This window comes from Aplidium turbinatum, chromosome 2 (genome assembly GCF_918807975.1).
Source record: "Aplidium turbinatum chromosome 2, kaAplTurb1.1, whole genome shotgun sequence".
NCBI lineage: Eukaryota > Metazoa > Chordata > Ascidiacea > Aplousobranchia > Polyclinidae > Aplidium > Aplidium turbinatum.
The window spans coordinates 11,787,603-11,859,691 of NC_137473.1; the positions used below are offsets into that span (position 1 = coordinate 11,787,603).

Genomic DNA, 72,089 nt, shown 5'->3' on the forward strand with positions numbered 1-72,089 from the left:
ATATTGACCTCTTGCAGGCATGGCCTCATTATACTCTGGAGTAAATTGTACTAAAATGTGCAGGCAGGGCATACCATGCCATTCATTGTTACGCCCTACCATGACATGTCCTGCCTACACATTTTAGTACAACCCAAGCACCACTTTGAACTGTTAGTTTAGCCTACACAAAACATGTTATTACTCGAAAATATCTATGGTACATCTCCAGATCACCAGCGTCGTAGATTCGACATTTTATTTAAGATGGAGCTTTACAATACTACTAAGGTGAATCACATTACTAACCACGCTGCAAACCAGAAAGATTTTTGAATCTACATAATCCTTATCACAAGCGAGTTAAACCAACTAATCAGAGTTGCCAGATCCAAAATAATTCTGTAGCTAAACTTTTGTAGTTTTGTCACAAAATCAAAAAAACGCAGAGAAAAATCGCCAAATTTACACATTACAATGATTTCAAGTCTTTTGGTTGAATGTTTAACTCAGTCCCTCAACTGATGAAAAATACACTTTCGACTTCGAAACAAAACTACGGAAATTCATTTTCTTGTCTGTTGTTGAATATATTTGTATCGGTTTATATTTGTACCGTATACTATTTTTCGCAACAGACAAAACAAGATGTTTCTCGCTCTCTCTCTGGAACAGATGAGTCTATTTTAATCGAGCCTGGAGTCTAGGCAGTTCCACTTTCAATCTTCCCAGACATTCAAGCACGTTTTAACATATTTATTAATCACCAAAAGCAATTAATTTAGCCAAATCGGTTCTCAAAATTTCCCAAAAAAGAGCCAAATCGAACTAATTTAAAGCTAAACGTCTTCAAAAATCGCCAGATTTCTGGATTTTGGCGATAAATTGGCCAATATGGCAACCCTGTAACAAATAATTGTTATTCAATGTTTCCGCGTTTCTTTTTTATCCAAAACTTCATATCTGGTAAACTGGCTGTAGTGAAAGACTTCTACAAATACACTTCTACAAAGAAACTTCTACAAATACAAGTAATCCTCAATAAGTTTTAGGAGCAGACATTTTTTTACTGTTTAATTGTAGGCTAATCGTTTAATATCAATAAGCAAGACCACTTAAACTTACATTAAAAACTATCGTTAAAGGATCACTTTAACTTGCGACTATGAAAGTCACGAAGTTTCCTTTTTACATAACGTAATAAGAACGTGTAATAGACATCTACAAAAAACACGTAATCTACATCACGAAAATGCAGGAGAGCGGGGTAGACACCCTTCTACTTGTGTGTATAATTCCTTTTGTTTTGTATACCGTTCTTGGAGCCTAGTTTTACTTAACATAGATTAAAAATTCCCCAAATGAACGAAAGAGTTTTAACACGTTTAATATACGTGGAAAACACGTGCTAATTTTCAACAGATGTAAACGTGTAATATACGTGGAAACAACATGTAATCAACATACAAAAAATTCTGGTAAAACATCCTTCTGCTCGGATAAAGATTTTTTTTCTGTTTTGTATTCCCTCTTTTCGGTGTGGTTTCACCTTATATATCTTAAAAATTGGTCAAATAACCATAAGATGTTGAACACGTATAATATACGTGGGAAACACGTGTTATTTTTACAAGAATTTTATTCACAAAAAAATCGCTGATAAAACTTCTTGAATCAGATTTACACACTAGTCATAGTGAATGATAGCGAAAACATGTCTCTAAAATAATGTTTTTTAAACAAGTGAATTTTAGTTGGTGTACAAAGACTCCTTAATAACACCTGAATTCTACCTAAGATACCATGCTACCTAAAATCAACCAAAAATCAACGTGTAATATACGTAGCTTTCTAGCTGGGTAATGAATAACATCTTTGTTGTTGCCTAAAACTTTTCTCTTTTTTATTTGTGCATGGCTACTGATAAAAAAGGGTACCGTATGCTGTTCAGTATTCACGCGAAAAGCTGTAAACTGACCTGATAAAGTCAAAACTTGAATAACAAAAATTGTAAAAAAGTATATTATTTTCTGACAGAGTATCACTCGATCAGAGGTGGCTCATTGCAGCATCATCTTGCACAACTAGTAAACAACGTTTTGATGGTTTTTTTTCATTATCACAGTCGAACGCATAGGCTATACCAAATCATGTCAAATCTGGAGAGAGCCACTTTAGAGGAGCTAAAGAGCCGCATGTTGCCGACCACTGTCCTAGAGAAAGGAGGTTTTTTTTTTCGCTGCTTTGATCTTGTTGCACGTTCTTTTATGTGAAAGCAGGTAGTATAGCCGTGGTTCATAACCTGGGGTTCGCGGACCCTTTGGGGTCCGTGAGAAAGCATTTGGGGGTCCGTGATTATCTTCATGAATTTTGGAAAAAAACGAAAAGCGGTCTTTTTACTTTTATTTCTCTCTTTAAATGCAAATGTGCCAAGCTCAAGCGCGGGAGAATAAATTGTACCGGTATGCATTAAAATAAATCTATGCTGCTGCCTACAGTGTGTACATTGACCTTAAACTACATCTAAGTTACCACCAGTGGCGGCTCGTGCCATTGGGATGCAGGGCTGCAGCCCCACCTGAAAGAACGAGAAAAGGGAAAATATGTTTTCCTCTGTGTTTGTCCGACCCGGTTACTTTTCACTTAAGAGTTGCGGATCGAAAATTAAAATATTAAAAGTTTCGTTTGGCAACACCGATATTGGGCAAACTGCTCTGCAGCCCGAGATTCTGCATTTCAAGCGCTCTGATTGGCTAAAAATTATCCTTGAAGCTCCACCTCTTTTGCTATTTTACAGCAATTTTTGAATCTGTTGGGGCTGCATAGAAAACAGCCCGACCTAACCGAATAACTTTACAGACTTTTTAAAGTTAGTTTTTATTTCGCAGAGTAGCGATGAGCCATGAATGTAGAAGTGTTAGCTGTAGAGTTAGGGTATTCAACAGGTTATAGGAAGTGCTAGTCCAGCCTAGGGCATCTCAAAATCACTTGAACCTTGTATGCAACGGCTAGGCTAGTCAAGACTAAGCTTAATACTAGTAATGTTTGTCTCAAAAGCAATAGCCTACTGTTAGTTTTTTTCAAATTATAGCTTAGAAATACATCAACTTTTTAACAAAGTTTAAATGCATTTTTTCAAAATTTGGGGTAAAAACATGCTCAAAACGCTCCAAATTTAATGTAATTTTTCAAATTTTTTTGCGGGGGACCCCCAATGACCCTCCCACAAAGTCGTTCGCCTTTGGCGAACTCAGCGGCTGGCTTCATCTTCCGGACTATTTATTGCAGCCCCACTGCTCACAAACAGCACCACAGCCGCCACTGTCTAGTCCACAACGCATGTTGATTACAGTCAAATCAGGATTGGCTCGTCTATTACGTCAGATTACGAAGTACTTTTGTATCATTCTGAGGTACGTTGATTATCTAGAGAAGTTTTAAAACGACTGCAGCAGCTAAAAAATGAGGTACCGTATCAACTCTTTTGAAAGCAAAAGGAAGTCCCCTCTCAAAATTGCTTGAGAGTAAAATTTTCTATACGGCATGGCCTACGTAGCCGATATTTTCGGTCATATTAACAATGTTAGTCATGGCATTCAAGGACCAGGTGTGACAATAATTGATGCAGCTGAAAAACTGAAAGCGTTTTTAGCCATGTTGCCGGTTTGGAAACGCAGATTGGAAGCAGGTAATTACGCTAACTTTCCAATGTTAGAATATCTTACCTTGATGGATGAAACTCAAAGAGAACGTATGCAACTCTTTTGATCTGTATGAGAAAAAAATTTTGCGCACACTTGGAAACCATGCAAATCTCATTTCAACGTTATTTTAATTTAGAACACCTGTCGAACGAATTTGAAACATGGATTCGAAATCCTTTTTTTTTTGACTTGAAGAACATTAGCGATGACGATCTCAGTAAAGATGACCTAATTGATTTGAGATCAAAAGAGTTATTACGCATTGAATTTCATGCAAAAACTGTGGAAAAATTTTGGTGCTCACAACTGCAAACCTACCCATTCTTGCAAAGCAAACGATTATTGTTTTGTTACCATTCATAACTACTTACCTTTGCGAGGCAGGATTCTCATTTCTCAGCTCTTGTTACAATAAAAACTAAACATCGAAATCGCCTGGACGTTGAAGATGACATGCGTGTTGCATTGTCAAAAACTCAACCACAGTTCAGTCGTTTAGTTCAGGAAAGGCAACAACAACCCTCTCATTAAATTTGCTTACTTTGAAAAAGTTTCGGCATGGCACTTTGGGTCACCTTAATATTCAAATAGCCTACTGCTGACATTTCTTGAACAATTCATTCATTGTCTTATTTGAGCAACTGTTCCTGATATTTGCCGCAGGAGTCATAGCGGCAATGCAATATGACACAGTACAGTAGTTGAGTAGCATAATTATTACAATAGTCAATAGTATGTTAATTGAGTTTCAGGCAAAATTTTGGTAGGGGTCCGCAGAATTAATAATTTGTCTAAAGGGGTCCGTGACAACAAAAAGGTTGGGAACCACTGTAGGTAAGTTATAGGCTCTTTGCAATCTCGAGTTTAAAAAAAATAAGCCATGTCTGTTGACTTATCCATTGAAATTGTTGGTTAAGGAACAGACAAAAGCTGTCATAGGCCCATCCGAGGTAGTACGGTACGTCTTAACCAATGTTATGTGACATTCGAACCACGAAATCGAGCAGTGTGGGGAAGGTATGGACTGATGAGCCACTTTTTCACATTAAAAGCTATAGTTGGTTAACTAATCACTCTTTGATGACGAAACTTCCACACAACATAATGTGATCACTTCAGTATATTCTGTAAAAAATTCAACCTCATATAATTATAAGATCAACAAAAATATTTGACCACATTGACGGTGATCAGAGTGGTTCAAGGGTGCAAACGCGTTTGGATCCTTGTTACGGCCAATCTCTGTACAAATCAAACGTCATATAAAACCGTTCAAGTCTACTGAATATTACGTCATGGAAGTTGCTAGAAAATGTGCCAAAATTGCACCATCGTTCATAGACTTGTGTCAAACTTGTTAGGACTTGTTTGGGCCTGTTTAAACAGGAAATATTACATCAGCTTTAAACACCTGTTGGAATGACTTCATAATTGTCTTTCATTTATTGCGTCACAGTTACTTTCTACGTGAATTTGAGATATTGATATCTATTCTGGTCATTCGTAAAATGATTGTTTGAAAGTTGGCCGCACATTTAACTGTTGGCTTAGTGCTTGCTAGCTGGACAAAAGTTCCGTCTTTTATCCAAGTAATTTGTATTGTAGTGACAGTTTTTAGGTGTACGGCGTTGCACCAGTCATTTCGATAGCCTCGGGCTAATTTTACTGGAATACACTTTGAATAGACGTTTCGAAAGTGTGTTTATTTTTGGGTCATTGCATGCAGACGAACGGATTTGGGAATCTTACGTTACAATTTTCCCACGAAGAGATTATGGTTTACCGCTGTGACCAATCCTTGAACCACCGGGTATGGACCCTTGAACCACTCTGATAAGTTTGACCTTAAAGATGTTTAGAGCAAATTTTATGATACAATAAATACACTGTCAAATGCGCACACTGCTAACAGTTTGCAGAAATAGATTAAGCAATATTAAACTGCAAAAAGTCGGTTCAAACCTTTTTAATGTCAACTGTTTGTTTTGTCGTTCCTGCAAGTGGTGGGGGGTGGGGGGACAAAAACAATTCATAAGGTATCACCAGCTTCGCTAGTCATTTTATAATACTTTACACTCCACTTACAATACACAATAATTTCTAAGATAAAAAATAAATGAAACATGTTTATTGTCCCTCAATTAGGCATTGTGCTAACCCATGAATTATGTGGTTCAAGGGACAACACTTTTGGTGGATCATCGGTCAGAACTGTTGGTGACAAAGTTCCATCTTAGCTTTACTTAATTAGAATGAAGTAAAGTCTAAATGAACTGTACTAAATCCTGCACTATATAGCCCATTACAAGTTCTGAATTTTATATCTCCATGCTAGCTGTATTTAAGTTTCTGTAAAGCTCCAAACGCAAATGAGAAATTTTACTAAAAACCTCAAAATCACACCCCACCCTCTAACTTGCAAAATTTTAAAAGATTCCATCCAGAACTTTCCAAGAAATACTATTGAACTAAATGCAACTTATTTAGTTGATAAAAAATCTACTATAAGGTTTTATTCAAATTTGGAAGGGGGTGGTTCATGGGTCAGGTATGGTCATGGGTCCATACCTTCCCCCCCCAAGGGTGCTTAACGGCATGGCGGAGAGCACCTCTTGCATCACTGTGTTGGACGACTTCCATACAATGGTCAATCCAGCAGTCCTACAAACCTTGAGTGAGTTTACTTGAGCTTGTTTACTGTTCAACAGCCTTTCAAGAGCTGGTTGCGTAATTGTTCCATTCATTATTAAACGAAGCGGTTATATCTCCCAGGCAATTCAGGCTGGTCGCTTATAGGCACGTGCTGGAGTGGCTGTTGGATGGAGAAGTTCTGGGCAAGTCGAACAGAGTCATGCTGCCATCCTGCATTGCCTCTTTCATCCGCAGAGAGTACCCCAGCGACGATAGAGATTACGCTGGGTTCCGAAGACCAGTGTTACCATTTTAGTCTTTTTAAAACCAAATCTGGTTTATTTGCAACCGTTTAGTTTATTTTTTTTCGATTTGGTGTGTTTTTTGGTTTGGTTTGTTTGCGATTTGTGTGTCGTAATGCGATTTGTCATCAGTATTGTATGTTGGTTTATTCTTTTAGTTTATTTCTGCTTCAATTTGGTTTATTCTGGTCTTTTTTTTAGCTTCATCTAGAATATTTTAAAAAAAACCTAGGTGTCAACACTGCCGAAGACAGTCCCAATGAATGCTAAAACGTTATCGCATGATAGTCGACTGTACCGTGTCCTACAATACAAAATGTTTTCGATATAACCAAGTTTGGCTGTTGTAATCTACGAAACTAGCCTTCGGCGATGGGCTTCGTAAACCACTCCTGGCACACAGGCATAAACAACTAAATTTGTATAATGCTGGCCACTAGGTGGCGTTGACGAATTTGCTACTTCCAGGTAGCGTGAGAGAGAAGTGCTAGAGAGCGTGGGAAAGGGGTCGGTTTCTCGGCTGTGGGCCTCAATTGTAAGGAAGTGAGTTTTTCAACAAGAACCGGATGTTTTGGCAATGGATTCTAGCCAATGTTAATTCGATCGTGCAGTTGCACTTTAAGCTTCCAGAGGCTTTCTCAGTCCGAGAATAAATTTAAGTATCAACCAACCAGTGGCCAAAGTCATCATCCAACTCCCAACTCTATTAGCCAAAAAATTGCAATCGACTTGCAACATCAACAAGCTTTTTCAAGGGTAGTTAATTTCTGTAACCCAGCTTATGTATTTGATTAGCCCTGAAATGAAGCTCACATGCTGAGTGTCTGAGTGAGTAGACCTGGTTTCAAGGTAATGGTACACACGACTGTGCAAGTGTGCATATGCCACTGCGCTGAGAGCAACGCATATCTGCGATATATAACTTACTGTAGTGGCCGAGTGGTTAACAGTGGCCGAGTGTTGGGCTCGTTGTCGAGAGTCTGCATGTTTGACTCCAGCCACCCGCACTTGCTGTTGTTTCTCTGGGCAAGAAACTTTACGATAATTGCCTCTACCCAGTGATCTATTTTGAGTAATGGGTAGTACCAAATTTAAGTCATAAGTAGAGTAGACAACCAGAAACAGACATTGCCGTCGGCTGCAGCGTGGGTCAGGGGTATGTCGGAAGGCGTGCACCGATGCATAGCGCTCAAGTCCGCTTTCCCGCAATGCAGGATAAAGATAAACAAACAAAACAAAGTAGTCTACAGTTCTAGACAAAATACCCATATCTACACTCCGTCTGTAAAATGCGAGCACAATATAGCTTTCCGAGATGACACAATAATAGCTTAGCAGAAGCAGAGGCAAATCTACTATCAGTCCAGCGTTGAATTGGCTTTGCTGGAAAGTCCAATCAAAACCTAAACCCAAACTAAATTTTGCGTCAGAACCACGGTCACGCGAATCGTTCCAAACCCTAACAAGGGCCCGAGCTGACAAGAGTTTTTCAGGTCGACGCCGGCGCAGTTGCCGAGAAAAGCTTTGTGTTAAATAAACAAAGAATAAGCCACGCTCAGCTCAAAATATTTTGCATAGGGATGGTAGAAGTAGGGGATTGCTCACTCAAAACGAGGGTGGACAACTGGAGGGTCATAGTGTTCAGGGCCGGATTTAGCTGATGGGGGGCCCGGGGCACTTTTAGATCGGGGGGCCCCCGTGCAAAAAAATTTTTCAAGCCTACGGCGCGAAAAACCATCTCTACGTCTACAGTAGCATCAGTCCAGTACTGCTCAGCATTTTGAAGAAACTTTAAAGGCCAAAAGGAAAAAAATAACACAAAATCACATTTTTTCCACATAGGGGGGCCCTTCAAAAGTCGGGGGGCCCGGGGCAACTGCCCCCTCTGCCCCCCCCTAAATCCGGGCCTGATAGTGTTATGACAAAATTTGGTGCAACTACAGCTTAAGGTCTACTACCATATGCCGCATACCCAGGTGCAGAGTTTGTGACCTGTAGCCTATTCAAGTGTAGCCTACAAAGTGATTATTGCCAAAATAAATGTAGCCTATGGAAATACGTGATATCATGTTTATTTCATAGGCCTACTATTCCATTCATGATAAGTCACCGGTAGACTTCACACTACAATGGTAAAGGTAGGCTACGTAGCTTTACACTGCTGCAGTAAGGTTCTGCCGATGTTCTGGCACCCAAAATTTCAAGCAAAATATAGCCTAGCATTTCATTTGATGAGAATGAATTTATGAAAAAGCAAAGAAAACGTTTTGCAGTTTTGCCAAATTTTGAATTTTGCAGTAACCTTCCGGCTGTCCACATCGCAAGAACAATCAGTAAAGTGAGTCGTCCCGGTATTCCACTGTCCCTAATTTTGCAGTGTAGACGAGGCATTAGGCTATATCAAACTAGCTCAATATTAGGCTACCGTATAAATTGAGAAAGAAATTAAAGAGTAGGCCTATGTAAATAAGACATAATTAAGTACAAGCGATTAACAATAGGTCAATAATGTTTTCTTCAGATGAAATTTAACAAATCATATCCAGGTAACTTACCATTAGCTACAAAGTTTGAGCCAACCATAACAATATAGGCTATGACGATTTAAATGCATGTAGCGACACGTTGCTTGTTAGCATGCCCTCTCAAAGGCTACAGTGGTTGATGAGATGACAACACTTTTGGTTATAAATTATAATGGTGGCTAGAAGTAATCAGGACACAATGATTTTCGCTATTAATTCATTCCAACATAATAAGCTTGATGGTGAATGACAGAATCCAGGTGACAAGAGCACCAAATGTAAACCACCTGATGTAATGTAAAACAATCCCACCAGGCCACCACCAGAAATTAACATAACGCTCTGTTGTCCTACATTGCCGAGTTGAATTCAAAATAAGAGTTCTTCTTAAGTGAGTGAGAAATGAGAAAAGACTTAGTCAGAAATCATCGTTATAAGCTAGTTACGGTACTTAAAAAGGACACTGATCTTGACTGGAAAATTGCCACTGTAAGCATTGCAATCGCTGTAGCCTACACAACTACACAATGTAACATAACGGCAAATCTACGTGTGTATGAAGCACTAGCCAGAATGCGATTAGGCATTCTTACAAAAATTTAGTGCTTACAAACCCCTAAATTCAATTTCCAAGATTTGTAAGCGAGACGCGGTTTTGCGCTAAAAGCCCGCGGCATTTGTACAAATTAAGTGGATTCCAGGATTCCGACGCAATGCCCGTGAAGCGAAAGCTCTCAGGTGCTACATGTATCTGTCACTTTTCTACTGACCAAGGAACCAAATAGAATTTTTTTTAAATCAAACACTTTGCATTGAAATAAAAGCAACAAAAGAAAAACAGTTTTGTGGATTTAAGTCAGGGTTGCCAGGTTTGCCTGTTTGGGGCCAACTTTCAGAAATCTGGCTCTTTTTGAAGCTGTTTGGCCCCCAAATTTTTGGTTGGCCCGTTGGCTCTTTATGAGCAGGCTGAGAACTAATTCCTAGATTTTAATGTAAGCTTCAGCAATATGGAAATCAAAACGTGTTCTTTTGGCAACTCTTGACTTTCTGATTTTTCACTCTATTTTCTTTTCACACCCGGCTCGACAATCGACATCAGCATGACCTTTATTTTTAGTAAGTTGAAGGGTTGCCAGGTTGGCCTTTTTGGGGCCAATTTCAGAAATTTGGCCTTTTGAAAGCCAGTAAGCTCTCCAATTTTGGGTTGGTTCTTTGGCCTTTTTTGAAAACCAGTTAGTTTCTTAAGTTTTAGTTTAGCCCTTTAGCTTTTTTTGGGCCATGTTTGGTCGTTTTCAAAATGTGAAGGATTGTGGAATGTCTTTTTGCAAGTTATTCTTTTTGCCTTGTCTTCTGGAGAAGGTGGTAACACAACAACACCAGTTAGGCTGCTGTGGCAGTGTAATACAGCCAGGTATACTATTTTATTTCAATTGTGTTTGTTGGACTTGATCCAGGAAGACTAGGATGCCAAAGAAGCAGAAAGCAGGATATGAGAGCGGTACTGGTACCGGTAGGAAATGCAATAGTATGGTAATTGGGGAAAAACTTACCACAGACATTGTGTATGCTGTGAACTCGAATGGGAGGATGATAGTGAATTGAATGTGGAAATGTTTATTTGACTGTTAGATAACTTGCTTGGTGGAATTTATTGGGGTCACATTCTCTGCATGCCTTTTTGTATATTGTTTATTTGTTATCATTGTGTCTTTCCAGAAGCATGATCTTACTTGCTGTATTGTCTGGGTATATATGTTATGTTTCAGTGCTGCAATGCCTGTGCTACTTCTGGAAATAACGTTTAATAAACTGGCTGATTGATTCCTATTTTAAACAATAATGTTTGTCGATTTTCCTTATTTTTGTGTACACAGTAACTATTACCGTAACTAAGGTATTAGTACTTTAATTATTTTGTTTACAGGTGAAATATGTAGCTATATTGCTAAGAATGTGTTGCTAATTCAGTGAAATTGCTTCTTAGTACTTGAAAATTGAGTTGGCCCTATTTTTGGCCCCTTGTTTTGGAAGTTGGCTCTTTTTCAACGTGCAGTTGGCTCCTTGCCAAATTTACATCCGGTAACCCTGATTTAAGTGCGATTGAGCCAAAATTGTCTGGCAGCTCTGCATCCAAAAAGTAGTTCTGTTCGGCTGTTGATCAAACTCTTGTTAAGTGGTTAACTGGTTTATTTAGATTGATTTATACCGAGACAACACGCACTAACCCAGTAAAGTTTAAAAAATAACTAAATTTGAAACACAGGAATTTTAGGACAAACTTTTAACCGGTTTGATAATGGTAAACGAAAGATAAGCAGCAAACAAGATGTTAGCCAATAAGGAAGAGTTAGGATTAAAGTTAGCAAGGGTTAAGGTAAGGGTTAGAGTTAGGAATAAGGTTAGGGTTTTGATTTTTGCCTAGGATTAAAAAATATTTCCAAAATACAAGTTTTTGTTTTTAACAGCTTTAAACTTTTCTCAAATTAGGGCAGAATTCCTTATCTGGCAACACTATTGAAGCTATTATTACTCTATATAGTGTAAATATAGCCACAGCATGTGATACAATTAAACCTTTGGGCTTACTAATCGTTGTTTGATAAATTTTGTAGGCTACGGTACTGTACTTCAATTGCTTCACTGGATAATAACTTCAGTTTACTCATCCTGATACTTTCAAAATTAGAGGTGGCAAGTCAATTGCTTGATTGCTACATGTGGCAACGGCAGGCTTTGATTCGTGACATTATAATAATTTCTCTTCTTGATCAATTTCGAAAGTTTTGGTATTAAAATGTTCACAATCAAATTATCTTCATTTTTCTAAACTTAGGTTATTTCCAGATCTCAATTTATCATGAATCAATTTTTAGATTTGCACCTCAGAGAGCAGTGGTTCTCAAAGTATGGGTCGCGACCCAAACATGGATCGCGCAGGGTCAAAAGATGGGTCGCGCTATGGTGATTTAATTCTTCCCAAACGAACCTTTTTTCATTTCATTTTTCAAGTACCGTATTTTTAATTCCATTATGACGGAATTATTGCATCATTTTTTGTGGCTTCTCAGTTATTTTTTCTCAGTAACCTGGAGTTAGGGGTGTTCAATTTCAATTTTCGATTCGATTTCGATTAAGGTGATATTCGAAATTCGTTTTTCGTATCAGACATATTCAAAATTATAGCCGCCCTTTTGGCTGAACGCGGTTGAAAGTAACTCGAGTGGCGCGAAATCTGTCTTGTCACATTTTGCAAGCAAAAAAAGACTTCGACGCATGCGCATCGTCGATCACGTGACTATCACACGCTCTCGCGGGTCCAACGGCCAGGGATGCCAGGTTGGCATTTTTAATGCCAAATTTCTCCCAAGAATGAAGATACCGTAGCTAGGTTGTGCAATTGCAGAAAGTGTAAGCTGAGCTTTGTCGCAGTTTTATCCATTTTTTACCGAATCCATAGGTGCCTAAGTGGGGGCAGGGCCGTAGCCAAACCGCAGAGCAAGGGGGGGTCTACTTTTTTTTTAGGGGGGCCAAAAAAATTTAAATTGTCAAAATCATTATAATTGTAGCTGTTGCTCAAGAATGTTGAGATTTTGCAAAGGGGGGGGGAGTGGCGAGGCCCCCCGGCTGGCTACGGGCCTCGGGCCTCTGTGTGGGGGCAACTTTTTATGCTGTATTGATACATAAAACAATAGATGAATATAGCGATCGCAACGAGAAAACATTTTTTGAATGCAAGCCGCAACAGCTTCGCGATAAATAATCACTAGAACGAGTTGCGATGCTACAATCCAACAACAGACAACAAAATCTGTCATTTTTACATTGATTTAATGTCTGCAGACGTTGATTCAATGTAAAAATGACTGATTTTGCTGCCTGGGACATAGCAAAAATCTACTATTTTGTGTCGATTCAATGTCATCAGATGTTGAATACACCCAAAAACAACATAATTTGCTACGTAGACGGAGTGTGCGTTTAGCTTTATGCGCTTGAAAACATACTCGATGTCGCTTTCGAGTCGAAACCTCTGCAGTGAAATGTTGCGGCAGTGAATCGCTCGCTGTGAAAATGAACTTGAAGTGTTTGGGATCCCAGCGACCTCGGCTTCAGCGGAGCGATCGTTTTCAAAAGCTGGCCTGACCGTCACGAAGCTGAGATCCCGACTGATGGGTGACCATGTCGCTTGTGTTCTTAAACACCAACATCGGCCTGGAGCTGTAGACGTTATTTTGTGTTCCTTTTTTCGCAAATTTTCATCGCTTTTTTTTCGCGTTTTCTAGCGAATTTTCATGTTTTCTAGCGAATTTTCATGTTTTCTAGCGAATTTTCATGTCGTTTCTTTCAATAAAATCACATTTTGCAGTGTGGTGAATAGTTGTGATATTCGAAATTCGAAAATCGAAAATAAATTGAATTTCGAATATTCAAATAATCGAAATTGAACACCCCTACCTGGAGTATTGCATCATAAGTGGATTTCTGAGAGTTTTGAAGGCAGCCAGCTACAGTATAGCCATAGCCAACTACAGTAGCTGCTATGACTCGTTTAGTTTTTCAGAGAGTCGCGTTTGTTATTAATTTTAGATGTGGGAGGCAGACCGTGCAACGAGGATAATAGCTAGTATTCCCAGCAAATATCAAGTCATTTCGGTCGTTATTCATAATCGCTAACTAGGAACGACACACGCATTGATGCTGAAGCTGAATTGCAGTTCAGCCCGCCGCATATGAAGCTTTTTTTGGCGGCGTAAATGATCGCACGTCCCGATGTATGAGGGTACGGCATCGGGGGTACGACATCGGTAGAGAACGACATCGTCACCACCCCATTTACTCAGGTCAACCTTGAGACTTTGCTCAGTTGTGTTTGTTGCTTTTAAGTTAGCTGTGTGATCATGCAATTGATCTGGATGCCACTGATGTCGCAAAAAAGCATATTTCCAGCGAATATCAAGTCTTTTCGGCAGTGTTATTCATAATCACTCACTGGGAACGACACGCGCATTAACGCTCGAGTACATAATCACTCACCCGGGATGACATCGGCATTGACGCTCGACCTGAAATTCAACAGCCTGCCTCAGTCATATAAAGCTTTTTCTGGCGGCGTAAATGATTGCGCGTCCTGATGTATGAGGGGACGACATCGAGGGTACGACATCTGCAGGGGACGACATTGTCACCACCCATTAATGTTACTCAAGAGCATGCTGCTGTGTCTATGTCAAAATAGGAGCATCTGACTCAGTTACTGTGTAGTCCTTCACTCCACTTTCATCTTTCAGTGTATAGCATCTGTGATTGTAGCCTACTGTTTGTTGCCACTATAGAATAGCGGAACGGCCCGTTTCAGTGAGTCCGATTCGGTGAGTCCGATCCCTTAACGAGGGATTTTTTCAATTTTTTTTTTTAAATTATTGGGTACCGTAGCTTAATTATCATTGCCATGTTAGGGTTAGGGGTAAGAGGTTAGGAACTCACCGAATCGGACTCACCGAATAGTAGCAGACTCATAGAATAGATGCAACATAAAATTAGAGTTATTTTTATTTATTGGTACAAATGATATAGACACTTGTTTCTTAAACTTTGTAAGTATCATAAACATTATGTTAATGATTTGACTGTACGATTGTACACGCACATTAAGCCCAGCTTCAGCTTTAATTGAAGGACTTGATGGAGAAAGCTCAAGTTTGTCTGCAGTTCAGTTTTTTGTTTGTTTTATTTTGTTGCGCCCACACACAAACACGTAAGTAGTTTAATGAATAATGAAATGTGTAGTAAGTTAATGAAATGTGAAAGATATCGATTAAGAATATTTAAATCAATACTTAGGCTATTTGCAATTAAGTGGGTGCTAGCCTTAGGTTAAATCTTGTGACGGTCTCCCTTTATTTTGAGAAATGTAGATGAGTGGTTTCCATGTTTAACTTTCCAATGACCAATTTCCATACACAACATGGAAATGAAACAGTTGTAATTGTTTTAAAGCTAATGAGAATTAGCTATTATGTTGCAAGTATATCTAACAACGATTACAACCTGTTTCACCCTAAAAGGGGGATCACCAGAAGGTCCTTATTCAAATAGATTTTCTAGCAACAATTATATATATGATATTATATGTTAGATTATATAATGACCTTTGATGTCCATGAGTTTATAGCTAGGGGGAGGGTTTAATCGGCTTATGTTTTTTTAAATCAACTTTAGACCTAATTTTAGGACACAACAGTATAATATATTCTAAAACCCTTGCTAAACAGGTTTGAAATTTCTGGCATAAGCCCTCATTCTAAGATTCGCCGTTCAACTCCTTTTTACCTAGCTGTCTATTTTATCTATTGGTTTCTGTTTGATTACAGAGTTGTAGAGAAAGCTCTATCAAAAGGACACTCCACAATGCGCCAAAACTATGAAGTTAACTTTCAGAAAGTCTTCCTAAATCCGCTCACAATGCACTTCAGGCAACATTCATGAACAACCTGTTTTTCTTGAAACTTACCATATTACCCGATTGTTTCTTGACCCACATGCCAAATATGGAGATCTGTGGCTCCACAGCACTTGTACAACTATAGAAGACTAGCCAGCTTGACCCTATATCCATAACCCAGTTAGCTATTGATATTGACTTGCTTTTGGATAAAAATTTCAAAAAAACTATACCAGAGGTCTTATAATATACCGTTGTATCCTAAAATCAGGGCTAAAGTTGAAATTAAAATTAACCCCCCACCCTCCCTAAAATAACTTTCCTGAATAATCCCGATTAAGAGGTCACCGTGAGTTTTTAGAGAACTTCCATCTCCAAACAGACAACTGTATTTTAATCATGAAACACTGTTTCACAGTGCGTCTTCACCAAATCCGTCCATTTTATCATTTTCCAACTAGAATTCAGGCTATCCAAATTTTTTAAATGTTTATTGAATTTAGTGTTGTCAACTTTTGAAAATGGTTTTCACCAAACTCTATGCATTACTTACTTGGCAATGCCACAACATTATCTCTTTTTCATGTATTATCATAGCAGGCATGACAACCTATAAAGCTAGTCATCTGAGATTTGTGCAAGCGTGTAATCAATTAATTAAGTACCATAATTTCAGATTAGTTGTACAAGTTTTTATTTGTATTAAAAAAACACTATTATGAGGGTTACATATCTTGCTGCCCATAGTGTCACGTTAGAATTGATGCTTATGTGCTAGTATGTTGGTAGGTAATAGCAGAAGACCATACCAACAGGAGATTGAGTTTTCATTTATTTTTGTTAAATATTCTGAATATGTAATTGTAATGTTTTTGTGTTAAATTACTCTCAGCTGGCTGTCCTAATCCTGGACGTTTGGGAGACGCACTTTTTGATGGCACTGATGCTACATATGCTGTTGGTGCTGTTGCAACATATAAATGCAGATTTGGTAAGCAGCCTGTTTAAATACAAGTACAACAACCACTAACCATGGTAATTAGTAATATCATGGAGCTACCTAAAGAAACGACCTGATTTGTCACATTTTGCAGAAATTTCCAGATTTTGCTAACTTTTGGCGAATGTTTAAAATAAATAAATTTTTCTAAAAATTATATTTTTAAGCTTTCTTGACTGTTTTTCCCAGATGATGCCAAAGGTTTTAACATCCTCAGATGTTGAAAAACAAAGAAAATTTGATTTCGAAGATTTTAGTCAGACTGTTATCAGCATTATTCAACTTACTTTTTCTGATTTGCTACTGCTTCCCCAAGGCAAAAAAAAGCTTTCATATCATTAGGAGACAGCAAAAAGTAAAAAATCTCAGAAAATGTCAGTCAAACACTAGCAGTAGCTGTAATCAAAATCTGCAAAATGTGACAAATCAGGCCGCATCTTCAGGTAGCCATGGTAATATATAATAACAGGCCTCGAAATTCACGGCGGATATGTCTACCGTCACAGCATGTGATGTCCGCGGGAAGTACCATCTCGATCGGTCGTATTTGTCTGCCGAGAAATAACACAGGAACTAACGATACAAATCGTCATAGCATAGCATGAACAATTGTTAAGAGAATATAATTTTCCGCGCATTCTAGCACGCATCTAGAAAATGTGAATACTGTATCCCATATCCATTCAAGCAGGAAAACTTTCGATTTTTACGTTGCTTCAATGCCTATGATATTGAATCAGCGTAACAAAGGTGAATTCTTCGCTAAGAATCAATAGACTTACCGGTACTTCTACCGTGACTGTAGAATTGAAGTGATTAGTGTAGAATCTACAACTTAGTTCAAGTCTTACGTCACAATGTCTGGCTTTGATCTCCGAGTAATATTGATAAGGCAAGGTTGGTTACAAATTTAAAATATACGAGTAGGCAATTACAGCAAGATGCAGCAAAATTTATTAAGTTTTGATATTTCAGTAAGACAGCCTAGTGAAACTCTGCACAGCATAAAATAGTAGCGTTATTGTAGACGCAGTGGTTCTTAACCTTTACCAACCTACCGAACCCTTGTGCTAATCTGCAAGGTTTCGTTGAACCCCAAATTTTCGCTGAGTCACAAAAACAAAAATCTACCACATTTAATAATAATAGGCTACATTACTGTATCAATGGGACTTCTGTTGTTGTTTTTCTGAGACCAATAATGAGATTCGAGGCTTTGTCTCGGAAACAGCAATTCTCATGTCATTTTTGCATGCAAGCCGTGTTTCGTTTTTTTGCCTAACATCCACCAGAATAGAAAACACATGTTCGCATAAATAAGTGGTTACGAATGGCATGAGAACTTCAAGGGCAACTTTTGTAATTTGAGGATAACTTTGCTTTATTTTGTTGGCACCAAAACGTTTGAAGATTTGTTGTGTTGAAGTTTCTTTTTTGCATCTCGTTTTCTTGAAGCTCGATAATTTCGTCCAAGTATAGACTGTTTATATTTACTGTTGTAGTATCATAAGCAAATGGTTGACGTATCCATCCATGCTGGATATTGCGTTTGTTCAGGAAAGTCGTTTTGAAATGAAATTTGCAAGTACTCAGTAATTCCTTCATTGGAACTTGCCCACTTACTACCTCGTCCAGACGTGGAAACTTAGCAAACTTGTTATTTTTCAATCGCTGCCACTACAACTGCGATTTCCTCTGATCGATCCCCAGGGGTTCGATCGAACCCTGGTTAAGAACCACTGGACTGTAGAGCAACGGTGTTGCCGTCGATCAATAATTATGCTGCCGTTAACACGTAATTTAATAAGCATGTGTTGGCGGCCGTGCCCTGTTTTTAAAATAAATTATTTCATTAAAAAAAATAAAATGTATTTTAAATATTATACAGGGATATCTAGAACCACTGGATGCCCTTGTAATTATATATATATAATATTTCAAATTTAAACTTGAAAAACATTCTCATCATAAGTTTTTGTAGGCTAGACTATATTGTTAAAATCGTTTTGAGACAGAACTTTTTCCTCAACCCAATTTCATTGTAACGGTAGCCTACATTGCATTATGTCCTTAAAAAGAAAAAGAACAGTAGGAGAGGAGATAAGAGTATTCAATTCCAAACGGGAGTTGGATTATTTCATGATCGAGACTGCAGCGCATACTATGATGTGTTTAATATGCAGTCAAGTAGTTAAAACTGTTACAGGAAATAATGCAAAACAGCATTTTTGTCGTCATATGTCACACAATTATGCAAACTTGAAAGGCGATTCGAGGAAAATCTGTGTCGAAAATTTTTTAAAAAGTGTGAGTCTGCCTTTTCACAAATGAAGTACCTAAAAAACGAGTACCAAACAAATTAGGCTAACTGAGGCTGGTGTCTTAACTGGTGCTCGTATGCAAAATCAAGGGAGTTGCAATGTCACAGACTTTTATTGAATAAATTTATTTCAAAAAATGTTTGATATTTCATGGTACTATTAGGTATAGCCTAAGTATGATAAGTTTAGTAGATATTAACGAATAAATTCTTCTCTTAGATAACGCAAATTAAAAAAATCATTTAAAATTCACTGGCGGTCGTGCTTTATAGAATTAATCTGAATGCGGCCGGCAATAGCAAAAAGGGTTGTCCACCCCTGGTGTAGAGGTTTTCCGACTCGTGCCCAGAGCATTGTGACGCAAGAAGCCACACGACCTCGTTCGGTCGAAGTTAATCAGTTATGCGGCGTGTTAAGCAGCTACATGGCGCTTTGACTCTTCAAGCGTACATCGTTGGTCTGATGAAAGCCTTTCAGAGTGATTTCGCTGAAATTTAAAAAAGCCTTCTAAACCATAGCTATAGTTCTCAAATGGCGAAGAATTATCAAAATAGAGTGATTAACCATGACAATCGACGCTAAAACTGGTGTGTCCACCGTGAGATTAAATTTGTCCGCCGAGATAGCTGCTCAAACCGGACACATTTGTCCGCCGTCAACAAAAACGAATTACGAGGCCTGTAATAACCATGACTTATTTATCACAAGATATGTAAACTTTTAAAGGCAACTATTCATTGGTAATTTGTAATACCATGGCCACTTGGAGATCCGGCCTGATTTGTCACATTTTGCAGATTTTGATTACGGCTACTGCGGTCGAGAGAAAGGAACTGGCCAGTGGCCACCCTACTCTCCTTAGTGCCGAAGGCTTAGTACAGTGGTTCTCAAACTTTTTTACTCCGTGGTCTAAATTTTGATTCAAAGTTCGTGGCCCACCCAAAATATTTTATACACTTGTATATGGGCGAGCACTATAGGCTCTAGCAATTTTCTAAGTGGCAACGCTGTGCCTGATTTGACTGGCCCGAGGATCAAAGCCCAGACCTCCAGCACAGATAGCGATGTTTCTTACCACTACGCTAATCGGCCAAGTTCTACTACCTAATTACTGTACTATATGACATGTAACACAAAAACAAACAAAATGGCTTTTTGCAATTTATTTTTTAATGGGAAGGGTGCTCTTGCGCTTTAGCAACAAGCTTAGAAATTCTTGGCTCAGTTGTCGAAAGAGCACAGTTAATGTCATGTTCAACTTCAAGGTGGTTGCGTTGCTTGGACTTCATACATACTAGCGCTGAAAAGGCAGATTCACATAACCATGTAGAAGTGAAAGGCAATAACTGTTTAAGTACAGTTTTGCTTATTTCTGGATATGATGATGCCATGCTTAGCCAGAATTCCGTGAGTGGCAAAGTTTCGAATAGATCTCGGCAACTGGAGTCGTTTTTCAATTCAATCAATTGGTCTTGCAATTCATCTTCCACATTTTCAGGGGAAAGTCGAAACGGATTTCTTGCAAGTGATAGGTCATCAGCACTAACTTCAGGAAAATACGACTTGAATTCGCTTTCCAGCTCTTTCAGATGTTGAACAATATTGGTCTTTAGTTCATCGTTTAACTCGTAAATATTAGACAGGTTGTTAAACTTGGCAAAATTGCCGTTTTGAGCTTTTCGTCTCCAGTTTGCCAATTTTTCAACAAACGCATTGATCAAGTCCATGTTCTGAATAATGTTTTTTTCTTTTCCTTGCATTTTCAGGTTAAGAGTGTTTAAAGAGAAAAATATCTACCAAGTATGCCAAACAAGCAATAAATTTTACATTGGTAAAGTGAAATGCTAACTCAGGTTTTACATCAGTTAAATAGATTTCCAACTCATCGCGGAGCTCAAACACTCTGCATAAAACGTTCCCTTTAGAGAGCCACCGAACTTTTGTGTAAAACAAAAGGTTCTTATGATCAGATTCCATGTCTTCACAAAGTTTTCTGAATAGACGAGTGTGCAAAGCGCTGCTCTTCACAAAATTTACTATTTTAATAGTAACGTTAAGCACATCTTGGAGACCACTTGGTAAAGTTTTAGAAGCCAGAGCTTCCCGGTGAATGAAGCAATGAGTAAACATAACGCCAGTAGCCTTTCTTTGCACAAGTGCCTTTTAAATCCACTTTTGGAACCAAGCATCGCAGGTGCACCGTCAGTGCACACGCCACACAGATTGTCCCAGGATATTCCGTTTTCATTAAAAAAATGGTTGACTTTTTCCATTATATACATCTGATGCTTTTGTGCTGGTGTTCAAAGCACAGCAGAAGAGTAATTCTTCCTTTACAGAGGTGTCAACTGCATAGCGAACGAAAACCATAAGTTGAGAAACTGAAGATACATCGACAGACTAATCCAGCTGGATGGCGAATAGACCAAAGGCAGATTTATTTATTTCAGCTATTACTTGTTCCTTAATGTCTTCTGACATTGCTGCAATCCGTCTCTTTACTGTGTTATTGGATAAAGGAATAGCTTTGAGACTTTTCTCATGTTTATCACCCAGGACAATTCTCGTCATGGCCAGTGCAGACGGTTTAACAACAGTTTCAGCGATATTATGAGCTTTTTTCTGCTTAGCTATAATTTGGCTAACAACGAAAGATGCTTCTGTAAGTTTCTGATCAGTTTGTTGAAAGTTTCCAGTTTTGTCAAGTCGTTGACGTTTACAGCTAGATTCTAGTCGTTTAAAATACTCAATGCTTTTATTCTTCAACTCAGGATGATTTTTTTCCAGGTGATTTCTCAATTTACTCGGTCTCAATGACTCATTGCTTAAGACGCGGTAGCATACTACGCACTGTCCCTTTTCGACTCCATGATCATTTAACGAAGTAAATCCAAATTTAACGTAACTATCATCATACTTTCTTTTGTTTGCCATTGAATAATTTAGTATTTAGTAATTTAGTTTAGCATGTCTCGATTTGCAAATTTTTATTCAATCTCTTCTTCGCTCTGCACCTCACAACTATCAGTCCACGACATAAAGAACGCTTGTTTTTAAGTACGATTTCTGGCACATGCAAGCTTAAAAACTCATTGTTACGTAACAATTCCTCCCCGTGGCAGACAGTTTTAAGAATGGCAGTTAAAATTTTTCGGTAAAAAATCTAGAAATTGTTAACAATACAGGAACAGTATAAGTTCAATTACAAATAACTCTGTGGCTCACTAAAACCGTCTTCGTGGCCCACTAGTGGGCCATGGCCCACAGTTTGGGAACCACTGGCTTAGTATAATGAGAACCTTATCTTCTCATTCCCCAAAGCTCAGTAACTGAGTATGGGACCTTTACTTTACTATTGCTAGTGCTTGACTGATATTTTTTGAGATGTTTTTGCTTTTTGCGGTTTCCTAATGACATAAAACTTTTTTGTTGCCTTGGGGAAGCAGCAGCAAATGAAAAAAACTAAGTTGAAAAACGCTAAATCAAACTGTTATTGAAAAATGAACAGTCTGACTAAATCTTCGAAATCAAATTTTCTTCGTTTTTCAACATGAGGTGAGGATGTTAAAACCTATTGTGACATCTGGGGAAAAGAGAAAAGAAAGCGTAAAAATCTAATTTTTAGAAAAATTTATTTAAACGTTCGACCAAAGTTAGAAAAACCGGGAAATTTTTGCAAAATGTGACAAATCAGGCCGTATCTTTAGGTGGCCATGGTAATACATATTTTTTTTTATTTTGCTTTGTTGCATATCTAGTAGAGAGCCCAGCTTACTGCTGCTTGGGTTTATGCTAGAGCAGAGGTGTGCAAACTTGCAGCACTGTTGGGCCAAATTCGCATAACTAGCTTGGTCCGCGTGCCACAACTGTGTTCCACATAGACTATGCATATAATCGTATATACTATAGTGACTAGCATGAAAAAAGCGATTTTCTTGCAAGTATAAATCAATGTTTTTATTTGTTTTACTTGCATTTTTATGAGAGATGTGCATCTGCAATGTTTTCCCAATCACTCTATCCAGATTCACTTTAATTGAAATGCTGGCAACCCGAATTCGATTTTCCAAACGCCCCTTCTTGCGTTTACTGGGAATATCCATTGTTCACTATATTATGATGAATGTGCACACAATAAAGGACTACGCAGCTACCTCACCACAGCTAGCCTAATTTTACACTGGTTGAACTTGTCGACTTGCCAAACAAAAAATAACATTTACATTACGTTGCCAACTTAATACTTAAATGAAAATCATCTAGTGGCCCAGCTTTATTTAAAATCCCAGACCTTTCCACGGACCACAGTTTGCACACCCCTGTGCTAAAGCTTTGAATTGCGTACATTTCCACCCAAAGTCCAAGTCACCTCCGCTTCCAAAGTAGATATAGTCTGGTTTCAATTTGTGTTTCAACATAGTATTTTTTTATTTACCATGATATTCTAATAAAAAGTTATCTAATTTGCTAGTTCCCCTATTCATTCACAAAGTAAACATTTTTCTTGACTGCTTTGTGCATGTTTCTACATGGGAAGAATCATTTGTACCATAATTTCTTGTGCTTGCTGTGAGAATGTAGCATCTGTCAACGGTTTCTTTCATTTGATCCATGACATTTTTAGGGGAAAAAAGATCAAACCACCAAACGCAATTTACCCGTATTTTACGGACCATAAGGCGCAATTTAAATCCTTTTTTTTCCTCATAAATTGATCGTGCGCCTTATAAACCGGTGCGCCTAATGTATGGATCAAGTAGTGCTTTATTGCCTACACTCAAAACCAGTACCGATACTATTATTATATAATTAAACCACCGTCTTTTAAACTACGGTAAAAGCAACTAGCAACTGTGATATTCAGTTCACTAGGCCCATTTTTTCTTTTGCTCATTGTGCTATTGTGACTTGCTTACATTTATTACGCAACAAGTAAACTGTGATATTCACTAGGCCCAATTTTTCTTAAAATGCAATAATCACAAAAAATATTGAGCATTTTTGTTCAATGAGCTTTATACGGTAACCCATACACCTTAAAATACGTTGCATTCTATATCTATAGCCCGGTGCGCCTTATGTATGAACAAAAAACTAATCAAAGCAATTTATTGACAGTACGCCTTATAATCGGGTGCGCTTTATGGTCTGTAAAATACGGTAAATGAGTTCTGATCTTAAATCATGCAACAACTTCTTCAGTTTGCCGTTTTTGATATGACATCTGGTTTAGATGTGATAAGAAAGAAAAGATTTATCCATCACTTTTGTGAAAGCAATGGCTAAAGTTTCATCTAAGTTTCTCATTGTTGTTGAAGAGAGGTCTTACACAATGTTGTAACTTGTGACATGTGATTATTGCATTTATGAAAGGAAAGTTTTCATGCGTCATTACCTCATTAGCCTACTATTATATTGTATTTCTTGTGGGCGCTGTTATGTGTGGTGTTTGTTGACAATTGTCTCGTTCCAGTTCACCACACTGTTTGCAGTGTTTAGTCATCAAATTTTCTCAAGTCTGATCATGTTTAGCAGTTTTTTTACCGACCAAAAACAAGTCCTTTTTATTGATTCAAGATCTGCTGACTGGGTGGGTTACATGTCACTGTCTTGCAAAAAATATTTAAACACAGTATTGTTTTTGTTTTTTTTATGATAAAATAAAGCGATTGTTCAAATTTCAAAGATTGCTGGCTGAGGTTTCTTATTATGCTGAGCTGTAGCTCCTCTTTGCTACGCCAGCAAAGTTGTTCATTATGTTTTTAATTTACAATGGTAGACAACATTTTTTTATGATATATATACATTTACTTGGGGTTCTGTCTTGACTCAGCCAGCAAATCAATATTCTTTCATATTGATTCAAAATGTACAGACGTTAACTCTGTAGGCTAAGTCTGAGTGATTTTTTTCAATTATTTACCAATTTTTGTACCACCACAAAGTTTTTAGCAAGCTAGCTAATAATTGTATATGTAGACAAGTTAGATCATGTGGAAGGCATTTTTGCCAGGTTAGGCTTCATGTAACAATGATAAATAATGAGGTTACTTTAAATTTGAAGTACATTTCAGCTGCAATTGGATACTTTCATTGGGAGTACTGAAGATTATGTATACTTATTGTAAAAGCAACTGGCAGTACTCTTCGAAACGATAATGTACAAGCAAAAATAAATTTTATTTAAACGCAAACGTCCCTATGTTTGATTTTGTTAGGACATCCAAACAATTTTGTTCACTCAACGTATTAGAATTTCGTCATATTTCAGTTGCAGATTAGCTTTTTTGTTTTTTTCGTCGATTGCATTTCCTCGTTTCGAATATATTTCGGATCACTTTTGCGTCATTTTTTTCACAGTTTCGTCATAAGTTTCTTTAAAATCCTATGATTCTCAAACCGGGGCCTTTAAGCTGACGTGTAACATGGTTAAATAGACCTTGAGTTAATCTGTGTATGACTGCTGTGGCTTAGCAGTGATTTAGAGAGGTGCATGCACTTCACTTCAACATAATCTGATATTTTTTATCACATTTATCTCGATGTTTCAGTTAAAATAATAGTTTTGCCAATCTGTGACTGCTGTGGGCCAATACAAGTAAAAATCGTGTTATAGTAGATACACATGAGCAGTTTGAGCCAAGAAACAGCTCTCTCAGCATAAACGGTTTTCAAGCTACAAGATTTTGTACATTTTAAAGGTTACATGACCTTGTGGGGCATTCAGTCAGCTGAACTACCGCTGAGTTTTTCATAATTTTGATTTTATAAGGTCATTGCAAAGGTTACAGGTACTGCGTTATAAATTGCAACATAAAAAATACTGCATGGCGAAATGTGTTTTGAAACATGCAATGCAATTCATGCAATTAAACCTTTATTCTTTTTTCTCGACAAATAGCTTGTTTTTGTAACTGTTAGTTTTATTTTAAAAGTCTGTCCTTGTTTGACAATAACAGCCAGTCATGGAAATCAACAACGTAGCGTAGTTTGGTTCTGCACTTCACTGCAAGTCTGTTGCAGGATGTGCTGACTAAACTTTTTTGATTTTGCTACCGCGGATTTAAATTTGAGTAGTTGGTATTATTTTTTCTTGAAAACAGAATGAAAACCTTGGAAATACAGAAGCGGCTAGTCATTCGCGAACTGCTAGTTTGTGTTTATTTGTAACTACTCCTTTTTTAATTGTTTAGGATATGGATTTATTGGGTCTGGGACTACACGAGAGTGTCTGCCTAGTGGCAACTGGACTGATGCACAGTTTTCCTGCGTAAAACAGGATTGTGGCTTGCCGAACAGTATTCCAAATGGCCAGTATACCGTAGCTGATGACAACACTTTATTCGGGGGTTCAGCAACGTACTCTTGCAATCGAGGTACGTTTAGAAAACTCAGAAAATTGCAGTCTTGTTAAATACCAACAAAACTGCATTTGTATTCGGAAATAGATTGTCAACAAAATAAAAGGTGGCGCACGGCTCTTTTGTGCTTATCAAATCTATGCTGATTTTGATGAAATATATTCCATTTGGCTGCATAAACTTGAGCACGCACACCGTGCTTGCATACTTGGTTTGTTTTGTTTTAATTTCAAATTTTGATAAATAGTATTAGCATTGAAAGCTCTTAGATTTTGTATGAACCTTCATGTTACAATACTAGTATTTGTGGCAATGATGCATCGTTATACTTGGCGTTAGTCCACACTGGAATAACGTCCAATTCCCATAATTAGGAGTATAGACCAGCGACCAGCGTAAATGCTGCGCCAATTATGTATCAAATTTTCACAAATCTTTGATGTATTTTCACTTTTTCAGGCTATGTGCTTTCTTCAAGTCGAACTCGTATAACTTGTTCTGTCGACACTGTTCAAAACACAGTTTATTGGAAAGGTACCCCACCATCGTGCGAAAGTGAGTTTGTGCTATGTTTTTATCAAAGCTTAATGTCACAGGCGCATTGCTTTTAAAAGTAACCGTTGTTCTGTTTTATCTACTGCCAAATTATCGGTACAGAACGTCTGGGCGACGGACGTATATAATTTATCTAGTTGCTTTGCGGCGTCACGGTTTATCGTGAAGCTTAAGAGAAACGCCTCAGAAAAGAGACAAATGAAGACCTCAAAAAGTGGTTGACGTCAGTTAGGAACGCTCCCTAACCGTTATCGAAACATGTCAGTCGCAATACCTATGCTGATGGACTGATGGTGCATTCTGTTGAAACATTTTTCGGTATAAGCGACAGCAGAATCATCCGACAACCACTGCGAAGTTCTGATTCCGTGTGACTTCAAGTCTTAAAATGTAATGACTGTCAGTCACAATGTGTTCTGTAAACTGCTGATGCGCCTACGCAGCGTCTAGACTAGATCATTCGAATTAAAAAATATCAGTTGACGTTCAGTAGCAGAAGACACAGCTTGTTGTACTGAACGTCAACTGATATTTTTTAATCTCTTTTCTGAGGCGTTTCTCTTAAGCTTCACGATAAACCGTGACGCCGCAGAGCAACTAGATAAATTATATAGGTCCTTCGCCCACTTCGACCGTCGCCCACATTGTCCCTCCCGCACTTGGGTCGTCGCCCACATGGTCTCGCCCAAGTGGGTTTCGCCCAGATGTCGTGTACCGCAAATCATAGCGTCTGTTTTCTAATTTCCAAAGCAAAGCAGCATTTTTAATCAGCGGTATTTTATCAATTTTATGCATACATTTTGAAACTGTGCCTAAAACTAGCTTGGTAGTATGTGGCTGTGTATTGTAGACTGTTTTGAAAGCATTCTTCTGAAGAAGCGTCGGAAAAGTGGTGTAATTTGTAGCGCACCAGCCACTGTCAGACCTTCACAACGGATTGTCCATTGTGTGTAGGAACTTTACAGCCACTGGCCGATTTGGTTTTGAGATAGTTTTACCACTGGTTGCTTATTCGGCTTTCAAATATACTGGTTACTGCCCAGGAACATTAATTATTATTATTTATTTCCTTGTTTAATGAATAATATTCTTAGTGATAGACGCTGGTGTCTCTTGACCTCTGTTCCAGCTTTTCCATGTCATTGAATGAAAAGTTTTATAAATATTACTCTTGTCTGGTATATTGGCTCAACGGTCAACAACCACACCAAATTTTTGACCAGCCTTTAAGATGCTGAATTATAGATGACTTTCATCAACGTAGGCTTAAGAACTTTAGGCCAAGTTCGTCGAAGTTTATTCACCTTTTTAAATTCAACATCACGGACCGCGAACAGATTATATCTAGGATTAACACTTCATTCCATAGAATAATGCACTCCGCGTTCCGCTGGTAATTACTCTGAAGCCTGTTTTTTCTGGCTCTCAAACTTTTTTCGTTGCAACGTCTTTTGAAAAGTTTGTTGGACCTGTGATTGTGACCCACCTAGCGATAGTAAATTCAACAATTTTTATTTTTGTCTTTAGCCATTTCTCTCTAGTTGAAGTGAATTAGTATTATTTGTGCTATGTGATTGTTACACCATAATCAATTGTTACGCTTTTGTAATAATGAGTTCGAATGCACGTGTCAGGTAATAACTTAATATCTGTAAGCATTTAGTACCGCAATTGAATTCCGATAGGAAACGCAATGATTATGCGGTTGGAAAACTGAAACGACGCACAGTTTAAGAACCTCTGTCTTAATGCATAATATACCGATCTTCCTTCCACCAATATGCAGCCTACAAACATCTTGTCACTTCATCCCAAAATGCATATTCAGATATAATTTGCGGAAACGTTGTTGCTCCTGAAAATGGAAGCTTTGATGACAGAGGAATCACTCCATATGTATTCGGAACAACCATTTTGTTTTCATGCGATAGCGGCTTCGTATTATCGAACGAGGCTTTAACTCCAGCGACATGCAGGGACGACGGAAATTGGAGTGAATTTCCAACTTGTTTGGGTATCTGTGTATTTCAGTTTTAATCATAATTGCTGTGTTGCTATTTCATGTTTTCTGTGTCAGACGTATGGTTTCCCTAACAGTAAAGCAATGGTTTGTCTATTTTTGCCTTTTATTATATCTGGCCCTCTACATTTCGTGATCTCAAGGTGAGAGTTTACATTTTATTACGTTATTACTGAACGTTTCTTTGATTAAAGGCTGACCTTTGGTTAATCTGCTTTTTGCTACGATACAGTTCATGAGAAGGTAAAAGTCCATTTACTATGAGAAGATAGGTTGAAGTGAATGCCATGGCTCGCTTTGTAGCTTGTTATTTTTTGTTTAGAAATAGTAATAAAAAGTATGCGAAGTTCTTGAGACAGTTGTTGTTCACACGCAAATCTTATTTTCAAGCAATGAAAAAGTTTGACCGTATTAACCTAGATTTAATTTAGTGTGTTATAATTGTTCAAACATGCATCCCTTGAAAAGTATGTATCAATTCCCTTGTTTATGCCCCGGAAACCCATCTGTCAAAGTAACCCTTCATGTGTATTGTCTGCCTAACCTGCACTTACTATGAAGCTAAAACCCACAGAACTCCCAATCTGAGTCTTACGGTATCTATACACCGGAATGAACGGATGTTCTTCGAATACTTTTCACTGCATTTAACTAATCTGTGACATTCTCTTGCATGCAGTCGACTACACATGCGACTTTGAAGACTCTGCTGATTTTCCCTGTGGATATACAAACAATGGATGGTCGAGAAAGTTCAATAGAAGGGATTATCTAGACAACATAGGTACTAAAGCTCAGCGGTTCAGCTTTATGGTTCTTGTTTGCCCTGTGTATTTCATATATGTTTCTGTTCACATATTGTTTGCTTTGAAATAGATCAAATTCCTTATATCCTTCATGGCTACATAAAGCTACGACCTGATTTGTTACATTCTGCAAGACTTTCCACTTTTGCCAACTTTTGGTAACTATTTGAATGAACTTTTTAAAAATCATATTTTTAACATCTTTTTTACACCCTATTCACTTTGCATTAGTTCCCAGACGATACAATAAAACGAAGACAATTTGACTCAGAAAATTTCAGTCAGACTGTTAGCCACTTGCTAACTGTCTGACTGAACGTTTTTTAACCTTTTTTAACGATCGTAAAAATCTGCAAAATGTGACAAATCAGGCTGCGTCTCCAGGTATCCATGTACGCTCAACGTTGCTACTCTTCATAAATCCCTTTTTTTATCCACCTTGTATATTTTCCACATTTAGAAATATTGCTCGCTCACTGAGCAATCGAAAGTATGGCGACCACGCACCGAAGAAACTAGCCACCCCGGTTTACTGCACAGGATTATCATAATTAGCATGGGAGGATACTTTACTGTGCCGCTGTTAAGAAAACGTACATCTTTAAAAACTTGGTTTGCACACTTGCTGTGAATTTGTAACAATTTATATCATACCATTCACCTAATTATTTCTTCCTGGTATGAATATTCTGTCAGCAAATCTGTTCTGTTTTACATTGATTCAACGTCTGCAGACACGATTTTCTCAAGGATTAATGCCTCTTTTCCAAACAGTGAAATGAGTTAATCCTTTGCATGGTATTTCCTTGTGGTTGTTGTTAGTTCTCTTGCAATGAACTGCAGTGAAACTTAGTGGCGTACCGTGAACACTTTGGCTGGGTGTTAAAATTTTTCTTCAGCGAAATTCAAACATACACATTTACTTTGCATTAATTCCCACTTATGAAGTCTACCAAACTAGTTTGTCTAATTTGATCCAGTGTAACATATACTAAACAATTTCTTGTATTAATAAAGCATTTTTCTGTCTGAAAGCCTAATTTTCGATCACATTTGACAACACTAACACACACACACTGTTGACATATTTCTCAAAGCAACTGTTTCGTCACAAACGATTTGTTTGTCCAGTGATAAATGGCACAACAGCAGTTGTGGGGCCTGTTTTCAAATCAAATTGGTCAAAATCTATGGAAAACTTGAAGCTGTACAAAATGAAAGCGACTGAGCATTGCCAATAAAAATTACTGAGTGCTGTGTGATAACTGATAACATTTCAGGGTTACAGTACCGAGGATTAAAATCGCATTGTTTTGATAGAATTAAAAGGCTAACTTGTACAATCCTGAAGTAACGTTAAAATCCAAAAAAGTAATTGCCTTGGCTTCTGCGAATATTCAGTGAACAACTTGTACGCATGGTTTACACGCCAATAGTACAAAAAAAACACATACCTAAAGTCGCGAAAAATATGTGACTCCGACTCCTCGGTTTGTAACTGACCGACTCCGGCTTTAGTGTTGCCAGATTTTTTTTAATATTTGTCCTTTTTTGTGTGTTATAAGGTAATTTTACTTTAAGTTGTAATCGAAATTGAAACGGAGACTTTCATAAAAACAAAAACAAACACTTCTATTTTCTGGTGAAGTTGTAGAGTTCAACTTCAATGCGGAGGACAAGAAACAATACTACTTTGAAACAAGATTGTGAACAGAAGTTTTGTTTATTTTGTATCAAGCCGGAGTCGGCCTTTTGTCAAGGACTCCAACTCCGATCACGCCGAAATCTTTCCGTCTCCGCAACCCTGGTATTTAGATTGCCCTGGTTGCTAAATTATATAGTATCATGGCCACCGTGTAACGATTTGACTTCCTTTGTCTCCAGGTTATGTGGCAAGTGTCGAAACCAGCTCCGGTGCATCTCTTACGTCACGAAGTTTCACTGTCGGCGCCCAAGGAGCTTGCCTGAGCTTCTATTACCAAATTCTTGAAAATAATGTTGCTGAATTTACAGTCACTCAACAACTCAACAATGGCAGGTAATCGCAGTTAAAACCGATTTATGTTTTTGCCGAAACCTTTTCTTCATTTGCATGTAAAGTCATTAGATAAGTCATTTGCATGTAAAGTAATTAGTTAGGAAGTGAAACCAGCGTGGTTTCGTTTCATCATTCCATTTCTCTCCGTTTTGCTTTAAAGAAGCCTGGTTTTTATCCTGAAACATCAGGGTCGAACAGTTGTCCGCAGTGACTCTTTCATTTCTCTCGATCTTAGGCAACATAATTTTTTAAATTTCGTTTTGTCAAGTCATCCTTCACAGTGTCTTCCCATGTTTTCTTTGGTCTTCCTTTTCTCATTTTTCACGCCACTAACTCATTCCAAACTCACTAATTTTGTCAAATTTGTCTCATCCATTCGTTCATCATTCAATCAAAGCAAAAATTGCAGTTATTGCATAAGTGTTGCTGAAGCCTTTTCATCAGTTACATGCAGAGCAATTGGAGAGGAAGTAAAACTAGCGTGTTTTTGTTTTCATCATTCAATCATAGCGAAGTTTACATTCGTCATATCTTCATCATCTTACGCTTCCTGCTAAATTTCCTCGCTGACGCCGTTCTTGGCCTGCTTTACCTCGAAAAATCTCGTTTTCCTCGAATGCGCACGGTTGTTTTCGAACATACATGACACATTGCAGGTTTGGCTGTTTTTTTTGTCACCTATAGCTACTTTCAATCGAACCTTTCTGTGTCAATATAAATCAACACAATGAACTAACTTACTTGATGGACATCGTAAATATTTTTAGCGTTCCTCCAGTTACCTTGTTTTCCACAAGTGAAGTTACGACGTGGAAGAAAATTGAACGGGATTTGGTGGCTTCTGCTCCGATAACTTGGAACTTTGAGGTTTCATCTCAAAAGGCGGATGTGCAGCTGGATTTTGTCACAGTTGCCTTTGTTGGCTGTAAGTTATTTCTTTTTGTTTCTTGGTATATAATGTATGCTATTGACAAGTTGATTTCTGGCGAGGCTTGGTTTTGGCGATATAATTTAAAAACAGATGATAAACTTAAAGCGATGTTATCAAGCGTATTAATAAAAGATGTAGTGACACAGCGTTACCTTTTTCTTCCGTAACTGTGAAATTCCTGGTGTGATCATCTAGCAGAGCACGACATTTTGGTGTTGGTTTGCTTCGGAGTTGAGCCACTTTAACTCCACTGGGCATCGTTACAACAAAAGATCGATTATGTTTTATATTGTCGGGTTATATGATCCAAGCTACTTGTTACATGCGTTCGTCGCCTGTCCCTTAATAAAAATATCCTACTATCGCGTCCATCTATATCATTGGAAATAGTTGAGGTAAGTTGCCAAAACGGTCCAACGCCAAAATGGCAACATTAAAATTGCATGGTCCTCGTTCGGCTGATTGACTAATTTAAAAGCGCAGTTATCATTAATTTGTTTCGGCGATATTTTTACGGATTGTTTGTCTATGTACAAACACAAGTAGTACAGTACCCAGGCCGGATAAGTGTGTGTGATGTAGGTCCCATAATGCCGACCACCACTCCTGCACCACCCGTTGTCACTACTACTACTACATCAACACCATCTCCAACAGGTATTTTCATGTGGAACCGTTTCCTGTTTCGCATGTTTGTTTGTTTGTTCTAGTTTGTTAATTTTTTGTTTTATTTGTTTTGTTTGCCAGGTATTCATCTGCTGATGAGCCCCGTTTCACAAGACCATAACACAGATTAAATTTCATAGGAGCACAACACATTAATAGTTTTCATAAGAGCACGACATCATATAACATACGAATAGGATCCAGATGTCATGTGCATGTGTTTTCACGTGCTTGGTCAGTGGTCACGCGTTGTCTCTTGCAACGTCTGAATATTTGCATCTTGCTTGTGGTGTTCTGCAAGGAGCTTTAATGTGACCAAAATGAACTCCCTGTACGTGACGTGAGCGCATGCGTCTGTCAACTTGATAAATAATTGTTCGAGGTTCTCTTTGTCGTTTGAAAGTTGCTTTGTAAAGGCTGCATTGTAGTAACTGCAATTGCATCTCACAAAAACAAAAGTGGCCATAAGTAAAAAAAATCAAGTTTGTCCAAACTTATACATTGATGGAAATGCTGTTGAAGATGTAAGTAGTTTCTGCTATCTGGGCACTGTCGTAACAAACACTTACGATGTTAGCACACAAATTAGAAGTTGAATTGCAATGGCAAACACAGCTGTCACATCACTTACAACTGTGTGGAAACAGGGGTCAATTGGTAAAAACACAAAATTAACACTGCTGCGAACTCTCGTATTCGCAATTGCCACATGTAGAATGTAGATGTGAAATTTGGACATGCAAAAAACGTGACATTAAAAAGCTTTGAAATGTTATGTGGTGTCACGGGCGACTGTTACTCATCAGCTGGATAGAAAGAAAAACGATTGAATTTGTTACCCAACAAATAAACGATAACTGGAGTCTGCTTAATAACATCAACTTAAAAAAATTAAGATATTTCGGACACATAGCAAGAGGCAACTCGTCGGAAAATTTAATGTTGACTGGGATGGTACAAGGTAAACGAACAAAACAACGAGAAAAAATGAAATAATTTCACAATATCAAGGAAATTACAGAATTAAAAAGCATGCCGGAAGTACCACTAAAAACAAAAAAAGATATGAATGGGAGATCACAGCTGATCAAACATGATCAATCTGTTAAAAAAGAAGTGGTAGCTCAACTAAAAAGTAGTCTGCAAACGCTGAGTTATTGTAAAAAAGCGTCGATTTTTCGGCTGAGATGCCATGAGCTAATTTTTTTCTCGATTGGAAGTCTTGCACAAATCATAAACAATTATCATTGGTCGTTTGCCTTGTATCAAATACTTAGCGCAAAGAAACTGCTTTGGTTGCATTATTGCATTTTTTAATTGTCTTTAATTGCACTTTTTATATCTACATATTGAATGATAGTTCTTTTGGTGCTTTGTAGGCACTAGAGTTCAAGTGAGGCCAACAATACCAAACAACGTGACACCGTCGACCAAAGCCATTGTAACGTCGGGGTCAGTTGAAACCACAGAAGGTATGTTGGAGCGCTGTTTTCTTAAAGTTTTCTGACAATCAGTGATGGAGCAACGTGTTTGTATCACGTTCTCTTTAAAATATGACCTTTCGGCCACACGCCAGAAATAGGTTGAACCAGTTACAAACGTTGACAACAGCAAGAATGATCCAGTAATAAATCTTGAATTGAAGCAGCAATCGCTGCTTTCCATCCAGCAAATCAGTTCATTTTTACATTGATTTAACGTCTTCAAACGTTGAATCGTAAGAATGTACTGAGCTGCTGGCTGTGTAGGTTTCTTGTCAAAACAGTCACTAAAGTTTTTCACAGGATATCTGCTAACATGAACTCAGCTCAAAAAATCCGTTATTTTCACGTTGATTCAACGTAGTCGAATGTTCAGTAATTCAAAAACAACTGTTTTTCAAAGCTTGGAAGCCCCCGCTACCCTTTCCAGTCCAATGCTGATACTTTACCAGTAGTTTTCAGATCACATTATGTAGCAAAACGTGATAGAAGCATGTCTGTTTTGCGAAAGAAATCGTAAATTTCTCGTATGGAAATAACGTTGCCAATGTTTTGAACTGAATAAACGTAAACGGAGTCTTTGTTTCCAATGGCTTGTTTTCTCAGAAGGTTAATGAACCACAATGCTAGAAGCGTATTGGCGAACGCCAACTTCCCAAAATATACTTCAGTTTTCTGTTAAAAGCTTGACAAGAGGATTAAACCTTTCTGATGCACCCACCAGGGCACATAGGACAAACCCTCCACCCGTATTTAATAAAAAAAAGTGGTCGTATCTCAGCGAGCAAGAGTATCCCTTTTTACATCGTTTGAACCACGTGAGACATTCAAATGATGTAAAACGGTAACTTTTCTAGCTGGTGAGTAAAAGATGAAAGCATTCAATCAATCACTGGTTTATTTTTTTCTCAAAATGACAATACATTGGTACATTACATAGTGAAGTGAGAGAGGAAGGAAGCGAAGGACCATACGAGGTCACCAAGTCAGCTTTCCACCCATTGCACAATTCTCTTTTTTAGATTTTTTTATACCTTTTTTTTTAGTTCTTCTTTCTTTAGGAATATTTTTCTTTATTTGAATTAATTTTTTTCTTCAAACAAAGTACGCCTCACAATAAACCTATGATTGAAATACAATAGTTGTACGTAATGGTAATATAATACTATAACGTAATATTGCGAATCTTTTAACTTTCATTGTTGTGGCACAAAACAATCCTTTGTCCAAATATTTGAATAAAAAAAGGACCATCCCTAGACTTTTCTGGTTCAGGTGACTAAAAGACTGCAGTGCTACAGTGGTCTTTGATGAATGGCTTTGACAATGTTTATCAACCTTTTTTGTAGACATACCAAGCACAATGTTTCAATCCACAACACAAGTAGATGCTGTCCGTGGCAATGATAAAAACACAAATATTCTTGCATCAACCCTATCAAATGCAGGCAGGAATAGAATAGCCTTGACTTTTTTTTTGCATGCCGTTTATGTTTGCTGAATTGCTTACTTTAGTGTTTTCCGGCTGATGCTTGGTCATTGACCCTTTTTGGGTGCAATTGCTCATCAACTGGCTTTTCATATGAATTAGTTAGTTTTGTGGTAACGTTAAAACCTGTACATATTGAGTTTCAGAAGTATTGTGAACACAGCACACAACAGATTTGCTGATAAACTTTGAGTTCATAATCTAAGGTTTTGTTTCAACCATTGTCCAATCAATCCACCAATGAAGGAACAAACTTGTGAAATTGGTTACGTTGACTGTGGTATTGATTACCTTTGGTTTGTTACTGTTCAGCACGGTCTTGACTTAGCTGAAGTTTTTATGGACGCCGGACGGTCTTGTGAGATTTCGTGAACGGTCATGAGAGCATTTGATATCACATGAAAAAAAGAAAAACTACCGCATATGAACAACAAAAACTAATGTAAAAATGCATTATTTTTTCTCACAGCAAACATTTTGGGTAGAGGGTGATCATCGACAGGAAGTAAAACTTTAAATCAAAATCAATTGATAGATTTCTAAAGAGCAGCATGGATCTAAGTTTGTAGTTAGAGCCAAGCGACCTTTTTGTTTCAAGGATACTTCACTTTCAGGTTTCCTATCCCAAATACCTTTCAGTATTTTTGCGGTCGTTGGTCTTTTCAAATACCGGTTTACATTTAAATTTTGTTTGTGAGAAAAGTTACAGAAAAGCACAAAGCTTTTGGAAATCTTAATCACGAAGTGATTTTTTGTATATTCAATTTATTATTAATCTGCAGACAGTCTGGAATCGGAATGCGAGTTTTCTGCTTTTCAAAAGCGACTGAATTGAATTTGCTTGAATACTAAACCAACATCATATTCAGAGCAGTCATTGCTCACTGAACCTATACAATAGACGAGTCACGAGATGTGCAGCTTTTTGAAATATCCGTTTTTAAGTGACTAGGCTTGTTGTGTGTGCAAAACTTTTCGTTTAGTTTCGGTTAGCCTCGTTTTGATTTATGAAGCTTCTGAGTACGACTGAACTACAACGGTGGCTTATCTACTTTCTTGTATGCACGAAATTTGATTTCTTAGTTTGTTCTTTTGTATTTGTCTACGTCAATTTTGACCTGCGATATTTCTTCTTCGTTCGGACTGTCCGTTTGTTTAACCATTTTCCAATTGTCAATAGAGAATAACATCTCATTAAATGCCGTAATATACAAAGTGGGGGAAAAACGAATCAACTATTGACGAAGTAACATCCATCCTAGCCAAGGTCTGTCAATGCATTTTCTCTTGGTGGATTTTTTCTTTGTATGATCCAAATAAATCATCGAGTTTTTACGAAAGTTAATTTTACTAATGCAAATTGTTGATTTTGAAATGGCTACATCTTTTTACAGAGTTGTCTGTCGATAAGTAAAGCAAGGGTTCTATCATTGTCTTGAAAACGAAATTCATTTGAAGATTTTAAAGTTGATTGAAATTTTATCATAAGATGAGAGCAGTCAGGTCTTTGAAACATTTTCCAAACAACTTTAGTTTCGTTTTTTGGGCTCAACTTTTTTTTTACTTTTGATTCTTTGAGTCTGTAGTTAATTTTCAAAGCAGATGTCACGTATGGTCATCTCAAACGTATCGTCGAGATGACACACGCACATGACGGGAAATGGCCCGTTTCGGCTAGTCCGATTCGGCTAGTTCTCTATTCGGCTACAGTCTTTTTCGGCTAGTTTCCTATTCGGCAATTTTTTTTTAAATCCAACGATAATCCTTCTGTAATCCAACAAATTAGCGAAAAATGTTTAAACTATTAAATTGAAATGTTTGCTCACATAAAATCGACATGTATACGAATACGAGGTCACCGTCTGTATGCAAAGTTGCAAACTTAGAATATATTAGAATCCTCAACTATTACGAAATTTTAAATCCAACGACGCCTTCTGTTTATTACTTAGCGATATTTAGTGAAAACTAAAAAGCGAATTAAATTTATTTTTGAACTATTAAATTAAACTGAGAATATATTAGAATCCTCAACTATTACAAAATGCTAAATCCAACGACGCCTTTTGTTTATTTAGAGAATGTTTTATTTTATTCCACAATATCGTTTCTTTTATATATAGTTGAAATTATCGAAGCTTTAGATGAGTGGGGTTTAGACCTAACCACTGAGATCTTAAAACTAAAAAGCGAATTAAATTTATTTTTGAACTATTAATGTTTGCTCAGATAAAATTGACATGTATCCTGTGTCGCCGTCTGTATGCAAACTTAGAATATTATATATTTTATTCCACAATATCGTTTGTTTATAGTTGAAATTATCGAAGCTTTAGATGAGTGGGGTTTAGACCTAACCACTAAGATCTTAAACCATATTTATGACACCGGAAACATCCCTAGTGATATGGTGCGTTCTATAACTTTACCAAAGAAAACCGGAGCAACAGAATACTCACTCCACAGAACAATTAGCCTTGTGAATCATCTAACAAAGATCTTGCTCCGAATCATGATGATGAGATTGAGACCAAAACTAAAATCGGAAATTTCAACAGCACAATTTGGATTTGTTCCAGACAAGGGACCAGAAATGGAATTTTGCATTAAAAATGATAACAGAGAGAAGTGTCCGATCTCCAGACGTTTTTGATTTTGAGAGACATCGAACATATGAATAGAGTAAAGGTTTGAGGACAAAATGTAACAAACTTGAGAAGGATTATCGTTGGATTTTCAAAAAATTGCCGAATAGGGAACTAGCCGAAAAAGACTAGCCGAATAGGGAACTAGCCGAATCGGACTAGCCGAATAGTAGCAGACCCTTTTTACAACCCTAAGTTGTAAAAAGTTTTTAAAACTGTCTGAATCAACTAAAGAAATTGATGCTTCATGTCTCTCAACCTCTGTTCTGATTTCTCCGTGTTATTAAGAATGAAAAGTTATGCAAGGAACCTTCATTAAGGCCGCAACCGAACAATTAAACATAATAAGTAAACAAAATCAGGTTTGAATCAAGGTTACGATTTTAAGCTGAATATTGGTATCCCTTGGAGAAGTGTGTTTAGTTGCACTGTCATTAAACTCAGCTTAAAGCTGCGTGTCATCTCTGTGTATATTCTTTTTTTTCTAACTTTGTGGGATTGTTTTCTGCAGTGGCACACTCCCATCGTCACCAGCAAACATACTCGACAGATATTTCTCTTTCTGTTTTTTGTTTCGTGTGGTACGTTTGTATTGCAGGGTGCAAGTGTCAAACACCTTTGTCATCTTTATGCTCTGCTGTTTTCCAGTCTGAAAATAAATTTTTGTTGCATTGAATCAACGTATAAAGACATTGAGCCAATGCTAAAGAACTGGTTTGGTGATTGAGCTGTTGTTATTACAGCCGCACAAGCAGAGTAAATGCACCACCTAGTTTGGCTCTTTCATGTCCAGTAGATTGTTATTTGTGACAAGATTCAGTGATATGAATCTTATGTTCATATTCCTTGCTTTATCATTGAACCATAGCATGCATTGAACTAATAATTGTTGAGGCAACAAAGAAAGCTTTGAATCCAGACAGCAAATTATGTTTTTTTACATTGATTCAACGTCTACAGACGTTGAGTTAATGTAAAAAGCGGCCGATTTGCTGTCTGGATTCATGTTGGGGCCAGTTGAGCACTCTCGAAGTCAGCTTGTGAAAATAATTATGTATATTTCTGTACTGTACTCATCGGTTAATGGGACTAAGATTATCCATTGCTTGTTCGTTTTTCAGGGGCAAGTCAACCCAGTGTTGCCCCCATTGTGGGAGGGATTATTGGGGGGCTGATTGCCCTGGCAATCATAGTGTTTCTCGTCTACTTTTTCATCATCAAGAAATCCAGTGATAAGAACAATGGAAAACTCCATCAGCCCAATACTGTCAATTACAACCCAGTTCGGTAAGCTTAACCAAAGTTTTTAAAGCGTGTTTTTTATTTTATAAAAAAAAGTATTTATGATTATGATATTGCAGTAGATAATAGTGTGAAAGAGAAGAAGCTTATATATTACCGTGTTACTTGTTTGATTTTGTTTTGCATCAAATGAAATTGTATGATTGTCTATTCCAGAAACACGCGGCCCAGCACACAACACACAAATGATAGTTTAAACAAACAGCGTCCTCCCAGTCCCACCGCCCCCCCACCTAAGGAGTACATGAGTATCAAGGTATGTTGTTGCGCACCACCTCAATTTGTGATTGGCAGTTACCACATCAAGGTATTGTTTTGTCGTTAGTAGAATTGGCAAAGTTTATGCTTATCACTTAAAAATAAAAATTTAATTATTGCTATCTTGTAAAACCATGATTTTCTTAATGGCCGCTTGTAGAACTTTTCACGGCGTTCTTTTGTTTTTTCACCATCTCTGTAATATCGCACACCACAAAATCCGTGATTTTTACATTGACTCAACGTCTGCAGACGTTCAAAAAATTGCCGAATAGGGAACTAGCCGAAAAAGACTGTAGCCGAATAGGAAACTAGCCGAATAGTAGCAGACCCCACATGACGTGCGAGGTCTGTTGGGCTGTCATAGTATGATAGTTTAACTCGCTGTTTGTCTCCGTGCTGCATTTGTCGTGTTAAAATTAGTCGATATCACGAATTTCTCTTTTCTTTGCTACGTCAGTTTCATGCTTTGATGATTCACATCGCCTTTGGTTACTGCATGTGGTGCAATGTTTCATGACGTGGTCATTAGAAAGTAGCTGATACTGGTGGGATATCATAGATGGTAAAACGGCATCACTTGTTTAAAATGTTTGACTAAGAAAAGACAGTTTGGTCAGAATCCGTTGTTTATGCTGAAATTAAATACTGCAGAGTGCTGAACTGCTAGTTTCTACTATATCAATTCACTTACACTCAACAAATCAGATGTGAATTGCGATTTTTTTTTCTGCTTGTCCATCTACTAACCTGAAACAGCGAACAAAAACCATGCACAGGAAGGACTATACTGCATATATGAGCTACAATCCACCATCAAAGCATGTCCAGCCAAAAATCAGTTTGACATTGAATCAACGTGAAAAAGGATTGTTTCCGGGTTGAAAGATGAAATATTATTGGAGACCCAAGCGATGGTTGCTTTAAGCGCGACTTGAACTTTTTGTGGAAGGTTTGGCTTACGAACCAAAGGCGTGAGCTATGGGGATAAATTTTACAAAGCTTGGTTGAGATTAGTTTGTGTTCATAGAAGTCTTTTGTTGTTGTGTTGCTTTTAAACTCTACTCGAGCCAGCTCGTGATCAACTTAAAGTGTAAAATTGTTTTTGTAAACTTATTTTGAGAACATATAAAACTGAGCAACGTCAGCGGGTGTAACACACTTTTTGCTTTAATTTTTGTTTACCCAAAAATATGTGGACATACCCTGTCGTGTTAATGTTAACATGTTACTGTGGAATGCTCCAGACTACTAGAGAGCGGCCAGTTTTTGGTCTTATCGTCCAAGAGGCGCATACCTTTCGCTCCATTTTGGTGACGAATCATAATTAACACATGGGTATTGGGTAGGCAATAGGCATCACGGCTTTCTTCAGGCTATGATAGGCATTATCTTCTTCTTCAATTGCCTTGCCTGAACCAGGCATCGACGGCCTCAGATGAATAATTAGACCAAATGTTCCTATTATATGTTGCATGGATGATTGTTTCTGTGGATGATGATAGGCATTATGGCCGACTTGAAAAAACTTAAAGAAATTAAACTTAATTAAATTGGCTGCCGAGAAACAAATTAAACTTTCTTGACTTTTCGTGTGCTTCATGAAACGGTTAACGGACCTTCATCATCATAATCCATCGTCGGTTTGTTCCCCACTAGTGGGAGTGGCCGATTGTTTCCGCGCAGCAATTATTTTAATCCCTTTTCTCCATTTCACCCTGTCCCTTGTATCTTCCTCCTTCAGTCCGACTTTTTTAAACTCATCTTTCACTTGTTGTTTCCACGTTCTTCTTGGACGACCGCGTTTCCTCTTCCCATCCACCTTTAGATCTAGTGCCTTTCTAAGAAAACTTCCTTCCTCCCTCCTTATCACATGTCCATACCATCTTACTCCATTTGCCCTTGCCAGTTGGTCTATGGTCTCTCTCATCTCTAGCATATCCAACAATTCTTCAGTCCTTTTTTCCCTTCTCGTTTTCACCCCAAAAAATGGAGAAACGGATCGATGCCTTCGAGCTCTGGACATACAGGCAAATGTTAAAAATTTCATGGAAACAAAAGATCACTAACGATGAAGTAGGCCTACTCTCCAAATTCAATTCAAGCAAAATGCTCTTACAAACAGTCAAAAGAAGAAAATTGAAGTATTTCGGACACACAATAAGGCAAAATTCATTACAAAGATCATTAATAGAAGGGAAGATAAACGGTAAAAGAAGTAAAGGCAGACCAAGAATGATTTGGACAACAAACATCACAAAATGGACAAAATTAACTTATGAATGTGCAGTACGCACAGCTCATGGTCGAGAACAATGGCGCATTGTATCCAACCCTCCATACGAGGAAGGAACAAAATGATGATGATGATTTCACCCCACACATTGCTCTCACCATTGACCTTTCCGTTCTTCTCAGGATTGCCAGTTCACTCTCTCTCAATACCCATGTCTCGCTACCATATAGCATTGCAGGCCGCACACAGCTCCGATATACTTTTCCTTTCATCCTTAGTGAAAATATTTTGCCATACAACATTTCCCCACATTCCCTGAACTTTGCCCAGCCCAATCTTGCCCTTGTTGTCACCGCTGCTTCACATCCACCACTTCCATTTATCCGATCACCCAGATAACAGAAGTCTGTCACTGTTTCGATGCCATGGCAGAACTCATCATCATGGCCTTCCACTTCATTCCTTCCTTTACTGCATTTCCCACAAACAAAACACTTCGCCAATCTTGTTGCGGCTCTCTTGACATTAGCACATCTTGCATGTACCCACTTTCCACATTCCTTGCATTGCATTGAATTTCTCATCACTCTCTTGCCACATATTCCACAGGGATCTACTTTGCTCTCAACAACTGTTCCTTCTGCTCCACTCACCATCACTTTTGTTTTTTCAAGATTCACCTTCATACCCTTGGTTTCAAATGCTTCTTTCCATTTCTCAAACTTTCTCTCCATTCCCTCCATACTATTACTTGTCAAGACCAGGTCGTCTGCATACAAAATTTCACTCAATAAGCCCTCCCTCACTCCTTCAGTTACAACGTCAACCACAATAGCAAATATCAGAGGTGACAAAACTGATCCCTGGTGTACACCAACCTTCACAGAAAACTCGTTTGAATAATTTGATCCAACTCTCACTTTTGTTCTTGCATCCTCATACATAGACATCACAGCTCTCACTAATACCTCCGGTATACCTCTTTTCCTCATTGCCCATTCCATCACTTTCCTTGGTACTCTGTCAAATGCCTTTTCTAAGTCGACGAAACACATATATAGTTTTCTCTGCTTCTCTCGGTATTCGTCCTGCATTCTTCTCAATATAAACAGAGCATCCACTGTACCTTTTCCTGGCATAAATCCAAACTGCATATCATTTAATTTCACCAATGTTCTCAACCTCTTTTCTAGTATTCGCTCCACAATTTTCATTCCATGCTCTAGTAGTTTTACACCTCTATATGCACTGCAACTTCTCACATCCCCTTTTCTCTTGAACAGTGGAACAACAATACTATGCTTCCACTCCGGCATTCCCTCTCCATCTAATACCCTTTGGCTAAGTTGTAGCATTACTTCAATTCCCAACTCTCCACTTGCTTTTATCATCTCTACGCTCACTTCTGATGGACCGGCTGCTTTATGCAGTTTCATTTGTCCCATTGCCTCCACCACTTCATCACGAGTAACCTTTCCCACTGGACCCTCCACCAGATCAACCTCTGTCATATGATCCCGTACATTCTCCTTATTTATAACTTTTTCCATATGTTCCTTCCACACTTCTCCTCTGCTTTCCGGGCTGAAATGCAACTTCCCATCTCCACTCCTTATACATCTTCCCCCTACAATATCTTTCCCATCCTTTTTCATTTGCTTTATGAGTCTGAATACTTTGTTTTGGCTTTCCCCCATTTTATTAAGTTCCTCCTCAGCACCATTTTTCATAGCTCTTGCAACAACCCTCTTTGCCTTCTTTTTCATACTCTTATACTTCTTTTTATTCTCTTCTGACCCATTTTTGCGCCACTGCTTGTATGCATCTCTTTTCTGTGAAATCGCATGCTTCACCTCCTCATCCCACCACCATGTGTCTCCACGATCCCTCCTCACTTTCTTTTTCCCACATACTTCATCACGTGCTGCTAGGACACCTTTCTGAAATGAAGCCCACAAGTCCTGCGCACTCATGTTTACCAGCTCTTTTGCTCTTTTCACAAACTTAATTCTCGTTTCTTTTTCCTCCAGTTTCCACACATTTCTCACAAAAACTCGTTCATTCTTCACAATTTTCTACACTTTTTTCATATTTAAGTCTCCTACTACTAGTCTATGCTGCAACTCCCACGGAATTACTTTCACATTTTTCAAGTACTTTCTCTGTTCCTGCCCAACCACAATAAAATCAATTTCCGACTCATGTCCTCCTGAGCTGTAAGTCACCTTCCTTTTCTCTTTCTTTTGAAACCATGTGTTGGTAATACAAAGTTTCCTTTCATCACAAAATTCAAGTAGCATTCTTCCTTCCATGTTTCTCTCCCCAAAACCATACCCTCCATGAATGCCCTCGAACTCATTTGCTTGTTTTCCAACATGCCCATTAAAATCTCCTAATCCAAACACCAACTCTTTTGAACTCCGTAAATCCCATTCCTCTGCCAAAACATCATAAAAATTTCCTTTTCTAAATAATCCCTACCACTTTGAGGTGCATATGCACAGATTAGCCTCACTATCTCTTCAAAAGCAAGTACCATTGTCATCACTCTGTCACTCCTTCTTCTAACTTCTATTACTTTCTCACATAATTCCTCTTTTACCAAGAAACCAACACCACCGATTCCTGTGTTATTTCCTGACCACCATGACTTATATCTCCTCCCATTGGCACCTAAAAACCGCGCTGACTGTCCCCTCCATCTTACTTCCTCTAGGCCACATATATCCACCCTTCTTTTTCTTAGTTCTTCACATATTTCAGTTCCTTTACCACACAAACTTCCCACATTCCAGCATCCGATTCTAACACCATAATCTTTTTTCAATGTTTTTTTTGTTTTCTTGGAACCCAGAGATTCTTCGCACCCCTTGCCCATCTAAGGGCTGCTGGGGACTAGGGGCGATTTTTAGCTTTTGCTGCATTTAAATAATATTTTGGAGCATAGATTTTCCAGCCGGATGCCCTTCCTGACGCTAACCACAGTTATTGGCGGTGGGCCTAGCCTTTACTTAAAAAAGTATTTCCTGCAAGGCAGCAGGATTTCTAACAAGTTTTAGCCAACCAGTCGAGGTTGTTGCATATGAGGTGGGACGTGGACCCACTTGTTAGTTTGGTGTGTGATCAAGACCAGTGTTCCCCGAGACCCATGGTGTAACAATCCATGGCGACTGCCCAGGGTTCAAAGGTGCTACTTGTACCACACACTTACCACACACCTTGTAACCGTCAAACAGACATTGTCTTAGTGCTTGAGTTGCAGATGGATCAGTGTTTTGAAATTAGCCGCATTTTATCAACGGAATACATTCTGTTTAAAACTGTCGAAGCAAGTTGGCTCTGTGAAGCTTTCCTGCAGAAGGATGTCGACAAGAGGAATGAAGACATATGACACTGAACAGTGGCTAGACTAAAAGGCTACTAGAAGACAGTCAGTCGTTGGCCTTTACTTCCCAGATAAGCGAACCTTCTGTTCCATATAATCGCTGAAAGATGTCACAGTTGTTGGTGATACGGTCTACTGCTAGTTCCTCAACAATGCACTTGCAACAAAAGAAAGGCGCCACTCCCTATTAGTGCGTGGTTAAGCAGAGAAGCGGACTTCTGTGCGAAGCTATTTGAGACGCATCCATGCCTTTATCAAAAATGACGTGCATAATTATAAACAGGTCCACAATTAATTTACTGCAGTGAATAAAAGCTTTCTAAAATTCCACATGTGTTTTATTGTCTTGGCTATACTTATGCCCAGTTGTTGACGATTTAAAATGGCGAGAAGGTGAGAAAATCAACTTTTGCCTGTGTGGCTGGGTATGTCATTAAGTCTCATGCCAAGCCACGAACTCACGACTACCCGCTACTAATAGATCTCTGGCCGACGTTTTTCTGGCTGTCATTTTGCCTATGCAGCTGAAAGACAGGTCTGGAAAAAATAAGGAAGGCGGGAATGAGATTCCCGAGAAATTTGCCGGTCACAGGAAATTTTTACTGTAGGAATCACGTTACTAACGTCTTTCATTCACCGTCATCGTAATTTGCTTAACATTAACATTCCCCGTCATGGTATTCGCAAGAAAGAAGGTTTACAGCAATGAAATCGGAGAAAAAGTCCAAATTTCGACCCACCCTAATGGATAAACGCAAAAATACGCTCGTTTTTTTTATGAATAAAGCAGCTAGACTACATTCTAACTATAAAATAAGGTTGTCATATTGCGAGCAATGCGATATTGTGATGACTGTTAACCGTAACTGTATTCATTTCAGGCGGAAGTGCAAACTTCATGATTGTAAGTATTGTAACTAAAGTCAGTTTTATACTTTGCTTAAAATATTGTAAGGTAGAAGTTAATTTGTTGCAATGTTTATCGTGTGATGTAAGATTTTAAACACTGCTCAAGTGCAGTTTGTCGGACACAATTTCCCAAACAACTGTTCTGCTTACTTTGGTTAGACAATTATTTCCAGCCAACCTGTCTGGTATCACTGGTCGAGATTGTATTAATCTCGTAGGCATTTGGGCAATATCGCATGACAACTGATGACCACTGTACTTGAATACCGTTCCAAAGTCTTTTCTTCGCCAATCATTGCTGCATACGATTTTTGCATTAGTTTTTAATTTGCATTTAGTAGTTGTCTTCATATTTTGTGTTATGCCTAAGGATGAGGATTTAGATTATGTTAATGAGAGAACAGGGAACCCAATGTCTTCGGTAAAGAAGACACAGCAACGTGTTCTCTATAGACCTCAAACCGACTACATTCAGGCGCTCTTATCACCCAATTCTTAATTTTAACTTCTATGATTATTATTTGAGGTACTTTGGAAATGAGTGCAAGTTTAATTTTGCTTTTCTGGCTTGTTTTAAAGTCAGGACTTCGATTTACAGCAGCGTTTCTCAACCTGGGAGTCGCGACCCCTAAGGGGGTCGCGAAGGTCCTGTCATGGGGGTCGCAAAGAATTCCGGAAAAATGAAAAATGTTGTAGCAATTACTTTGTATACAGTAATGTCGGAGCAAGGGACTAATACTAATTGGTTGCAACTTGCACTGTTACGAAAGAGAATTTATGGGCTGTGGTCAGGGCTGTACACAGGGCGAAAGAGAATGCGTAGCTCGGTTGTAGGCCAATTTACCATCGTTTGTTCAAGTAGAACGAATGGACTGAGTCAGCCTGTTTAACAGTCTTAAAGCGTTAGTTGTCGAAAAACCTTGGTCGGCAAAGTGAAGAAAATTGCGGTAAAAGTGAAAAACAAAGTTGTCAAAAAGCATTTGTCTAGATCAGATTTTAATTATTGTGCTGTTGCGTTCAGTGAGTCAGTAAACCTATTTCAGTGTTCCAAAATATTTCAGTTCTATAGCCCAATTACCATGGACAAGAAACGAAAATATTTTGAAGAGCAGTGGCGGCTCGTCATAAGGGACTGCGGGACTACAGCCCCCCCCCCCCAACATTTTTGTGCATATGTGAATTTATTACATGTAGATAGTTTTGAAAAAAAATTTGTTTTTGTAAAAAACAAATTGTATTACAAAAATTAATTGGCAACTCTGGGTCTGCAAATTTTGCAGGTCCGGTGTTGCTTGTTTTGTTTATTATGACGTAGGTTTTTCAGAAAAAAGTTTTCTAGCATCACTGAACAAGCGCTGTAGGGACTGCAAATAGAACAGACCCTGGTCATGGATTCCAACTTGGTTCTCGTAAATCTTTAGGATAAGCGTGTGGAAGCTATCGGTGATTAGATGAAGGGATCGTAGGTTACTTTACTTGATCTGTGCTTTGAGAAGTTACTGAGACAGACTAGTTTTGATGTGAAGTAAAGCCAATTACTGTAATTATTGGTGCTCTTTCACAATTCGCTCTGTTGGTCAACTTAACTGGATGATGACGTCATGCAACGTCACACAGGTTGGAATGGACTATTATAACGGAGGAAGTACGAGGTGAAAATGCACTGAAAAACACCTGAAGGAAATTGTCTCCCATTGATTCATTTGTTGTTCAATTTCAACAAATTTGCCATCGTTGGAAAGCACAAGCATAGATCTAACCAACCAAGTTAATACCAAGTCCCATAACAGTACTAGCTCCATCTGGTGGCCACCTAAACTTGACCAAATTCAAGCCATTATCAAAAGTTTACTTTAAGTTAAATGATAAAAACATTAAACGACAGCCAATTGAAAGAACATGTTACGGTACTGTGTTACTAACCCTAACTCAGTGCATTTATAACTCAGTCCGGTATAGGTTTATAATTATTTATATTAGGTTAGCCTACTGGTTGATGCAGCCCCCCCATGTTTTGAGACCACGAGCCGCCACTGTTGAAGAGTATTTAATGTTTGGCACTACTTCCATAGTTAGCAACAGCATTGAGAAGCCACAGTGTGTTTTGTGCAATGTAGGCTAGTTCTCAGTTGCTGAATTTATGATGCCACCAAAGTTAAAACGGCATTTAGAAACAAAGCATTCCAATCACATCAGCAAGCATTAAGAATTTTTTCAACGCCATGAGGCCGGTTTGAAACGCCAAACATTAAAAGTTGTGACATTCAGCAGTTCTTTGAAATTAAATGTTATTGAAATGTATTTTTGTGCTAATTTTTTTAGCTTATCTATAGAAAAGAGAGCAGGAAGGGGTTTGGAGGCTGTATTAAACACCTAAAAGGGGTCGTGAACCACAAAAGGTTGAGAAACACTGGTTTAGAGAATAAGAAGCTTGACCCGCCATACGAGAAAGATCGTTTTGCCTGCAAGTTGTCGAAGTGTTGAGTTGGTTTGTCGTGAAACTTGACTTGTGTAGTTGGTTTTGAAACGAGATGTTCTTAGTTGCGTAATACGCTTGTCACAAAGAGTAAAAACTACTCGGATTTAGTACGACCTTTTTAGGGTGGTGTTCAGAAGGAATCTTGCAACACTCGATTGCTGGGAAACATATCTTTCTAGTGTAGTTGGATAAGCGGGGTTTTACGTCTATTTGAGGCCGAGCACATGCTTTTAATTATAAGTTTATGTGGTTGGAACTGCGTTAACTACGTCACTTGTGCAGCCTATCCGATAATGTTGTTTACAGTTGGCTGAGTCACATCCCAAAATAGCCATTACGTCAAATCATGGGATTGCGTTGTCTGTGAAATACACTTCAGTAATTCCGACTTTGTTTGTGTGGATCGTTAAGTAGCTTGTGCTGTCGGTTTATATCAAGTGTGAATATTTCCTGGCTTTGAGCCACATAAGACAAGCCTAAAATTCTGTCGTAACATTTATTTTTTGTTTTGTTTAGCCATTCGAGTCGTGGTCATTGCGGGATTTTTCTCCTACTTGCTAAATGACATGAAGTGAAGTTTGAGGCACAAAGCAAGTCGGCCACCATTTCGTGATCCTTCCTACACTATTCACTGCACAGGAACTTTCCCTCATTTCCTGTTCCTTCCATGGACTTCTAAATAGTAGAATCTAGACTGGAAATGCAGTGGACAACAGTAGGCCAAACAGTTGGTACAACAGTGGGCCAACAGCCAAGTAACTAACCCTGTTGGCCCACTGTTGTACCAACTGTTTGGCCTACTGTTGTCCACTGCGTTTCCAGTCCGGATTCTACTATTTAGAAGTCCATGTTCCTTCCTACACTATTCACTGCACTGGAACTTTCCCTCACAGTGATACTTTGTTTCACGCGTTAAAACTGATAAAACGTCTTAAACATCTTTTTATTACATTCTGTCTCCAGAGTCTAGACCAGGGGTGCGAGACCTGTGCCTAGGCGGTGCGGGCATGCTGAATTATCAAGGTTTGTTATAATATGAGGCATGGCCACCTGGAGATGCGGCCTGATTTGTCACATTTTGCAGATTTTAATTACAGCTACTGCTAGTGCTTGACTGACATTTTTTGAGATGTTTTTACTTTTTGCGGTTTCCTAATGACATAAAACTTTTTTTGTTGCCTTGGGGAAGCAGTAGCAAATGAGAAAAAGTAAGTTGAAAAACGCAAAATCAGACTGTTATTGAAAATTAACAGTCTGACTAAAATCTTCGAAATCAAATTTTCTTTGTTTTTCAACATGTGCGGATGTTAAAACCTATTGTGTCACCTGGAGAAAAAAATAAAGAAAGCGTAAAAATCTAATTTTTAGAAAAATTTATTTAAACGTTCGCCCAAAGTTAGAAAAACCTGGAAATTTCTGCAAAATGTGACAAATCAGGCCGTATCTTTAGGTGGCCATGTATGAGGTAAGAACCAAAGTTGTTTTAACAAAAATTTCGAACTGTAGGCGTCTATTACTTTTCATCCAATCCTAAGAGGGGGTGCGAGAACTGGTTGGCAATTTCACGGTGGTCCCGACAAGGCAAAAGGTTAAGAACCACTGGTCTAGACCTAGTCAGTAAATCAGTCATTTTTTACATTCTTTCTTTACAATTTACTATTAGTCTTTGTACGGGTGTCGGGCTTTGCGTTCAATCATCCATCAATCGGGAATGGCCTTTTCCTCTTGTAAATATGTTGCTGAGGAACAGACTACATCATCAACGATAGTACAATCCAAGCAACCTGATGAAGTTGAAGTTTTGCGTGTCTTGGATGATGAAACCAAAGACTGGTTGATTTCATGTGGATTCCGGGAACATCGCCAATCTGGGGTAGTAAGAGGATACATCCTTGGCCCCAGAGGCTCACACGACTAAGGAGCATCGAAAAAAATGACTGATTTACTGGCTGTAGTGTTTTTACATCGTGTTTGAACATCGCCAATCTGGGGTAGTAAGAGGATACATCCTTGGCCCCTGGGGTTTTTTTTTCGCTGAGACTTTTCGGTCATTTGTCCGAATTGACTTGAAAAAATTCGGTCAATTTTATTTATTTCGGTCATTTTTAGTCATTTTTGGTCATATATAGTGAATTGACTATATATTTTTTTCGGACATTTTTCTAAAAAATCGGTCAATGACCGATAAATGAGCGAAAAAAAAAACCTTGGCCCCAGAGGCTCACACGACTAAGGAGCATCGAAAAAAATGACTGATTTACTGGTTGTAGTTACGCAAACCCTGCAAGTTGTTTAAAACCCCTTGCATTTCTTTTATCAAATCTTGTTCATATCTTATACAGTACTTTAAAAAGTACACATTTTACTTAGCAAAAAACACTCGGATATATGATAAGATATTCCGCCAGCTTTTGATTTATTTTACATAAATTCAACGTCTTCAAACGTTGAAAGACCGATTTTGCTGGTTGGGAACCGATGTAACTGGACCGGTAAAGTTTGTTTGGAAATACTAACGAATGTTTCACCGTTAGAAGTTGTGAAAGAGTGATCAACTTGTAATTGAAAGGTCTTTCGTGTGATTTTGCCGCCCAGCCCGGCAAGCAAATTTGTCATTATTTGCATTAATTTAACGTCATCAGACAGTGTTGTTAATCGAGCTACCTTATTGTGGACGGTCTAGTTTAACTATTGGCCAAGCATTTTGACAAACGTTTAATATCTGCATGCTGTTAATTCCGTCTACCTTGTGCAAACACGATGTATTACTGCCTGTTATTTTTATTCAACCCTTCTATACATTACGTGGTGGATCTTTGCTATGACAATATTGCATTCTGAATCCGGAGACTTGCAACGCAATTCTTCACATGTTTTTTGTTTTTTTTCACGTGTTATAGCTGTAAATGTTGTACAGACAAATGTGAACTTTATCTTCTATCAGAGGTTATTCTAATATTTTCGACTACGGGAGCGTTCAAATATTATGTAACGCTGTTTTTCCGAATTTTTGACCTCCCCTCCCCCATGTGACGCCAACGTAACGTTTTTGTCAACCCCCCTCCCCTACGTGACGCTTTTCCATTACAAAGCCCGTTTTGCCAGGTTATATCAAAATTATGACGTGGAAACACGTGTTGATAGAATATCTTGGTTTGTATGCACCTAAAGCTTACGTTTGAGACATGAAATTTTAGCTATGTATATTCTTTTTTTGGAATTAAAGCGTTATGTACCTACTGAAAACGTTTAGTAGCCCACCGTCCAAAATGTTTCGATCCAAACCTTTCATTGTTTGGTTATGTATTGAAAGAAACATCACAAAAGCGCAAAAGAAACCGCAAGGAAAGCTAAGCATCTTCGAATGGGGTCATCTATATACAGTGGCGTACGCAGGGGGGGGCCATTGGGCCATGCCCCCCCCCCCCCCCCCTTAAAAATGGTTTAGTAGTTAACGACGTAGATTAAGGCATTTAATATGTTTTGCATTGCTCTGTCAAAGCAATCACTGTAACAATGTTGTTTTATAGACTAAATGAGCCAATGCGAAATACATGGCCCAATCCACCTACCCCACCCTAGGTATGCCAATGTAGCATAGTGTTCTGTAAGCCTATTATAGTGATTAGTGAGAGAGAAATGGATAAAGTCTAAACTAAAACCATACTGGGATATCAATGGCCAGTGGCGTAGCCAAAGGGGGGGGGTGGGGGTTACAACCCCACTTTGGCACGCGTGTGACGTCACGATATTGAGAATGATGCTTCCAGTCTCTTTATGCTTGGGAATGATGCTTTCAGTCTAAAAAAACTTGCCTAATTTTAAACAAAACTGCATTAAAAGAGCGAGTTTTGCCAATACCAAACATTCAAACATCTCAGCCAGGAATTAACAACAAGAAAACATAGAGACTTAGCTTTATTTCCGAAAAATGCCGAAGAAAACATGATCTTATCCTTTTTCTATGCCACCTGACAGCACCATTTTACAGGAATATTCATACCCACATTTTTGTTAAAAATGCTTTCAGAATGCACCAAATTCAAAGTAATTTTTCAAAATTTTCTGGGGGAGGTCCCCCAGACCCCCCGCCGCTGGGTGTCCTCTTAAGAGAAAGCGCCGACGGGCTTCGCCCACCAGTCGTCAAAAACCCCCCTTTCAAAATTACTGTCTACGCTACTCTCAATGCCCCCCCCCCCCCCCCCCTTGAGAAAATCCTGCGTACGCCACTGTCTATATATAAGGGTGCTACAGTCCGTAGTTTCATAATGGTAGTGCAATGCGTACAATAATGTAATATTTTGTGCTGTCACAGGCGATCAAGGTCACAATTAGGTCGTTGTTCTATTGCAGACATGTTGTGCAATGTGCAATGCCCGCCACGTTCTTTGGAACGGTCTGCGTGATGCTCAGCATGATGTTGATTGTTGTTCACTCACATCAAAGCAAGCTTTGTGATGTAAGAATGCTGCCTTGCAATTTCGCAATGCGAGGTTTTAAGCACTTAGAACCTGCATGGAGTTACGGGAATTACAGTACCGTAGTTAATACTTGATAGAGATTTGGGTGGTGCTGTTGGATATGATTTCAGCTTAATTTAGTATCCAAACGACGATACCAGCCAGCACAAATGAACTACCGTACCCAGGGTTGCAATTCATTAGTCAAAAAGCAATGATTATCAATGATTATTTCACTATTCGATAGCGCCCAAAAAAGCAACGACTTTCCGCTATCGATACTTAAAAAAAGCAATGAATAGCAATTACTAAAAATTGACTGGTCAAAAACAAGCCCAAAAGCAGGCAACCCACGAACTCCAAAAAAATACGAAAACTCGAAAAAAAAACAATCCCAAACTTGCAGGAAAACCGCAAGGTTGGCAACACTGTTGACTACTCTCAACCGGAAGGGGACTAGGTCGGATAGTAATCCGAAAACTAAATCTCGTAAATTTGTTTTGACGACGAACTAAGTCAACAAAAAAAAAATGATTCAGCAGTTCTCCTAAATATCGATCAGTGAAAAACGAATAATGATTTCGTTGCTTGCATAAAAAAGCAGTGAATAACGCGCATTCGATATTTATTTTTAAAAGAAATGGGTATAAGCAGTGAATAACGCGCGTATAAGCATTCGTTATTCCGAAAGCAACGAATAACGCTATAAAATAGTGACAACTAGTCGTTACTTCCAACCATGACCGTACTCGTAAGCGTTAAGTAACGTTTTGCTTGAACCCCCGATGTGACGCTAACGTAACGCTTTTCATAAACCTCCCCCTCCCCCTCGATAGCGTTACGTAATATTTGAACGGTCCCTACGTGAGTTTCTTTATTCTCCATCAATTCACGATTCTGAAAACTCCTCCATGGCGTCAAGTGATGTAACTGTCTAAACCATGTTCAATTTTACATTGTATATAACTAGCCTATACATACAGGCCTCTGAGCTCTAATTTTTCCGGCGGCCAAGCGATGCATGGCCTGCCAGAGTTTGCTGCAGCCAAAATAGAAAATTCGTGTATTTAAGAAATATGTTATTAATGTCGTGTTTTTGCGTTCACTCGGGTAAGAACAACGCAAGCCGGGCCCTGAAACATATTTGCAGTTGTATTTACAGTAGATGCACTGCTTCTCTAATAGCCTAGATGCAGAGCTAGTCATTTCTAGTCAAAAAATTTTGAAATACGATTGTGGGTGGAGAAGAGTTGACTTGCGAAAGCCGGCAACCAAACATGCCCTTTTAGTTTCAGAGATTATTAAACGGAGCTTAGAGGCCTGTGTACATACTTTCTTTAGTCTTACTGTGTTTTGTATTGGTACTACGGCAGTTTATCGAACGACTATTGATCAAACGACAATTAATCGAACGACGGTTAATCGAAACGACTGTTCAACGAACGACAGTTAATCGAAACCCTAACCCCTGAGTATTCTATTGCATATGTGCTTCGTCGTTCGGTAAACTGTCGTTCGATAAATTGTCGCGTCACGTTTGTATTTAGGCTAGCCTGCTTTAGAGCAAGTTAATTACCAATACAATGAAGCTTATGCATATGCAATGGTTAAACTTTTATGAAGATAGGCTACTGTGGCTCCGGGAGTAGTTCGTGCTATCCCCATTTAAAATTGACTGTCGGAATATTTTCCTCAAGCCGAGAAAGCTAATTTGACGCAGCGTGGAGGATTTGAGCTCGGTTTGAAACGACCTTTTTTTTAATCAAAACGAAACTTCATAGAGAAGTTGATTGCAAATGAAACAAAACATCAAGTTTTTGTCTCGAAATATTAGAAGTTTTGAAATATTTTTACATCAAACTTCCTGAACACTCGTGAGTAACTAGTAGGCTAAATGGTGTTGAAGTTGTTTGAACGAAACCAACACGAGAAAATTAGCGTCTTGAAATCACTTGAGTTGGTCTCACAAAGCTGTTTAATTAACTCCTGCAAGAAATGTTAATTTTACTGATCTTAACAGCAAGATAGTATGCTTTAACAAGAATTAGAGGATACCACCTGAATTACTGCCTCGCAAGTCTCTCTCTCGTTTGACTTGTAGTGGCTTAGATTGGCAATGCCTCATCGTGCACCCATGATACGGTAGTTGGGTCCAGTTGTCGAATAGGCCTACCGATGATTCCGCTTGGGGGCCGTAACATGGGACATTCGTGGAGTATGTGTTGCATTGTTTGTTCTACCCTTCCGCAGACACATATCGGCCAATTATGCAACCCCCACCTAATCAGATTAGCTCCAGTGCAACCAACGCCACATCTGATCCTGTTCAATGTGACCCATGCCTTTCTTGAGAGGTCTGCTCCAGGAGGGATGGATAGTGCTGGTATAACTGCCTCGCAAGTAAGAAGGGATGATGCCTTTAACTGCCACCCTTTTTTTTTTATGCATGTTTCAGAATTTAGTTTTAATTTTAAACTGCTGTGTTTTGAGAACGGTAACTAGCAGAAAACATGAAAGTTGTTGTATTTTTTATCATCCTCTCAAAATAAGTTGACAAATTAACAAACTACAAGGTGCGGCAGAAAAACCTTACACATTTCAGACTAGGAAAGAGAGACAAAATTTATAAGCAATCAAAACATTTATTGTCTCATCTCAAAATGAAAAGGTTACCATTTGATGTATTTCGCTCAATGCTGAGGCGTGCTTACGAGTTGAACGACTAAGAGATTGCTAAATTGACTCTTACAGCAAGAATGTGTGTTGGAGTTCAAACACTTTAAGGCCTTCCGGGTGGTTTTCGCTTTATAGTCCAGTCGTTGAAGCGAAAAAAAGGGCCGAACCTTGACTTAATTGGTGTAAAGCTGATACTTTGCACATTGTTTCTGTTGATTATGTACATTGACCAAAAAAAAAATCCCCGTGAAAATCTTTTGGTGAAAAAAAGTTATCCGCCTTTTATGAAAATCCGCCATTTTTTTTCTCAAATTGGCAGATAAACAAAATTTGAATATTTTTTCGAAGTATCGTCATACTACGGCTTCTTTAAAATATGATATTATCATTGTCACAACTAATAAGCAAGTAGGTACACAATAACATCTATATTTGACTTTAAACGAAGTGACATTAACAAAACATTATATAGTGGCCTGCCGGTAGCCTACGATAATGTATAGTACAGTAGAATTCGCCTATAACGGCACCTCTAGGGGATTGCAAAAACTGACGTTATAGACGAACTACCGCAAACTATTTCAAAACTGTCTTTTGATTAAAGAAAGAGGTGTATAATCCAGTCAGGTTCTACAGGATCGTCACCATCATCATCGGCCTCCTCTTGTACGACATTTTTTGCGGCAGTTTGTACCAGGGAGTCGAACCGAACCCGAATCGGATTTTTGTAAACCGGTTTTGGTGCGATTTTGTCTGAACCTTAACCGGAACTGAACCGAAAATTTGAGTTAGCTTAAACCCTAACCGAACCGGTTGAAAAAAGCGGTTCACTCCAGCATTACGTCATTGTTCGCATTATGGTAAGTGAAGTTGTACGTAGCATGTTGTTATCTTGGAGGCCACATTGTACGGATGAATTATAAAGCCTATTCCGTAACACAAGATCCACTATCATCCTATCATCGATGCTTTGGAGAGGAATTTTTGAGGTAAGCTTAAATTCAATTTAATTAAACCAGCGCAAGAGTTTTTAATGATAAATTACTTAGTTTTTGACATAAAAATCGAACGTTGTATCGACATAATCGTCGAATCGACATAAAAATCGAAATAAAAGGTTTCTCTCTCTCTCTCGTTGGCCAGCAATCAAGCCTAGTCAGTTTTTAAGCAGGGCTGCCAGACAAGTTTGGATCAATCGCACATAGCCTAAATCGACAAAAGTGCTTTTTTTTCTTGTTTTTATTTGAATGCGAAGTGTTTGATTTTTTTTAATTGATTTTAAATTTTGTTGCTTTATGTCAGTGGAAAATTGTCATAAATTGTTATTTTGGGCTCAAACTTTGTAATGATACGTCGCCTGGATTTGATTTGTTAAATTTCGTCTGAAGAAAACATTATTGACCTATTGTGTTGTTCGGTTACACTCAAATATTTCTCATTTACTAGTTTCAGGATTGTTCGCTAGTTTCATGCAGCCTAACAGGTCACACTGAGAGTCACTCAGCCATTTCTTTTATGACAGAACAATAGGCCTATACCTTTTTTTAAATTTTGATTATTTTTGTATTGTAATACTGTTACTAAAAATGTTTTTACTCGTATAGTCTTGTACTATTTATTAGCTTAAACTTTTCTCTGTTGCACTGAAGTTTAAACGCCCTTGCTACAAGAGTTTATTGATTTTAAAAGTTTTTCCTATTTTTAATCACCCGGAATAAAGTTTATATTTGAATAAAAAACCACAGGACTTCACTTGAGGATCGCAGCAGCACATGATTTTTTTTTTCTTTCATTAATATTACTCAACATCAGCCTATCTTGTTTCCAGTGATGGGCATTATCGGCGATAATTTATCGGCGATAATTATCGGCGATAAATTTTTATCGCTTATCGTTATCGCTTAATTATTTTTTCAGTTATCGTTTATCGTTATCGCCAAAGGCAATATTTGATTATCGCCGATAATTAATCGCCGATAAATTTTATTTCGGATCAACACACAAGTGGAAAGAACATAAAAAGTAATATTTTTACTAGCCACCTAGTTCATGAAACTAAAATTAAAACCAGTTCTTCTTCAGTGCCTGAAGTGTGTGTGCACAGGTCGTTGTCATGGGAGGGGCACGCCCCCTGCAGCGACGGCCCTAACAACACAATAATTTTTAGAGTTGCAAATTGCAATGCAATGAAATGCATGCAACAAGTCTCTTGTTGTTTTGCTGCAATGGGCAATCGCGAGTGAATTTTACAATTAAAATGTAAGCGCACAGGCGGTACAGATTCCTTTGAAGCAAAGCGAAAGAAATTGGCAAGTGGTTTATGAAAGCGGGGACGTAGTATGAAATGAAATGAAAATGTCGCAATACGTATGAAAGTGTCGCAATACGAGGCCGCTTTTACATGGGAAACATGGTCTTTCGCGCCACCTTCACTGAAACAAGTCATTGCAGAATATGATATTGCTTGAAGCATTTGACATGCAGACCGACATCACACTTTTTGCATCTTGTAGTAGTTTTTGCATGACAATAGGCGCATCGAGTTGCGTGGTAAAATTATGCTAAACAGTATAACCTTTCTCATTTACCTATGCTGCATAGCCGAGTGGTGAAAGCGCTGGAACGGCAATCGAAAGGGCAGGACACTTAAAGGCATGCCTGAAGGTGGACATGAAGATTGGCTTCCTTGCCTTCCCGTCCACTTAATCTAAATCTTCAACCACCGGGCGTAAGCCTGGATACGACGACGATTTACCTATGCGACATAGCCAACGCTCAATCAAATATTTTTATTCCCACTAATAATACAGTGCCTATATTGTAATTCTTATCTCAACAACTCAGCGTTCTGCCATTGCTTTAATGATGGTGTTCACAAAGAAAACAGAAAAATTTATCTGAAATTATCAGTAAATTACGATAATTATGTTATTGTTCTTAAACAAACACGACTAATTTGACAAGCTTGATGGATTTCACAGTATGCACATTTTTACTACCAATAACGCTTAAGATTACTGATAAATTTTCAAGCATTTTGCGTTTTTTGGAATTTTTTCAATTATTGCTGACTTTGCTGTAAACAGCCCGAAGAAAGCAAAATACAAAGTTTGGAATTTTTTATGGTATTTTCATTTGATTTAATTATTTTGCCTACTGCACGTAAGCGGCAGTGTAACTCAATTGATAAAAGCATCCAACTGGTATCTGAAGGTATAATTATAAGCACGGCGGTTACCGTACCTCAGTGGTTTGATTCTGGATCAAGAGGTTGAAGATTCGATACCTACTGCCGCTGTTGCGATTCTATTCATGCATAACTTACAGAAAGTTTTGTCCCTTTACAGTAGGCTACATCACAGTATGTTCGATTTTTCGTCATGTTAATGAAAACAGCTCGTGCTGCATGGGGTGGGGCAGCGCTAATCAAGAAAAAAAAAGTTATCGTTATCGGACATTATCGGCGATAATTTATCGTTATCGCTTAACTTTTTTTTGATTTATCGTTTATCGTTATCGCTTTAGGCATTTTTCGTTTATCGATTATCGTTATCGCTTAACTGAAAAATGAGTTATCGCGCCCAACACTGCTTGTTTCAACGTAATTTGCCGATGCTTGACATTTGTCACATTAAGAACTGGGAAGCAGCTGACTCGATGACTGATATAGTCTTTCGCTGCTTCCTGTCTGTTGTGGTATTTAGATAGCTATTTTATTCGTATTGTCGCAACAGACAAAAGAAAAGGTTTCTCTCTCTTCTCTCTCTCTCTTGTAAGCTTAGTTTAAATGGCAAAATCGTCATTTCCGTAGGGTGGCAATTGACTTGTAGACCGTATGGTCGTTTCGTTGTCTCCCAGTCGGTATGGGAACTTGTGTAACTTTGCATTGTGTACATTAATTGCATATTTCAAACATCTACCTATGTTCCTGTTACTGACAAATAAAACATTGATTGATTGATTGATTGATTGTAAGCAACTTCTGTTCTGTGACATCATAGACAATATAGTTTGATTGTAACTTGTGCAACAAACAACAAAGGCAAGTTAATTGAGCAAAGTAGTGTTGAGATCAGTGTTGCCAATCTTGAGGTTTTCACGCCCAATTGGGCTAGTTAGTAGTTGGGCAATAGTAGGCCTAATTTTATCGGACCCGAACCGGAACTTATAAAACCGGTTTTAAGTTTCTTCGAACCGGAACTGAACCAAATTTTGCAACAATCTTTGAACCGGACCCGAACCGGAAAAATCAAACGGTTCGACTCCCTGGTTTGTACATGTATGTCATACAAAATGTCGCTCTCTGTTACTGTTTCACGAGTTATGACGTTTGCATCAGTTTCGAGATTTTTCACGCGGAAAAAAAGTTAATTCAGTTAATTAAAGTCCCTGTTGCGAACGACGTAGCAAAATAAAGGGAAGACATTTTGCAAGCAGCGGCGCTAACTGGATTAAAAGACTGACCGTTCGTGGTGAAGGCATAGCATCTTTTCACAAATTAGGACTAGGTGGGCAAATTTTAAAAAAAGGTCACTTTTCGCGCGTAAATGATGGGAAAAAGGGCATTTTTTCCCGAGTATAAACTATGCAAGCTTAAAAATGTATATTTCTCTGGCAAATTGTGCGTAAAAAGGCATATTAGGCTATACCTAGACCAGGGTGGTCCAAACCCTGAAGCTTTTGTGCGGCCCGCGAACACTTTGTGCATGCCGGAATTGTCAGTGCTAAATCCAAGGTTTAAAAATATACCTACGTTTTATAAATACATTACATTCGCCACAACCCTAAATAAGTCGCGCATAATCTGGTCAACAGGTAACTATGAGGGAACAATGTCGGCTTGTGACGACACAAACGTAGGCTACGTTGATATTTTGCTTTTGTTGCTAGCACTTTCTCCGTTATGAAGCGATTAAAACGCGACACAAGGAACAGAGTGGCTGATGAAACCCTGGATGCCTGCTTACGTCTGTCGACCACTGAATTTAAACCAGAGATCGACTATGCAAAAGCAAAAAACAATAAATTGTTTTGGTGTGCTAACTTATTGACGTGTTATGTATCGTATCTTTTTTACTACCTAAAAATCACTTTTTGAGTCGCAAGCAGAGATTAAAAAGTGAGTTATGCGTGTACCAAAACATTAGGTCGATCAGAACAGCAAACTCAATCCTTTCATTGCAACTGTATTTTGTCAGCGACAAGATTTGTTAATGTTCATGGCCTGCAAACAGTAAGAATATACCGTAGCTAAAACAGATCGAAATCTACAGAAAAGAAGTTCAAAATCGCAACCTAGTTAAGTTTTTATTTAACAACGTTTCTACTTTCAGCAACGCGTTATCATTTCTCACTATGCGGCCTGTGAAGTTTTTCTCATACCCTAATGTGACCCTTCATGTTCGCAGTCTTGGACCACCCTGACCTAGACTAAACATTTGAGACCCATAATTGATTTCTATATTCATCCCTGCCCACAATATTTTATAAATAATAATCTAATAAAATTTAATCTAGCGACATTTAGTTGATATAATTAAACAACTATGATAATAGCCATAAAAGAAACAAGATGATAATAGCCTGCAGCAAAGGTGGGCAAACTGCGGCTCGCGAGCCGCATGCGGCTCTTCAACATAAATTTTGTGGCTTTTGTAATGAATCGTAATATTACAAAAAAATTAAGATTATACTTTATAAATATATTATCTCGGTCTGTCAACCAAGCAGTGGCGTAGGCCTACCTAGGGTATAGCAGGCATGGCTGGAGCCATGGGTGCCACATTGATAGGGGCGCAAAAGTCGGTTGGTATAAATTAAAATTTGTGACTTAGCCTACAATGTCTTTAAAATCTAATTTGCGGCCAATACAACACAAAGATCAAAATAGAGTCTCTCTTTTACTGTAGCCATTGTTAAAAAATGGAATTGTGACTTTGCAAAAGCAACATTGTGCTTCTGGCTCATTTTGCGTTCAGTCAGTAACAATTGGAAGTTTAGGAAAGTCGCTAAAAGCAGCGATTAGTTGAAGCTTAGAAGTAGTACCAGAACTTACTTATTCATTTTTACAAGAATTTATAACTTTGTAAAATCAAAACATTGTGCAACCTTGACAAATGAACACTTGGAAGAATTAATTCGCAAAGCATTAACAACTTATCGTCCAAATTTTCAGAGATTAGTGAGTCAAGTACAAAACTCATATGGATAAACAATCATTGTGTTTTTATTGCCGTTATGTTATGTCAACTGATTTTGCTGCTCGCTGGTGTTTATGGTTTATCCGCGAGCGGCTCTTTCTTTGAACAACTTTGCCCACCCCTGGCCTACAGTATATGAAACACAACTGCTAAGATATTACAATGAGTTGAATCTTTGCAGAATTAGATGATTCTAAAGAACTGGTATTTTATTTTAATGAAAATCAGGAAACAAACTTCGGTAATTCAGACATTTAGAATCTCACACAAAATTTGAGGTACTCACAACACAAATTGATAATAATTAATCTGCTTGAATGGAACATTATAAGAAAATTGTAAGTAAAGTCAAAGGTAGGCTGATAAGTTCTAAGTGTATGCTGAAGCTTTCCATTCAGCTGTTCATTCTTTAACTTGGATCTAACTTAAACAAAAATCAAGTCTTAAAAATTGCCCACCTAGTTTCAAACTAGGTGGGCAAAGAAAGGGCTAGGGGGGCAAGCAAAGGGACTAGGTGGGCAATTGCCCACCTAGTTTATATGTGAAAAGATGCTATGGGTGAAGGTGATGGCTTAAAATGACGTTATAAACGAACAAAAGACGCCTGGGGACCAATAAAGGGTGCTGTTACATGCTAATTGACGTTATAGGCGATGCTGTTGTAGCCGAACTACAATGTACGTAAAAGATACGAATTCTACCGGGACCGAGCGAAATGTGACGTAATAGGCGAATTGACGTTATAAACGAAGCCGTTATAGGCGACTTCTACTGTAGTTCCAAAAACGATAATTTTGTTCACTTATAGTCAGGTCAATATATGGTTTGACCACGGCGAGCTATAATAGAGGCCACCGCATCGTGCACGCACGAGATTTGACAGACGGCCTATATGCTTTGTGTAAAAAAACACGATTTTGTCACTTTCCTGGAACGTTATTGATAGTTAGGTGATGTTTCGTCTAAATTTATTAATTATTGTAATTAATATACATACAAACAATATCACATGGATATAAGTTGATCGTCATATGTTTTACTTTATTACAAATAGCATTTAGCCTAGTAATAACAGCAGTTTTAGTAGTTTAGGTAAGCAATGATCGTCTGAAACAAAAAAAGTGCAGCAGCAAATTTTAGTCTGTCCATCAGTGGCCGATCCATCGAAAGGAAGAAATGTATAAACTATTTAGGTGTAACTTTGGATGAGCGATTGACATGGGATAGTCATATTATTAATCTTAGAAAGCAGCTTGCGAAGGTCTGCGGCATAGCATTTAAGCTGAGATACATTGCCCCTTTAACAATATTACAAACTTTATATTATGCTTTGTTTCAATCCAAGATCCAATACTCGATTATAAATTGGGGAAGAGCAAACTCTACATTGCTTGCTACACTAAAAGTGTTACAAAACAAGTTCATTCGATCCTGCTTATTTTTGCCTAGGTCAACAAATACAACTGTTCTTTATCACCCATTTAATGTGCTCAGAATTGACGATATTATTAAATTAGAGACTGCAAAATATATATATGTGCACAAAATGCTGCCCCGGGCCTTTGCTAGCTGCTTTATTTTTGTAAACGAAATTCACCATCTTAAAACCCGTCAGAACCAAAACAATGATTTATATTTGCCTTCTACAACGTCAAACTCTGGTAAGAAGATGCTATGTTTTAATGGAGTGAAACTATGGAATCAAGTACCAAAAGAAATAAAAGAAAAGTCTTATAATGTTTTTAAATTTAAATATAAATGTTTATTAAAGAATTTGTACAATGATCACTCCTGAAACGTATCATCCGCTTATTTCTCTACACATTTTTTTTATGTTGCCCTGTGTTATTCCATTGTAAATGTATTATTGTTACGGCCAATCTCTATACAAATCAAACGTCATATAAAACCGTTCAGGTCTACTGAATCTTACGTCATGGAATTTTTCCTAAAAATGAGCCAAAATTGCACCATCGTTCGTAAGACTTGTGTCAAACCTGTTTAAACATGAAATATTGCATCGTCACCTTTGAACACCTGTTTGAATTGCGTGACAATGTCTTTCACTATTAGGCTACGTCACAGTACTGCATACCTGAGTTTCAGATATTGATATCTATTCTGGTCATTCCTTTTAAAATTGTTGCTTGAAGAGGTTGGTCGCATGTTTAACTGGTTTGCTTAGTGCTTGTCAGCTGGACGAAAATTTCCGTCTTTTAACCAAGTAATCTGTTCTGTAGTGACAAGTTTTTAGTGGTGTATCGCGTTGCACCCCATTTTCGACAGCTTTGAGGCTATTTTTACAGAAATACAATTCTCGAATAGACGTTTCCTGAAGAGTGTTTCTTTTCGGTCATTACATACAGACGAACGGATTTGGGAATCTTATGTGACGTTGTAACTGAAGGAGTGAGGGAGGGCTTATTGAGTGAAATTTTGTATGCAGACGACCTGGTCTTGACAAGTAATAGTATGGAGGGAATGGAGAGAAAGTTTGAGAAATGGAAAGAAGCATTTGAAACCAAGGGTATGAAGGTGAATCTTGAAAAAACAAAAGTGATGGTGAGTGGAGCAGAAGGAACAGTTGTTGAGAGCAAAGTAGATCCCTGTGGAATATGTGGCAAGAGAGTGATGAGAAATTCAATGCAATGCAAGGAATGTGGAAAGTGGGTACATGCAAGATGTGCTAATGTCAAGAGAGCCGCAACAAGATTGGCGAAGTGTTTTGTTTGTGAGAAATGCAGTAAAGGAAGGAATGAAGTGGAAGGCCATGATGATGAGTTCTGCCATGGCATCGAAACAGTGACAGACTTCTGTTATCTGGGTGATCGGATAAATGGAAGTGGTGGATGTGAAGCAGCGGTGACAACAAGGGCAAGATTGGGCTGGGCAAAGTTCAGGAAATGTGGGGAAATGTTGTATGGCAGAAAATTTTCACTAAGGATGAAAGGAAAAGTATATCGGAGCTGTGTGCGGCCTGCAATGTTATATGGTAGCGAGACATGGGTATTGAGAGAGAGTGAACTGGCAATCCTGAGAAGAACGGAAAGGTCAATGGTGAGAGCAATGTGTGGGGTGAAAACGAGAAGGGAAAAAGGACTAAAGAATTGTTGGATATGCTAGAGATGAGAGAGACCATAAACCAACTGGCAAGGGCAAATGGAGTAAGATGGTATGGACATGTGATAAGGAGGGAGGAAGGAAGTTTTCTTAGAAAGGCACTAGATCTAAAGGTGGATGGGAAGAGGAAACGCGGTCGTCCAAGAAGAACGTGAAAACAACAAGTGAAGGATGAGTTTAAAAATGTCGGACTGAAGGAGAAAGATGCAAGGGACAGGGTGAAATGGAGAAAAGGGATTAAGACAATTGCTGCGCGGAAACAATCGGCCACCCCCACCACTAGTGGGGAACAAACCGACGATGGATTATGATGATGATGTTACAATTTTTCCACGAAGAGATTATGGTTTACCGCTGTGACCATAAAAAAATAAAAGACATGACTTGTTAGCTGGTAGGCCAAGAAGCACTAGAAGCACATAAAGAATAAAAGACGTTACTCTGTCTAGTGTTTGGTGCAGAAGCAAAAGAAAATTAAAGACATTTCCTCTCAGTTGGTACTGAAGAACTTCAAGCTAAAAATTAAAGGCGTTTCTTTGTCGGTTCTGAAGAAAAAACTACATTGACATTCATTGGCAAGATAAGAGATTAAAGACAATCCATCTGTGCTTGAAGATTCAAGTGAACGAATCCAAGCAAGTTTTGTGGAACTTTAGGACTTTATTACCCGTAGGCTACAACTACGGTATTGTGCATTTAAATTCTTTTTGTATTTTTACGGTCATTGCAGTTAAGTTTTTTATAACTACCGGTACTGTAATAAATTTGTGTGTTTGTGTAACTTAATTTTTTTTTTAATTGTTAAGTTTAGCCCCAACATTTAATATGTCTACCCTCGGTGGCGACAGGGACTCGGCCGCCGTCGACTCGACTGAGTTTAAGCCTGATGATGTTCTTTGCGGTCGGGCAGGCCATTCTGGGGAGGGACCCAGTAACGATGAGGCTAAGTCAGTTCGAGAGGCCCGGCATCTTAGACGGGATATTTTGACTCAAATTGGGGAACTTTCTGTAGCCCTACGTTCTTTGAGTGATAAGCACAGGAACTGTTAATTTTTAGATCTAAGTTCTCTACTTTGGAAGAGGATTTACGGCATTTCCATGCTCTTTTGACTAAAATTTTTAACTCTGCAATCTTGGCAGAACTTCGTGATAGGGTAGATCACGAATTTAACTCGTTAAAAAATAACTTCGAAGAAAAAGTAAGAGAGTTCTCAGATATGTTGGACGCTGACATACATCCTGAGGATAGCGCTTCAAATGTAAGCACTAGGATGTCTGAGAGCTCGTCACGGATAGTTGCACAAATTAACCTACAGCTCAGAAGAGAGGAGCTCCAGATCCAAGCTGAGGCCGAAGCAAGAGCAGCTGAGGCCATCGCGAGAGCTGAGGCCATAAGAGTTGAGGCTGCACGAGCAGAGGCTGCCGCGAGAGCTGAGGCCGAAGCGAGAGCTGCTGAGGCCGCCGCGAGAGCCGAAGCTAGAGCTGCTGAGTTGTGAGTTCGCACTCAAAGACGCTCAGTTGAGGGCTGAACAACGTAAAGACGTAGTTTTAGCTGAATATCGTTCAGAGTTGGGCTCCCGGCGTAGCTCTAAGAAGGGATCTTCTAGGCATTCCAGAAGTGAACATCAATCTCGGCTAAATTTAGATAACCTTTTTCAGACACCTGTTCAATCCGTAAGTGGTCCAGTCCAATCCCCACGGGTTCCAGCTGTTTCAGGAGGTCTCGGGGCCGCGGCTAAGGGTCTTCCGAAGGCTGTAGAGCTAAGGCCTGCGAATTACAACAGAACTCCTCCCCCAGAGCGTACAGGTCACGGGGCCGCCATTAGCAGTAATGCTTTGCCCTTTTCACAGTTTTCTGCGCCGCTAAGTTTTAATCGCCCAGCTACACGTAATTTGGGTGGTTGTGAGAGGCTTGTCGCGTCTACTGATTTTAACGCTTGTGAGGATCTTGATCGTGCTGTGCACGTGACTGAGCCCCCTCAGCCCCTTAAGGGATATAGCTTGTCTTCTCCCACTAAATCGAGTTCTCAACAGCAGGATTGCTTTTTTGAATACCAAAATAGTAGGACGTTTTTCGATAAGGCGGCCTTGATTGATTACGATGGTAATAATATGCCATTTATCTTCTTTAAAAATCGTGTTACGGCCTTAATGGCAGCTTCGCCCTTTAAAGGAACTCGTTTGACTTTGTTATAAGCAGCTTGTGTTAGAACAGCTGCGCAAACGAATGCTAATTTGGTTTCCGACACTCCTGGCTTGTCAGAGGAATGCGGATGAAAGAGACAATGCAGGATGGCAGCACGACTCTGTTCGACTTACCCAGAACTTCTCTATCCAACAGCTACTCCAGCACGTGCCTATAAGCGACCAGCCTGGATTGCCTTAGAGATATAACAGCTTCGTTTAAATGATGATTATGTGCCTGATCTGATACAGACTTTGGCGATTATGGTCTTCCAAACTTCTCTGTCATTTGCTTTTCGTATACAATCGTTCGTTTTGACTGTTGTGTTTGTGGCCCTTTGATTCAAGCTATTTAAATAAGTTCTTTGTCGACCTTTGTTTCTTTTTCTCTGTATCATCCCCAATAGTGCTAATTTTTCCAAATCTCCATGTCTGTGAATATGACCTACAAATTGCATCTGACGCCTTCTAACTGTTGTTATTAATCTCCTTTCTGCTTTTGCCAATTTTATAACTTCGTCATTAGCCTACTCTTCTTTTTTCAGTCCAAGATATCCTCAACATCCTTCTGAGAATCCACATCTCAGCAGCCTCTAGTCTTTTCTTCATATCTTTACTTATTGTCCAGCATTCACATCTGTAGGTTAGAATTGATTCTACTGTGGGCTACATGCGCTTTTAAAACTTTAATTATGGTTTTTATTGTCATGTTGCGATTCCTGAAGACTGTGCTCATTTTACTGAAAGTATCCTTTGCTATAGCGATTCTTTTTTTAATTTCAGTGTCCCTTTTGCTATCGGAAGTTATAATGTACCCAAGATATTTAAATTTATCAACTTGTTTCACTGTAACACCATTGAGTGTAAGGCTACAATTTGGATATGTTTTCTGTTTTGATACTGTCATGCATTCTGTTTTTCTTGAACTTAACTCTAAACCCATTGCTTTACTCTTACTGACAACAGAATTTAATAAGTCCTGTAGATTGTTTGCAGATTTTGCTATCAAGACTGTATCATCAGCGTATCTCAAGTCTGTTATGTTTTGTCCTCCAATCTTTACTCCATTCATATGTTCGATGTCTCTCAAAATTATCTCACTGTAAACGTTGAAAAGGTCTGGAGATAGGACACATCCTTGTCTGACGCCACATTGTATCGGTTTGAATTCGCTAAGATCGTTATTTATACGTATTGCAGCCGTTTGTTCCCAATAGAGGTTTCGTATGCCCCTGAGGTCTTAACCGTCGATATCTAAAGAATGCAGTATATGGAATAATTTGGCATATAGAACCTTATCAAAAGCTTTAGAAAAGTCTATGAAACATAGATAAAGATCCTTGTTCTTTTCTATACATCTCTCTGTTAACATTTTTTATGTAAAAATTCCATTCCTGGTTCCTTTGTCTGCGAAAAATCCAAACTGTGCTGTTGAAATTTCCGGTTTTGACAATCTTTATTGAGATAACTATAACCTTAAAATGTAAGGGCGAGGTTGGTATTTATAGATTGAACAATGCTCTTTCAGATAAAGTGCGGTCAAAGTCATCGTGCAGTTGCATTTGAAGCATATATTTTACTCGAGGCCCTAAACGAACGAAAATGAAAGACTCCAGAAAATACTTTAGTTTCACTCTTGAACTTCTGGACGTCCTTGACTTGAATGGGAATCGAACCTCTCTCGAAATTTTACTAAGTTACGTTGTCTGCAATGTACTGGATAGAAAACAAAACCAGCAGTAAACTAGATAGTTTGTAAAACTACAGTAGTACAGCAAGACAGCAATGTAAAAGTAGGTAATATTAATAATTAACCCTTTGCACATAAACTTAATAATTTTTCAAAAAACGTAGCGTAATCGCTCAAGTCTTCTGTGACAACACGTGGTCCGGACGAGCGAAGAACCAGCAACCTGCAAAACGTCGGTCGGATGCTATTACGGCTCCGTCATGAAGTCAGCATTACGTCGATGACCAGCGGACTAAGTTCAGCAGCCAACAAATGAAGTTATACTGAATATTACTCAGTTCTGTATCCTACAAAATAAAGACAAATCGAAACGAACAAAACACTCATTGTTGTACCTCAAAGATCCATGTAAAAAGTAGCCTAAGATAGATTTTCAAATGCGTGAAATCGCAGGAATGTTTGATAAAAATGTCAATGAGACAAACAATCAAGTTGCTTGTATGCAAATGGACGACATTGGCCGACTGGCCGTGAGCCAGTGACTCACAGACGCGGACGCGATACAAAACACGAAAATTTTCACCTGCAATGGCTGTAGGCTACGTTTAAACAAAGGTTAAAAAGCCACAGACTTTCGAGGGCCATGCTAAGCTAGCATAATCCGTCCTTTTTACATTGATTCGACGTATGTAGACGTTGCATTGGAAAAAGCGGATACGCAAAAAACAAATGTATTATTTTAACGTTCTAGGCTACTGTATAAATATAGCAGACAACAACAATACAGTGAAGTAGACCATGGCTATGAGTAGACAAAGTATTTGTTAGGAAAGCATATGTTATAAATCCACCATCTTGTTAAATCTCACAATCTTGTTACAAATTCTTACTTCACTATGCTTGAACATAGAAAATTGTTTCGTTTCGACCAAAGCGCGTTTGTAGTGGTCTGCTGCAGTGTATGATGGGACGCAGCTGCACAAGAATACGTCATTCAATAGAAGCCTAATAGATCCCGATCGAAATAGACAAACCATTCTCAGGTACGTTAAATGTAAAAAGTTGGTTCTCTGTTTGAAATGATTTGGCCAGCATACAGCTTGCATCAAGAGTCCGCCCCGTTAGCTCAGTGGTTACGCGCCGGGTTCAAGATCACGCGGCGCTGGTTCGACTCTCGGGGTGTGCGTTTGAGCAACGCATTTCAGGACTGCTCTCCATTCAGCGGCACCTAGTGAATGGAATAATTTCTCGGCAACAACACTTCAACAATCGGAAAAACTTCACTCTGCCAATCTCGGTAACCGGCCCTGCGTCAAGAGCCTCTACAAGTATGCAAACAAGTACCAGGAATAACCTATCAAGGCTTTGTCAGTCCGAGGATAAAGATTCAAAACCAAACCAAGACTCTATTTTCCGCATCTGAAACCAAGGTTAGTGGGCCCACATCTCTGTTTATGGGCTCACATATTTCTTATTCATATTTAGTTGGTGCAGCGTTTTTTGCCAATTTCAAATAACAAAAATGTGACAGTACTGTCATGAAAAACTAGATATTTTATAGCTTAGGCTGCATCCATCGGTTTTATATTGTTGATCATCATTTGGAATGACTATTTTAAATCAACGAAACCAGCAAATCTATGCTATTTTGCTGGAGTTTACAGAAGAAATAATTCTACGCTCTTGCATTCTTGGAAACTGTACTTCAACGGTTGATAGCAGAAGACTTGTGCAAAATGAAATGCTCGCGAAACGAGGAAGGTGTTCGATAATGGCATCCAGAAGAGTTGACCAGGATTATCCAGCGTAGGTTATACCTTTGCATTCGTGATGTTTTTTTAATTAAAAAACGTTTTAGGAGGGGGCTTGCATAAGGAAGGAAACTCTGCGTCAACAACTTTTTTTATAACTACCTTGTTGAATGGGCTGCTGTACGTTCAACCCAGCGTCTTATTTTTTTCAGGACAAACACTACGTCATTCTTTTCCCTAGTTTTTAGTTTTTGTGGAATGTGGAATTACAAAGTGGTATAAGAAACACAAGATCGACTAGATTGGCAAAAAAAAGGGAAAGCCTTCACTCGGCAGTGGGCTACCACAGGTTGAAAATGATGATGATGAAAGTCCTTTAGTTAATCCATAGCTCTTTGCATTGCTTTGTAGTCAAAGATGAAGTTCAAACAGGTTGTGGAGTCAGTCTGATGTTTTTGATCCGAATTCATAGCCTATGGTTTGAATAACACTTTAGGCACTTTTATTAAAAAGTAGAGGCCCACTAATGAATTTTAGAGGGGA

At 38.5% G+C, this 72,089-nt stretch overlaps 1 protein-coding gene across 1 annotated transcript; it reads left to right on the forward strand.

The window, feature by feature from the left end:
- The first annotated feature begins 14,773 nt into the window (after positions 1 to 14,773).
- On the forward strand, positions 14,774 to 50,181 carry LOC145764566 (uncharacterized). The gene is made up of 14 exons (XM_082576190.1): positions 14,774 to 14,896; positions 16,476 to 16,574; positions 26,098 to 26,280; positions 26,725 to 26,820; positions 28,649 to 28,834; positions 29,520 to 29,624; positions 31,531 to 31,684; positions 32,452 to 32,609; positions 33,198 to 33,272; positions 34,661 to 34,753; positions 40,018 to 40,183; positions 40,355 to 40,454; positions 46,959 to 46,981; positions 49,982 to 50,181. Exons 1-13 carry the CDS (start codon positions 14,824 to 14,826, stop codon positions 46,977 to 46,979), a joined length of 1,509 nt encoding a protein of 502 aa, XP_082432316.1. The 5' UTR covers positions 14,774 to 14,823; the 3' UTR covers positions 46,980 to 46,981; positions 49,982 to 50,181.
- Positions 50,182 to 72,089: the final 21,908 nt, after the last annotated feature.

What these genes read in the sequence shown, in the direction of transcription:
- LOC145764566 (XM_082576190.1), top strand. Translation starts at nt 14,824, where the DNA reads ATGGAGAAAGCTCAAGTTTGTCTGCAGTTCAGTTTTTTGTTTGTTTTA. An exon ending in TTGCGCCCACACACAAACAC is followed by an intron (nt 14,897 to 16,475) that starts GTAAGTAGTTTA and finishes AATTACTCTCAG; the next exon opens with CTGGCTGTCCTAATCCTGGA. An exon ending in TGAATTTCCAACTTGTTTGG is followed by an intron (nt 28,835 to 29,519) that starts GTATCTGTGTAT and finishes TCTTGCATGCAG; the next exon opens with TCGACTACACATGCGACTTT.